Source organism: Apium graveolens, unplaced genomic scaffold (assembly GCF_009905375.1).
Source record: "Apium graveolens cultivar Ventura unplaced genomic scaffold, ASM990537v1 ctg62, whole genome shotgun sequence".
NCBI lineage: Eukaryota > Viridiplantae > Streptophyta > Magnoliopsida > Apiales > Apiaceae > Apium > Apium graveolens.
The window spans coordinates 1,992-74,080 of NW_027419274.1; the positions used below are offsets into that span (position 1 = coordinate 1,992).

At 32.8% G+C, this 72,089-nt stretch overlaps 2 long non-coding RNA genes and 1 other non-coding gene across 3 annotated transcripts; 2 read left to right on the plus strand and 1 right to left on the minus strand.

The window, feature by feature from the left end:
• Window positions 1-6,169: 6,169 nt before the first annotated feature.
• On the plus strand, window positions 6,170-6,276 carry LOC141703087 (small nucleolar RNA R71). Its single transcript, XR_012567352.1, has one exon. It is a non-coding gene; the product is annotated as a small nucleolar RNA R71 (small nucleolar RNA).
• A 3,391-nt stretch (window positions 6,277-9,667) lies between these two features.
• On the plus strand, window positions 9,668-12,970 carry LOC141703084 (uncharacterized). The gene is made up of 4 exons (XR_012567349.1): window positions 9,668-9,752; window positions 10,037-10,170; window positions 10,318-10,362; window positions 12,689-12,970. It is a non-coding gene; the product is annotated as an uncharacterized LOC141703084 (long non-coding RNA).
• Window positions 12,971-13,895: 925 nt separating this feature from the next.
• LOC141703085 (uncharacterized) lies at window positions 13,896-15,179 on the minus strand. Its single transcript, XR_012567350.1, has 2 exons — window positions 14,888-15,179; window positions 13,896-14,493 (listed from the first exon to the last, which is right to left on the minus strand). It is a non-coding gene; the product is annotated as an uncharacterized LOC141703085 (long non-coding RNA).
• Between the last annotated feature and the right edge of the window lie 56,910 nt (window positions 15,180-72,089).

The following is a 72,089-nucleotide window of genomic DNA, read 5'->3' on the forward strand; positions in this document are numbered from 1 at the left end:
AATTCTTTAATTCCACAAAATTAGTCAATTATCTTTATAATCGATAGGAAACAGTTTACATTAAAGTCTTAACTTATAAGTACGTTCATGGAACAAAAAGACTTATAAATTTTTGATAACTAGATAAGTATTACAAAGAAAATGATTCCAGGGATAACGGGTCATATTTCTTTTGAAATACAACATCTAGAGTAAGGATTCTTGAAAAAAATTATAGATATCCAAATTTAGTGGTTACACAAATTTCAGAATCATCGTGTGTGAGTGTATTTTGATAAGAGTGAGCATTTTCATGTTCAGAACTGAGAACCAAACCGAACAAAAACTTTCATTTTTTTCCAGGTCTTAAATAGTTCGGGTCCGATTCGATTCCTATTTTTAAAAAAAAAAAAATCAGTTGTCACGACGGTTGGTTCTTGACATCTTTGAACCGTAAGAACAGAACCGTATATATAATGTTATATACTATAATATTTCTCATTTATAATTATAAATGAACATTATTATTGGGTGATATATTATTCATTTGTTTAAATAAATCAGATGTTTCATTTATTTTATGAATATATATTTTATTAATTTTAGAGAGTAGTCGAATGTAAAATGACCTAAATCTACCAAAAATATTCTTTAACTACAGTAAATATTCAAAATTAGTCAACTTTTAAAAATTCGAGGATCAAAGTTATACATAAAAATATATAAATTTGAAATATAATAAAAATTCAATTCTTTTTGTTCGGAACTGAACCGAATCAAATTTTAAGGTTCGGTTCTTCATTATAAACGATTACGGTTCAGTTTTTAAAATATTCATATTTCAGTTCTCGTATTTTGTGATTCCGTTTATGTTCGGTTCCAACTCGTTGCTTAGCATTAAGTTTTAGCATATCCAATCTTTAAATAGTATATTAAGTGACATTGTTTACTGTGTACTTAAAACAACTAAGCACTACTTTTAATTAGAAGTTAGTATTAATTGGTTTCCAATCCACAAATAGCTCAATATTGAGCAAATATGGTACAAGTATCAACTTCATTTTTGTTCACCAAGCCTCACAGTCGCTGCATATTTAGACTTCAAGTAATTTCCTCATATATTCCTTTTACTATAAATCAATTATTCATCCCAAAAACACCGCGTTCAAGTTGCCTCTGCTCACAACAAGATTCGTAGCAAGATCTGCCAACTCCATATTATGCACATGTCCGTTAAACATGATCTGGATTAGCTTGTGTAGTGCCCGCGGTTGGGACTGAGGACGAGGAATTAGAACCTCCTCCGGACCTTTCTCTGAAATCATGAGATAAATTAGAAAACAATGTGTTTGCAGGAACACAGGGAGCGAGTGATTTTTAGGCTTGTTAGGGAATCCATTTAGTTTATTGCAAGAACCGCACTGACTATAAACTTAAAATAGTATCAATACTTATTAACGGTTTTCGATCATTTTATTTTCCAACAATATATATTATATATTAATGATATTTCAAAGTATTTAAAATTTACACATATTACTAGCTAATATTTCAATATCGTAATAGATGTATTAGGTTGGTTATCGGTAGGGTGTATCATTGATAATTGATTTCAAAAAATAATTAAGAATCTTTTATGTGTTGGTAAAATAATATTATTTTATTCTAATATTTAAATGATAGGAGCTTTTACCTAATTAGAAATGGATGCTAAGCTAAGTAGCTATCCTAATAAATATATATCAAATTTTACATAATAATTTTTTTTTTAAATACTACAATCATCATCAAATTTTCATTGTTAGTGTATTTTTATTTTTAAAACAAAAGAATTATAAAATTATGTAAAAATAGAAGGTGTCCTATCACTCAAATTGTTGAAAAAAATAATTCAAATTCAAAAGTTAAGATAAAGATTATAATATAGAAAACACAACTCTTTTCCTCATTAATTAAAATTCTTTTAAAAATTTTGAAGTACCCCGATTATTACCATAAGACACATGTATATAGTATAAAAATCACAAATTCCTTTCACATATTTCTAAGCAATCACATTTTAATTTTAACATGTGTCAAAACAAATCTTGTTTCTACAACCATCCGATTAGTTTTTAATCTAACGAACCACATTAAAGTATACCCTTGATCCGTGTCACAACTAGGTGACCAATGGATGGATGTCTTGGTCCTTATAAAAGCGTCATGTACAAAGCTTAACATACATCTAGTTAGAGATAAATTTCTTACTACAAGGATTTCATCAATACAATGGTTCTGATTATGAATGCTTAGCCTAATACTTATATATATATGCCCCCCACATCCTTCTTACCAAGAGATATATCTTATCCATTGTATAAATTCTGAATGAATATTAATATATGATACAAATGAAATGATTAATTGCACATTTATTTTATTAATCTAATTTTTTTTCTTAAACTATAGATGATCAATCATGCTATACGTTTCTTGAAAAATAGAAGGGGATCCAGTTCTACAGCAATAGGGAAGTTCATTGAAATGAACTACGAAGGTCTTCCCAGCAACTTTAGAAAGACATTGCTACGTCAGCTAAAGCGCCTAGTTGGGCGGGGGAAACTTGTTCTAGTGAAGAACTCATTCAAACTTAAGAGTTAAGGTTTTGTGGTGATGTAGAAAATCATATCTAATAATTATTTTTTAATATTTCCTATCTCCTTGAAGGAAATTTTAAACTCAAAACAATACCCAGCCATGTTCTTTTTATCTAGTTGTTGATTTCATATGTTTTTCAATATTTGTAATTGTAACATTAAATTTATAATAAGTATTAAATTTAGCCATGGAGATGTGTCGCTTAGATTTGTTAAAAAGCAAGCCAACAAAGTAGCCCATGAATTGGATGGATTTCCTTGTTCTTTAAATTGCAACAATATTTTTTTCCTCATGTATGACTCTTTTCCTCCTTAATGAAATTGTCCCTTTTGATTCAAAAAAATAAGTATTATTATTATCTTGTATATTAAAATGTTATAGTTTTAAATTTATAATCAACAAGGGATACTTTTGCCACCCAATAATTATTAAAAAATATTTCTAGTTTCATATTGCAAGTGCTTTAAATTGCTTAACCCTAAACCCTAACCAAATCATTTGATACTTGAACCGTGAGTCTTATTCATTGTAAACCATTAATTGTTGGAATCCTAGATACTGAACCACACACATGTGATACGACTCCATAAATACATATACACCATATACCATTCACTTAAATCGATTTACCCAAACGTACAAATACTCATACTTTGTACAATACCTTGTAACATCAAAAACCAAATCTTTGTATAACCCTTAAACCTTTATTTTTTCTATTACATGATTCTTTTACAAGCTTAAAGCCATTCTTCGTACACACCTTGTTATACCTTTATGGTAGTCATGAATTACATATGCTTTGAGATAGATGCTTTATCCATGTTGTTATGACTTTGTTGTATTGAATTACATTATTTATCATATTGATATTATAGAATTGGATGATTTTCTAAAATGTGGACCAGATTGGTTGTCATATTTGGCCAATGTGTGCCTTTGATGCAGTATATAGAGCAGAGTTATGTGCCTTGCTGGGATTTAGTGCGTGACTGATCAGCAGCCTAACCTTGGTTTTAAAATTTAAAAAATATCCAATTCTAATTATTGCTTAACAGGAACTTGATCCTTTTATATCATTTAATTTGATCATTATTTAATCTCAGTATTATCATTATGACTTGCTGAGCTATTTAGCTCACTCTTGCGAATCTGTTTATGTTCTTTTTCATTTATGAAGTAAACTGTTGATAGCAAGGATCCGCAGACAAGTGTGCGAGCTAGGATTCCAGGTTAAGATGGGATGATCTAGGAGAAGCTTTATTTTTTAGGTTTGAGTTTAGCAAGTCTGTAAGAAAGCTTTATTATCCAGATGTAAGTTAAAATAGTTGGGGTTTGGCACGATGTAATGTAATGAAGGTTGTGCCTTGGTCTTCTTACTTTAACTTGTTGCGATCTGTGGTTGTGTAAGGTAGGGTCATTGCATACATTATTTCATTAACGTGTTTATATATTGTGTGTGTGTTGTGAACCCCAAACTTCTGACCCGTATTTGAAAGGCATCACATGTTATCTACGTAATGACAGTTTTTTACAAATAAAGGTATAGTTTACTTAATTAAATTTGTTGGTTTGTTTAAATAGTAAAAAAACTATCAATTTATAAAAAATTTACAATTCATCTTAAATTCTCTACTAACGGTAAATTGTTTTATTTTGTAACACCGTTATAAATTTTTTAATTCCAGAAAATTAGTTAATTATCTTTATAATCGATAGAAAACAGTTTTACATTAAAGTCTTACCTTATAAGTACGTACATGGAACAAAAAGACTTGTAAATTTTTGATAACTAGATAAGTATTACATAGAAAATGATTTCAGGGATAACGAGTCATATTTCTTTTGAAATACAACATCTAGAGTAAGGATTCATGAAAAAAATTAAAGATATGCAAATTTATGGTTACACAAATTTCAGAATCATGGTTTGAGCGTATTTTTGATAGGAGTGAGCATTTTCTTGTTCAGAACTGAGAATCGAACCGAACAAAAAAATTCATTTCTGTCCAGGTCTTAACTAATTCGGGTCCGATTCGATTCCTATTTTTTAAAAAAATCGATTGTCAAGGCGATTGGTTCTTAACATCTTTGAACCGTAAAAACAGAACCGTATATATAATGTTATATAGTATAATATTTTCTCATTTATAATTATATATGAACAATATTATTTGGTGATATATTATTCATTTTTTAAATATATAAGATATTTCATTTATCTTTATGAATATATATTTTATTAATTTTAGAGAGTAGTCGAATATAAAAAGACTTAGACCTACCGAAAAATATTCTTTAACTACCGTAAATATTCAAAATTAGTCAACTTTTAAAAATTCGAGGATAAAAGTTATATATAAAAATATATAATTTAAAATATAATAAAAATTCAATTCTTTCGGTTCGGAACTGAACCAAATCAAATTTTAAGGTTTGATTCTTCATTATAAACGATTCTGGTTCGGTTTTTAAAATATTCATATTCTGGTTCTCGTATCTTGCGATTCTGTTTTTGTTCGGTTCCAACTCATTGTTTACCATTAATTTTTAGCATATCCAATCTTTAAATACTATATTAAGAGACATTGTTTACTGTGTACTTAAAACAACTAAGCACTACTTTTAATTAGAAGTTAATATTAATTGGTTTCCAATCCATAAATAGCTCAATATCGAGCAAATATTAGTACAAGTATTCAACTTCATTTTGCTCAGCTGTTAATTTTTTATGGTTGGTGACTTTTCCAGATCTCAAATTGATTCTTTCAACTATTCTTTGACTTCCCTCTTGCCTGGGTTAGCTTCTGTATCACTAGGAAGAGTTCCTTGTGGTCTATTCAGCAACACATTAGTAATTTGTCATATTTGATTCTCCAAAGTTTTGATCAAAACCGCTTGGCTTTTACACATTAGTCTCAATTCTTCCAATTCATATTTTTCATTAGCAGATTGACCAGCACTTCCATGGGATTATTGATGCATTCCCGGTTGCTGAAATTGTTTCCTTGGTGCATACTGTTGTTGAAAACCGGGATGGTTGAATGGCTTGGGTCCAAACTGCTGGTAAGGCTGTTGTGGATGTTGTATACCACTCTGATTATTGCTCCAACTGAAATTAGGATGGTTTTGGTTATTAGGATGATAAGTGGTAGATACAGGTTGTTGTGGTCTCTGAAAATTGCTCGCAAACTGTACTGACTCACTAGATATAGCACATTGATCCGTCACATATGCACCTGCACAAAGCTCACAAACACTTGTTAACTGATGAAGTCCATAGTTAGCCAGAGAATCCACTTTCATGGTCAAAGCCTTTAGCTGAGCTGCTATAGCCGTAGTTGTATCTACCTCCAGAATTCCTGATACCTTGCCTTATGGTAGTCTCAGAGTTGGATTCTGATATTCATTAGCAGCCATCATTTCAATTAGCTCATAAGCTTCCTCATAGCTATTAGCCCATAAGGCTCCACCTGATGCTGCATCTAGCATGGGTCTTGACAGTGCTCCCAACCCATTATAGAAGCAATTGATTACCATCCAATCAGGCATTCCATGATGAGGATACTTCCTAAGAATCTCCTTGTATCACTCCCAAGCATTACATAAAGATTCTCCCGAATGTTGTGCAAATTGAGTAAGAGCATTCCTGATTGCAGCTGTTTTTGCCATAGGGAAAAATTTAATAAGAAATTTCTGAGCAAGATCCTCCCATGTCGCAATAGAACCTGTTGGTAGAGAGTGTAACCAGCTCTTAGTTTTATCCCTCAGAGAAAATGGGAAAAGTCTCAGTTTCACAGCATCTTCCGAAATACCGTTGAATTTGAAGGTGTCGCGGATTTTGATGAAATTATGATGTGCATATTGGGATCTTACGTTGGAGCACCCCCAAATTGGACTGAATTATGTACCATTTAAATCGTGTCAGGCTTGATTTCAAAGGTATTAGCTGCAATGGCTGGTATAACAATGCTAAACTGAATGTCATTGATTTTCGGTTGAGAACAATCCTTTAATGTTTTCGTTTCTACTGTTGGTTCTCCCATTGCAATGATCACTTCCATTTCTGCTTCTTCTAGTGTGTCCTTACGAGATTGAGAACGTGTTCGCATACACGCTCGCTCTAATCCTTGAAACACACAAGCAAAGTAAAATTAATAAAAGAAATAATTCGAGTCAGTAAACTATAACGACCACTGATGATAAGCACATAAACTAATTCTTAACACTGATCCCTGGTAGCGGCGCCAAAAACTTGTACGCACAAAAACACGCAAGCGTATGTGGTCACAAGTAGTATAAGATTAAGTTTAGTTCATTCCCACAGAGATTGGTTTAATTTATAATGTACACTTATGCAACAATGTATGATTATTATTCACTGCTAAGGCAAGTATCAAATTAAGTTTGATTATCTAAAAGTAATTTGGCTAGAGTGAATTAACTAAGAGATTAAAATCAAGTTACTTATATGAAATAAAACATGGGATTTCAACTTTATTAAATACTTTATTCAGAGTTTATACCTTTAATCATAGTATGTGATGGTTATGATAGCTAATCAGACAACACGAAATTAGTACGCACTATCTTTCAATATATGTATACCCTACCACTCAGCATCCATAAATTAGATAAAAGCTAGCAGACACCAATTATGTTTAGACCTTATATGTCTATAAGATTTGAAAACATAACGGTTAAAGAGCAAGTTATCCATTGAGATCACATAGGGCAGCGTAGGATGGTTAAAATTATACTACGAATCATGCATGTTAAAACATCCATAAAGCTATGCTAGCATGACAAGTTCTAAACCCCTATATCCACTTTCGCATTCAATAGAGATTAACAATACAACTTAGATGTTAGTTACACACCCAAGAAGATTATGCACAACCATACTAGGAAATCAATAATTCATCACACACTGAAAACTTAAGGCAATCAACTACTAAACTCTATAATTAAATCCGTTAGAATCCCATGATAACGATTAGTTCATAATCGAACGGCTCGTCATCATGGGTTCTAATGAAAACATGATAGTAAAAAGGTTCTGAATACTACAAGAGAATATTAAAGTATTAAGGTTTAGAAAACAAATCTGAAACGAGCATTCAATGTATCGCCTAATTAGAAGAATATAAAAATAAGATTTAGAACTAGATCTTATTCTTCTTAGCTGTCTTGTGCTCTCCACTTGTTATTTTTTCCCAGAGTTCTGTTCATCCGACTAATATCTTCCAGATTACTCTAACTGCATGAAACTTCCAATCAGAATTAAAACAGGTTTTTTTTTGCACGACCTAGCATGGGCGTGCCAAGACAGAGCGCGGGCGCGCTAGCCTTCTGTTCAAGCAGTGCGGGCGCGCCAAGGTAGAGGGCGGTTGCGTTTGCCTTCTGTCAAAAAAAATCTGATTTCTTTATTTCTCGCTCCGCTCCTCTGGAAAGATTTTGCCTTTCATTTCCAAATTTTATTCCATCATAGAAGCATAGAAAAGTCCATTCATGTCTCTAGTTATAGCTCTACAAAGACTCAACAAAAATGCATCAAAAACACTACATACTTGAGATCAAGTCATCAACTTAAGCCGATACGAAGCATTCGAAATGGATATAAAATCCACTTATCACTTATCACGATCATCAAGAGTTTATCATAACATAATAGTTCTCACAAGATTAAAATAGAGTATTCAGGCACGATAAGTTCATCAATTCATCAATTCATCAAGTTGGGATCCCAACCAGCTAAACAATTGCTTTAGCTTACTTCCAAAAAGGAAGCATCATCATCAGTTCATTAAGTATCAGTGCAAGAATACTTGTTTTTCATCAGTGAATCATCAGTCAAATTAAATTAATCATCATTTAAAGATCAAAACATCAACAGTGAAATAGTATAGTATATACTTATCGTGCACCGCTTAATTTATTCTTTATGAATCCCGAAATTTGAATTAATTTATTATCGATCTTTCGTCCACTTGAATCTACAATGATATGGTTGCGGAAACTTGATTCTACTTGTTACGAGCTTCGATTCAACTACTTACATGCTAAAATCGGAGTTCGATAATGCCTTCAAATCCTCGTTTGATTATGAAAAATACTATGAATATACGTATTTTCTCCAGGTAATTATAAGATTTTTCTGTTTGGTTTTCTTTTTCAAAACAAGGTACTGTAAGGGCTATTTATAGTTACATAAATATAAGACAGGATTGCACGTACTACGAAAAGATAAGATAGGATTGCACGTACTGCGAAAAGATAAGATAAGATTGCACGTACTATAAAAAGATAAGATAGTATTGCACGTACTGCGAAAAGATAAGATAAGATTGCACGTACTATAAAAAGATAAGATAGGATTGCACGTACTGCGAAAAGATAAAATACGATTGCACGTACTGTGAAAAGATATGATATGATTGTACATACTGTGAAAGGATAAGATAGGACTATAATCAAAATATCTCTTATATCAAAAATATCTGGTTTATCGTTTACCGAATCTAAAATAATATCATAAAATTTGTATCGGGAATCGTATGGGTAAAACCGTACTCCGGATTGAAAAAGTCAATACATGGAAAATGCTCGAAATAATCAAATTAAGATAGAAATGAGTTTTCCCGAAACTTCTGGGTGGTGAAAACGTAAAAACCGTTGAAGTTGGACGATTTCCGATTATTCAAAATAATTAATATCTAATTTGAAAAATAAGTAAATAAATCTATAAATCATTTATAAAATCATATAATGACGTATAAATTACTATAAAAATAACAAAATTATCTATACTTTATTTTAGATATATAAAAATTAAAATTCATGAATTTATCGCATGTAAACATCGAACACAGATGTCAAGTAACACATAATTAGAATATTTATTCCATTCATTCCATCTAATATTTATTTTTAAGTCGTGGGTGTTACGGTCTCTCTCTGTTTTACAAGGTATTTAACATTTCTTCTTTGTTTTCTCGATTGTTAATATGATTTTTGTAACTCATTTTTCTCTATTTTAACATAATAACAAGGTTTGGATATGGATGTTTCCAAGAAACTTCTTTGTTCAGGATGTGTTTATGACTTTCGTGATTGAAGATTATGCAAAATAGGTATTTGTATATATCCGCTATTGCTAATCAATTGGAATTTTCTAGACGATTGTTGGTTAATGGTATAATATCATTTCGTTTATCTGGTTGCTAAATGTTAGTTTATTTCTGATTTCACTTGTGTCTTGAAAGAGTTATGAAGGTTTCATGGCAAGGTTAAATTTTAAATCTTTTGAATCTTTACCTCTTTTTCTATGTGTTTTACTCCTTTTAATTTTGTCTGCAAAAGGATTGGATTTTGGTTTCTTGTTAACATAATATTTTGAAATTTTCTTGGATCGCAGATCTTGTTGTCAGCTTTCGAGTGCACACATTATGGTGAGAGGTAATTCGCAGGAACAATGAAGTACAATTTTCCGGTGAGATACAATCGCGAGAGTGTAACTATTGCCTGAAAATACAACCAGGTGACCGAAAGGTTGTAGGAGTGATTTTTTTTCAATTTTTTAACATAAATGTAGACCATGCTTATAGTATATATAGATCTCTTCTGTTTTGATATGTAAATGAACATTATCATCTTTATCTCAAGTGTAGTGAAAGGCTAATATGATTTTCTTTTCAGGTCCTCAATCGACAAGTGGTGAAGTCTGAAAGTGCCACAATAAAGGTAATGATCACAGTTCTATTGTGAAGATATACCTATATGATGTAACCAAGTTTTATTCTAGGATATTCATAAATTCTTGTATTTATCACTTATGCTAGAGTGGTGATATTTGTCCTGTGAATATGTTGCGTATTTAGAAGTTCAAAAGAATGACAATTAAATAAAACTAAATCTACTCTCAACATCAGTCAATTGGAAATTGTGTTACAGAAGAAAACATGTTTTAGTATATAACAAATTAATGATCCATTTCATCATAAGGTTGCTAAGTTGATTCTATCACTGTTTTTTGTGTTTTATTTAGTTTTAAGTAAGGTAACAGCTAGATAGAGCAGAGAAAAATAGCAGAATAGAGATAGAATCAGAGAGATAGAAGGCAGAAATGTAAAGTTTAGGCAGAGAAAAAAGAGAAACTAGTAGAAGATTGAATATAGAGAAAAAAAAACCCTAGAGATAGAGATAATCAGTTATAGAGAGAGTGGTGGAAACTATTCCTTTTCATAAATTTAACATAAACTGAATTGTTGCATTAGAAGTTGTAATTATACTACAACATTAGTAACTAACTTACCGAAAGTACCATATTATCAATAAATCTACTATTAATACTTCAACTCATACAAGCACAAATTTACTATGTGCATATTCCAGAACTAGAATTTGAGATCCCACCGGAGGCTCAACGAAGCTCTTTGTCCACGGTAATAACTTTAAATCTCACTTATTTTGTGTGATGATTCTACATTATATATTTGCATTTAATCAACAAATTAAGATTCTATGTTTTTTGATAATTTATTGATAGAACTAAACTGATATGCTAAGATACAGAATGGTAATATATGCTTGAAACTGCAACTGGGATTACTTATTTGAATAAAAGATTACAGAGGTTATTAAATAGAAACACCTATCAACTAAACTCCTTCAAACCAGGACATGATCCTAATATAACTCCACGTTCTCCTAACCACCTATGACTACTACAACGTACACATTGATTTATTCAAACATAATAAAACTCTGCAAATAAATAAAAACATGTTTAAAATTAACTCCAACATTTATGTACTGCATTATATGACCTAAGACCGTAAGTTTAGGGAAATCACTGAACATTATAACTTATAAATTATTATCATACTAATATCAAAGGACTCGGAGAATGTTTACCGTCTACATGTTGTGCCTGGTCCACTTATGTAGGCTATGATTTTATTAAGCCCAACTAAACAAATAAAAAAAACAAAAACACAGTAGAATGTTAGAGAGAGAGGAAAAAAAAGGAAATAAAAGGGGGGAGACAAAACCTTTTGTGTAGTAGCGTGAAGTGATTCAAAACAATCCCAGAGGTGGAAGTACCAGCAGCAATAAGGTTGTATCTGTGAATTCTGTGTTACAAATCGGTGAGAATATCCAAACTTGGTTTAATGTATTATTAGTGAAATCCACATCTATGTGAAGATTAATGTTTGTATGTACCTCTAGTATTAACTAGAGAGAAACTTGTGTATCCCATTATTTATAGTGGAAGTGTTTTAGTCTGGGTCGTTTACTGTCACCTCGTGGTTTTTTCCCTTCACCTTGGAGGGTTTTCCACGTCTACAAGGTGAATCATCATGACCGTTGTTGATGAGGGGATCGCTAAAGATAGTAAGTGATCACCCAGATTCATATTGTCAGTTATCATTTAATATATGAGAGATTTTTATGTTAAAAGATGAATCATCATAAGCAAATGTAATCACATTTTCTAACGCTTGTATGTTGTAACGACGACTTTAAGTTATAGAACAGACCCCTTTTTACACAGACAAAATAGCTGATGGACCATTGTAGTGTTTGGAATCAATATGGGCCATTTATGTCTGGATCCTTTTATTGGCGGCTGACATTTTTTTCTAGTTTAGGTTGGAGGGATATTAGTACACGATGCGGATGAATTGCAGGCCCTTCAGGAAGAGCGAAAGATGCTGGTTGTCTTTTTTGTAAATTATGTCTTTTTCATCATCGCTATATTTGCCTTGCGATATTGGATGGTATAGTTTGTTGCTATTATTCAAGCCATCTTAGTTCCAGGGAAGCAACTTTTTTCATTGTTTTTGACAGCTTCGTCGTCTAGTGTCACTGGTATTGTTAGAATACTTTTGTCATCCTTAAACACGGATCCAGCTGAAAAATTCTTAGAGGTTGAGCAGTTATATTCAGAATTATATGATTTAACTAATTAATTTTTGTATATTTTGTCATTAAAAATCATGTTTGCATGGAATTTAATTATGTCTTTGATTGGTCAACTGAAAGGTATTTATAATTGCAAAATCAGGATTGAAGAGCAGGCTATGGTGTGTAGAAGACTTTGATGAACTAGTGCAAGGAAAAGCACAGGGTCTTTCTTGTCTTATAGGAAGATATGTCAAAGTTTGACAAACTATTTTACATTCTTTTAGCATTTTTAATTTTAGATTAAGGTGTTTCACTTTTTTAAGAATGTAATGTATTTTGTGTGCTTGGTTTGGAACTATATATCAAGCTATGTACTTTGACAATGGTGTATTTTGGTAATATTGCTTCTGTTTGGTATTATTTGGTAATGAAATGAAAATTTTATATATTTTGGGGATATGCAACTTTATAAAAAATGCAAAGATGGGCGCACATTTGGGGCCCATAATATTATACTCATAGCCCAAACCCTGTTGCAACACTGGTCAAATTCTATTGCAACCCTCGTTGGTGTTGTAATAGGATGTTTCTATAAGAGATAAGGAGGGTTTGCAATAGGGTTTGTCGGGGTTGCAATAAAGTTATTTCCCAACAGCTAAAATTGCAACCCAAAATAGCGTTGGAATAGTGTTTTTTGCACAAATAGCAACGGTTTTTTGGCATTTAGTAACGGTTTCTTGGATTTGCAGAATCCAATATATGGCGTAGTGATTAATTTAAAATATAATCATATAAAATACGTAGTCACTTCTTTTAAAGTATTGAAAATACACTACCACATAATGGTCTTCGGCAACATCCAAAAAAAATGTTAAAAATACTGAAAAATGTAGTCATGAGTCGTAAGGCAACACTTTTATCAATTTTGAGGGTGTAGGAAATTTACATGTGGCATTTGATATTATGCCAACACATTTCAGAAAACTGTGCCAACATCGATCTTATTTTGCCTTAGGTTTCTATGGCGACATTTTTTTACTCAATAACAACACTAGCACTAGCACTGATGTTGGCTTTAACTATATGGCAACACCCTCTAGTCAATAGCAACATAATGTTGATGTTGCCATAATTCTTATTGCAACATCTTTCTCCCTCTATAGCAACACCAGTTGAATAACATTTTTCATTTTTCCAAGACCTTATCATGTTATAGCAACACAAGTTATTTTATTTTTTCCAACACCTTATCAGACTAAGGTAACACTTTTAACGGCAATTTTTGAGCAACTTGTTATCTAATAAAACATTCCAATATTAAATAAATTAATCCAAATAGTAAACACACAAGAAGCAACTCAATCAACTTAAAGAACTTTCACTATAATTACTTGAATAAAGAACTTCCAAGTCACACAAACATAAAATTTCAAGTCATACTAATTCTAACTACTCCAGCCTAAACTTCTATTTATATAAAATTACATGTATTAGAAACCAACTTTTACAATTGATCTCTAGCTGCTAAAAAGTCCACCAAAGTTCTGAAGGGAGATCACCAACTGAATTGGACGAAAATTACGCGCACACGACAGCTGTGGCTGAGAATGTAAAGACTATCTTGTGTATTTTATCAGTTTGGGCACATGCTTCTAATACATTGTGTATAGCTATTACCTCTAGTTCTGCCATAAATTCCTGAAAGAAAAAAAAGAGCATAGCCAGCTGTCACAACATATAAATTCATGAATACATATTCAGAAGCAGCCTCCAGTGTTCCTTTTAGAAATAAATTAGGGGAGAGTTTTTTACATCATAGGTAGGGTGGTCAGAGGGAGGAGAGATGGAGTAAAATAAAAAACAACATCCCTTGAATGCATCAAGTAAAGTGTGATAATCCAGGGGGTCTGAGTAAAACACCTTGAATCTGGTACTATGATTCTCGCCAACAGAAGATATAAAGCCCTGCAGTTTAGATGGAAAGAAAATCAAGAATTGTTAGATAATTTATACCATAAAAATATTATATGAGCATATACTCTGCATAAAAATGAGCAAACATGGATGTATCAGATAAGAGACATCAAAAACATAAATAGAAACAAGACTGGGGTTATTACTTGCCAATGAAAAATAAGAGATTGAAGTGAACATGGTAGATAATAATTCAAATCATTCAAATAATTCAAAAATAAGACATCAGATGCATGCACGGTCTCTGTATAACACTCGGTTGCATTACTAGATATGTTTTTTTGACAAAGTATCAATATAGTACACATTAAGGTAAATAACCTTATCAATATTTAGTTGTTTTTTGTCAGCCGCGATTCTCTACGTGTTATGTACACATTACTACCTTGAAATTTTTAAATGTTATGCAGATGCCCCACTATCACTTGAATCTGATTTGTTAAGCGCGCCTGTAAACCCATTTGGTGCATTCCTATCTCCCCCTATTCATTAACAAAGAAACTAAATCAGTAAACCATTGTGATTTTACTATTATTAAAATAATATATTAAGAAGAGAGCTGGCCGCATGCTTCAATCTTAGCTCGAGGACTAAGTACAGAGATGAAATCAACGCAAATTAGATCAATAGCACCTGACCTACACATACAATCTGCAACTGATGTAGAAAAGAGATGGGGAAAATTACAACATATACATATATATAAAAGGGAAATGGATTTTTTCGTCACCCAACTTATCGTGTTTTTAGGAACTTACCATTCAACTATTATTTTTTTTCTTTTGCTCACTAATGTTAGGTTCATATTTGTTTTAACTCACTAACGTTAGGTTCAGATTTGATTATTAGCATTATGTCAATTTTTTGTAGCATTAATATTTTAATGATTCGATATATGTCTATATCTTTATTTATAGTACTTCATATGTCCCCCGAGACGTTTACCTTGGTGATGAGAGTTTGACAAGCATTTTAAGGCTCCTAAAAGATGTAGTTTCATGAATTATTTTAAATTTTTTTCTTCCGAATAATAATTTAATGTTTAAATTTTTATATACAAAAAAATCTTAAAAATAAGTTAACAAACTATGTTTGTAAGAAAAATATCTTGTGATAGTTGTTTGATTTCATACCAAATTCACATTATTACAACATTATTCTATTTTTGTGTTTATATATATACTTGTTTCACAATTCTATTAGAGTGGATGGGTTTATAGTTTTGATTTTGGATCACTAAGAGTTGCATGAAGGAGTTGTGATTAGTGCTTTCATTTGGTTTTTGAAAGTATCGTTTGGTAAAATATTGATATGTAATTTTTTAATGTTTTTAGTACTTTATGATCAGTTTGCTAATTTGATTATATAGAATTTTTTATTTTTTATTTCCCAATAATTTTAGTACGGATTGGGATGTCTCTTCCTAATAAATTTGGTTTTGAGCTTAGTACCTCACCTAAAAAGTAAAAGACGTATATGAACTGATTTTATGCGTCTGTTTACAATGTATATACATTTGTTCTGATCACATGTTTAAAATAATATGCGTCCTTCCTATAACATACATATATAATTCAGATATTATATGGTTTTTTGCTAACAAAGGATCAGTGTTAACTTTATAGAATAGTTAAACACTGGTTTACACAACATGTAATAAGAAGTGCTAATCACTTTAACATCTTGTCACTAATCTTTCCATTTCTGGCTTAGCATATCTTTCCATATTGTGTTAACTTTGATCTTCCTTTGTCAGTTAATCTTCACCCTTTATCTTGCACTCTTCAAACTGCTTCTTGTAGACTTGTCAATCCAACTGATTGGATCGTTTGTTGATTGATAATCTTGGATATTTAACTTGATTGTATTCTGTATTTGAGTTTCATTAGAGGTCTCCGGTTAGCTGTTAGAGAACTGACATCTTGATAAGTATAAAAGCTTATTGAGGCCTCATAGTTCTCTAATGATTTTTGACTTATCGAGATCTTCGAGTTCTCGAGTGACTTTAACTTATTCGAGGTCTCTGAGTTCTCGAATGTTGTTTGACTGTTCGAGGTCTCTGAGTTCTCGAATGTCGTTTGACTGTTCGAGGTCTCTTAGTTCTCGAGTGCAATCTTGACTTATCGAGATCTCCATTTCTTTACATGTAGAATCAGCTTATCAATATCTCTGAATTTTCTAGTGATATTATGACTTGTTGATAACTCAGAGTTCTCTAGTAAAGAAATGACTTGTCGATATCCAATCTTCGTGTCTTCAATTTGGCTTGTCGATATCTCTGAGACTTCTTTATAAGCTTTTCTTGACTTCTTTCTGGAGTCTCGATTGACTTCTCTATAACACTTAATCTGTGACTTGTAGACTTCTTGACTTAGAATGTTTTTCACAAAATAGATTTATTCAACTCCAAGCTTCTTCACACTTTCTCTAAGGCATGATCTTCATGATCTTCTTCCAGAGCTTATTCTTAGGCTTGAGACTGCTTACATAAAAATACTCCAGTCTAGTCTATATACATATTTACAGACTGAAATGTTATAACATAAAATACAAAATTAGATTACAATATAACTTACTTAGGGTTACCAATAAGACTTAGTCTTGTTATAGCACAAGCATGTCTTGCACAACATTATGCGACTCCTTCATATGCATCTAGTAAACTCAGACATATATAAGCTTTTTTATAAGACACATATGACACTTTTTGTACTAGTTATCACTATATTTTAATAATACTATAGAAAATTGACAAAATACTAATAATCAAATCCGAACCTAATATTAGTGAGTAAAATAAAAAAAACTTATAGTTGAGTGGTAAGTTTCTAAACACACAATAAGTTGGGTGACGAAAAAATTCATTTTCCCTATATAAGAACATATAAATGGTATAAAACCCCCCAAAAATTCAAAAAATATAAAAACACGGCATACATATAAAACCCCCCAAAAATAATTAGGGTTTGACAACTACAAAATTAACAAATTAAAACCCCTAAAAATTAGGATTTGTAAACAAATTATAAAGAACACCCAAAATTAAGGTCTGTAAATTCCAAATTAATAAATTAAAAACCCCAAAAATTAGGATGTGTAAACAATTATAAAGAACACCCAGAATTAGGGTTTGTAAACCCCAAATTAACAAATTATAAATCGATTTTGTACCTATAAATTAAATTAGAGTAAGTGGAGCTTTAAAAAGGAGCTAAAAAAAATCATACAGAGTTTAAAGAGATGAACAACTGAGCGGCAGCAAGAAGACTGGCGGCGAAGAGCAGATGAAGGGAAGCGAGATGAGTTGCGATTGAGTGTTTGAGCGCCTGCGGTGATGAGAAGAGTTGCGACTGAGCTGAGCTTGTATTTTGTGTCATGTGTTTTGACTTTTGTCAAATTTTCTATTTTTATTTGTGCGAGATATCAATTTTAGTTTGAGCGCGATTTTTTCCCTGCTTCATTTTTTAACTTTTTCACATATCTAAGCCAACATCGATAAGGGTGTTGGCATAGCAAATCTAAGGCAATATTTATAGAAATATTTTGTTATGATGTTCCCATATATCATACTTTTTAATTTCATGTCATATAAGCCAACATTTTTCTTAACAACACCATTTTTGGATGTTGGTAAAGACCATTTATGCGGTAGTGATAATGCATTACACGTTAGCAAAACTTAAGCTATATGTCTAGGTAATTTAAGATAAAAAATAAAAAAGACATGCACTACAAGAAATTTAGGATTTTCCTACCAATAATTTACATGCCGCTATACGTTAGTGTAAGTAAATAGTCTTTCTTTACCAAGAAATTTTGAAATTCTATGAAATAACCTTTACCTACCAATGTACGTTAGTGTAAGTAAATAGTCTTTCTTTACCAACTTTTACATACCAACCACTACCAATATTATACTGGTATATAAATCACCCTATTTACCAATAAAAGAGTTTTACACTACAAGAAATTTGCTTTGACACAACAGTTTTGCACCGTTGTCTGACTTTAAAATTTTTTGTTGAATACCCAGCACTCGTGCTGATATGAAGTAAGACAACGGTTTTTTAAACTTTTATTACAACAAGATAGCACAACAGTTACGCAAGACTTGTTACAGTTCAAGACAAAAAATGGAATTAAAAATAAAAACTGTTGTTGAAAATAGAGTAAAACAACAGTTTTAGTTCTACACAACGGTAAATTTGTGTCAACTAAGAGTATTCAATTTACAGTTCAAGACAAACAATGGAATTGGAAATAAGAACCGTTGTTGAAACAAAGTAAAACAACTGTTTTAGTTATACACAACGGTAAATTTGTGTCAACTAAGAGTATCTAATTTTATTCTTAAAATTTTATGTCTATTGAGACAATGGTAATTTCAATTTCACTATTGTCTCAAAACATAACAACAACAGTTTTTAAGAAAAGCTCTTATTCTAATTTCTTTGTGACAATGGCTTTTGTTCAGCACCGTTGTGTGGATGGTATTAAAACAACAGTTTTGTTCAAATCAAGCATTGTGTATATGCTTTTAAACAATTGTTTTGAATATGGAGTAGGTGTTCACTGTTATCTCAAAACTATTCAGACAATTCTCTGTATAGTAGTCACATTGTTCTTTATATTTTGAGACAACACTGTCTAATTTTTACCAGTTACTTGAATATTATTGACACAATGGCTTATAATTTTTACCTATTAGATTATCTAGCATAAGGCAACTGTGTTGATAATGCATTACTTAAGGTGGCTGTTGTTTGAATATATATTGTACAATGGTTTTTTTTTTTCATTGAAACACCATTATCTATTGAAGTGTAAAATTTTTGCATACCAAATTCAGTTCATGCACACCACCTGCGGAAACTTAAAACTAAAATTTTACCAATCACAAATCCATAAAAAACTAAATACATATCATTCAATCCATCAATCCGCAACTTATCAATCTAGGAACACAATCCAAGCCAACTAAATAGAACTACATCCATAGACTTCAACATTCACAATACTTAAAAACAAATTCAACAAAAACCAAATCCTACAATCTGATCAGCGCATAAGAACTTGTACCAAACATCCAAAGTTTACTTAACGTCTCACATCACTAACTACATATTTGAAAACTTGCACTTGACCAAATATTTCTAAAGAAAATAAACTGATTGTTTCACATGGGATCCTTGATCACGTACCCTTCCTACGTGCTCAGGCTTGCCAAGAGCCATCGTTAAAACATCATTAACACCTTCCACTGCAATTTTTCCTTCCTTAACCTCCTCCTTCAGCTTTTCCTACAAAATTAAGATTATCCTTTTTTAATCTTAGCTATTCGTATATAAAATATCTAATATGTCTAGGCATATAAAAATGTAGTACTTACAATTTAGCAAAGTTTGTTAACAGTTTAGCAAAAAAAAGGTTCAAAGTGTTGGTACAAACTTAAATAGCATAGAGTATGAATCAATGTATGAATGTAACTAGAGAGTAAAACGTAGTCTAGCCAAATTGCCTTACTCATATTATTGTTGATTGGAATGCTACTACCACTAATAGAAATGAAATGTCCTATTAAATAGGAACTGATCAACTGAACTCCTACAAACAATCAAACACTAACTTATTCTCTAATGCTCCTACTAAATTGCTATATATGTAATGACCACGTCTAAATCGTGATTACAAACTAACACATCAACAGGCAGATAGAATTATGTAAATAAAATAAAAAAATAAATATGTTGGAAAGTCAGCAAGAAAACAAAAATGAATATGTTGTTTCAATAGCACTAACCCATTCATTTTCAAGGTTTGCATAACCTTTTCGAGCCATGCGATGTGGATATATACTCATTGACCTTCTTTGAACTTGTTCATCATGAATTTTCTTCATAAAAAGCATGAATGAGGTTAAATAAGATCACGACTAAGTAAATATTGTATATAAATTTAGCCAAAAAAATATTACGTAAAGGTAAATAGAACCATACCATAAATTCCTTTGACGTGCGATCAGAAACAAATATGTCCCAATGACATTTTTCAATGAAAGAATAATCTGCAGGGGGGATGTGCCAAAATTTCAGGTTGATCCAGATAAGGAAGAATATAATCTTTGGTGAGCCGACATTTGAACTCCCTCCATTTTGAAGATGCAGATAATAAAACCATCTTCTTGGCTGATTGAGGTACAATAAAAGCCATCTACATACATAAGAAACATTAGTATCATTAAAAAAATACAAGCAAGTGAAAGAACATAAGCAACTAGATTATTTCATTTTTTTTAACTGCACACAGTCCCAAATCTTTTCATGTGTGTCTTTTGGAACAGACTTCCAGGAATCATGCCAGATTGGGGCTTTTGTTCTTGCCAAAACTCCGATATATGATTGCATCTCTGCCCCTGCTTTACCATATGGCTCTCCTTTTGAATTAAAAGACACCGCAAGTTTGATCCCCATCATCTTAGACACTGCAAGTTTGATCACCATCATTTTGCGTCTTAGAATCCCCATCATCTTAAACACCGCAAGTTTGATCCCCATCATCTTGCGTCTTAGACATTAATTTAAAAAAAGTGTTTAATATACATTAAACATAGTTTATTCACACAAAACTAGACCCGGCATAATATGGTTTTGGATCAATTTTAGTTGATTAATATGGATTTGGACTGGTTTATGAACAAAAACCATATATTAACTATATTATATCAAATATGGTTATAATTTGGTTTGGTTTTATATGGTTATGGGATTAAAATATCGATAACCATATTTGTATCTTTTCATTCTTCAGGCTACTGTTAACATTTAGATAAGAGTATAAGACTGGTACCGCTCTACAGCATATAAAACAGATTATCTACAACAATATCTCTGTAATTACGTTTCTACCGTCATTTAGAAGATTCATGTTTTAGTTTCCTGGCGTTAAGATAACAAATAAATCAGTCCTGGTCCAGTACTTTAGGCCCAAACATTAAAATTTGATTTTACGACATTGCAGAGAGTAAGAGCTGTTAAGAAGCAAGAAACACTAACTAATACCTGTAACTTTCAAAGCCGGGTATGAACCAAATTTTAAAAATTGGTTTAGTTTGGACTGAATATATGGTTCTGGACCTATATTGCCAGGTCTACACAAAACATCTAACACTAAAACATCCAACAAATATATACTCAAAACAAATTCATTCATCATAAATATAACCCCAAAATCACCCATACAAACATACATAACTCAATACATATTTATAAATATATATATTTGTAACTCAATGCATGCAAAATCCAAGATAACTCAATGCATGCAAAATCCAAGATAAATGAAAACTCAAAACTGAATCAACAACAAACATTTTAAAAACAGAGATGTAATTAAAAGAAAAAAAGAAGCATATTTTAGAAACCCCAAATAATAAAACCCTAAAAATGGTTATATAAACCCCAAATCAATCACTCAAATGCCCCAAATATAAACCCCAAATCCAAAATACAAACCCAAAATCCCCAAATATGGATGTAGGTTTTAGGGTTTCATAATCCCCAAATATAGATGACATATAGGTGTGGGTTGTGTTAAATACCTCTGTTGAGTTGTTGAGTCGAACGGAAGATGAAAATCGTCGGTGAAGAGTTAAAATCGCCGGTGTTGAGTTGAAATCGCCGGTGTTGGTATTGAGGTGTTTAGAGAAAGAAGTAATGGAGTAAACAAAGTAACGGGTTAAAGTAAATGGGGGGAGATGAAAATGAAATTGGGGGGAGATGAAAATGAAATTGGGGGGAGATGAAAATGAAAGAAGAGGGAACTCAAAAAAAATTATTTCAAATCAACGGTTTATAATTCAGTTCTACTTTTAATCTGACGATCAGTATTTTTTCCTATTATTTTTTTTCAAAATTAAACAATAAATTGTAAAACCTGTGTTCAAATCTTGTATTTTCAAAATATAGTTTAAACAGACTTACAACGGTTACAATTTTTGCCCGAAACTCGTTGTCCTATATGTTCAAAAAATTAATTTTGAACAAATTCGACATTCTAGTGTAAATAAATTTTATCAACACTCCATGTTTCCTATAAAATTCGAATATTTCATATATGACTTTGATTTGATCATTCGGATGTGAAAAAATATTTAAAAATTGTCGAACATTCCGTGCATGACTTTATAAGTAAAATTTATTAAAAATCGTACTCTCTGAAACGAGAATGTTACCCGAGCGTCCGAATAATTATTTTAAATGAGCTGTTCGACGATCCAACCGTACGGATGTCAAGATATGTTGATTTTGGGCTTGTGAAAATATATTTAAAAATTCCCGAACATTCCGTCCATGACTTTATAAGAAAAATCCAGTAAAAGGCGTACTCCCTGAAACGAGAATGTTACCCGAACGTCCGAATAATTTTTTTAAATGAGCTGTCCGACGATCCAACGGTACGTATGTCAAGATATGTTGATTTTGGGCTTGTAAAAGAATATTTAAAAATTCCTGAGCATTCTGTGCATGACTTTATAAGGAAAATCTAGTAAAAGACGTACTCCCTGAAACGAGAATGTTACCCGAACGACCAAATCATTTTTTTAAATGAGTTGTTCGATGATCCAACCGTATGCATATCAAGATATGTTGATCATTCGGATGTGAAAAAATATTTAAAAATTCACGAACATTCCGTGCATGACTTTATAAGGAAAATCTAGTAAAAGGCGTACTCCCTGAAACGAGAATGTTACCGAACGTCCAAATAATTTTTTTAAATGAGCTGTTCGACGATCCAACCATACGAATGTCAAGATATGTTGATTTTGGGCTTGTGAAAAAATATTTAAAAATTTTCGAACATTCCGTGCATTACTTTATAAGGAAAATCCAGTAAAAGGCGTACTCCCTGAAACGAGAATGTTACCCGAGCGTCCGAATAATTATTTTAAATGAGCTGTTCGACGATCCAAATGTACGGATGTCAAGATATCTTGATTTTGGGCTTGTGAAAAAAAATTTAAAAATTCCCGAACATTTCGTGCATGATTTTATAAGGAAAATCTAGTAAAAGGCGTACTCCCTGAAACGAGAATGTTACCCGAGCGTCCGAATAATTATTTTAAATGAGCTTTTCGATGATCCAACCGTACGGATGTGAAGATATGTTGATTTTGGGCTTGTGAAAAAATATTTAAAAATTCCCGAATATTCCGTGCATGACTTTATAAGGAAAATCCAGTAAAAGGCGTACTCCCTGAAACGAGAATGTTACCCGAGCGTCCGAATAATTATTTTAAATGAGCTGTTCGACGATCCAACCGTACGGATGTCAAGATATGTTGATTTTGGTCTAGTTAAAAAATATTTAAAAATTCCCGAACATTCCGTGCATGACTTTATAAGGAAAATCTAGTAAAAGGCATACTCCCTGAAACGAGAATGTTACCCAAACGTCGGAATAATTTTTTTAAATGAGTTGTTCGATGATCCAATCTTACGGATATCAAGATATGTTGATCATTCGGATGTGAAAAAATATTTAAAAATTCCCGAACATTCCGTGCATGACTTTATAAGGAAAATCTAGTAAAAGGCGTACTCCCTGAAACGAGAATGTTACCCGAACGTCCGAATAATTTTTTTAAATGAGTTGTTCGGTATCCATAATTATTGAGCTATACAGTTAGGTCGTTATTCTCTTCTTCGCATCTCCTCTTCTTTCTATTCTTCTTTTTTCATCTTTTCATTCAATTATCTTCTTAACATCACGATTCAGGACATAATCTCGATTCAGAGCATCACTAGGACTTCTCTTCTTTCTTTCAGGTAATTGATGTGAAAACATCTTCTCTTCTTAACTTTGGATTAGGGTTCATGTTGATTTTGGGGAAATTTTTTAAAATCTCATGAATCTGAGTTAGGGTTTTTAATTGGAATTGGGGTCAAATAAGATTAAAGATTGTATGTTATTGACATTTTTTTGATGTTGATTTAGAGCGGTGTTGTGTTTGTAGTATGAAGCACTCGACTCTCTCCACTCTTAATACACTCGACTATCTCCACTCTCAATACAAACAACACAAAACACAACACTGGTACTTTTTTTAATATTTAATTATTTTATTTAACTATATGTTAATTAATTTTTTTTCATCATAGATATAAACCTTTGTGTGTGTTTGTATATGTGGGTACATATGTCTCTGTTTAAGCATACAATAATGATGTTTTGTGGTATAATCTTCCATGTTTTGATATAACTTGTAGACTCTCAAGCTTAAGACATTGAGTCAGGTTCTGATGGAGACCATTTTGAGCCCTAGGTTTTATTTCCTTTTTTATTCACTTTCTTTGAAGAAGTTTCAAGTGTCGAGTTGTTAGCACTGTGGAATGGTTATTTCATCTTGTTAGTAGTTTGTGTATCATATCTTATTTTATGTTTTGCATATTGTGCAGGTTCTTGATATGATACTGAGGTTTGCTGGCTGCAATTGGTATTAAAATTCAACATGTCTGATCTGTGTGGTGATGCCATAACAAGGTTATGTTCCTGTCTAGAGATCCTTCGCGGTGACATTTGGAGTTTCTTCAGGTACTGTATGACTTGACTACAGCCTTGATGTTCTTCTTAAAGTTGCCTCTGATGGACATAATACATAGTGCTTATTAACATATCTGAATATAGCAGCTCTCTCTTATAATCCATATAATTACATAGTAAGTTTAGAAAACCCCCAGACCTAATGCATTGTCCGTTTCTGCTTGGTGTAAAATGTGATCCAGTGATGCACATGTTCAAGTGTGATGGATGAATCTATTTACAAAAATTTCTTTTAGTTTTAGATTTTGTTATGGAGAACTTTTTGGAAGATTGATTGATGGAGGGATGGTAGGAATAACAGTTGAATAGAATTCAGTGGAAAACATACAGTTATTGGAATGTTAAGTTTCCGTTATAGCATTTATTTGGTAAACCAGAGTTTTTGTTTTGTGTGTTGGAATGCTTTCTTCTGTTGCTAATTAAGATAAGTAATTATAGAATGTTTATTATTCCATGCATGTTGCTTGATAGATATGACTCATATAGTATGCTTTATTTGTTTGGATATTTTCTGATTCTTTTTCATAAGTTATAGGTTTATTCGGGACTTGTTTGCATACAATATTGTTCACTTACTAGAATGCAGTTTAAAGTTCTCCCTTTTTCCAACTCACTATTAAATTCTCCTACCTCTAAGCTTGAATCTGGAATTATGTATCGTCGGCGCTCTAACCATAATTGTAAGCCCAACATTGCGTATTCCACACGCAATTCTGTTGTTTGTAACTATAAATTCATAAAAATGTGTTTCAGCGCTGTATTTAATTCTCTTGTCCAGACTTCAAAATTAAGAAGCCTGTAATCTCAAATCATTGTTAATCTCTTGTCCAGACTTCAAAATTATGTAAATTTGAACTACCACAGATGTAGATATGGTTGTACGGAACACTCCAAGACTCCATTTGAAGAACTAATCTAGAAAAGCTTGTGAGTTATTAGGACTCCATTGATTTATATGTACCTACCAATATTAACTGTAAAATTCTAGTATTAATTATTTCTAATCTCCAAGGAAGCAAATATTGCAGACACTCTTTATAAGCAAGATTTTGTTCTGTTATGTGTTTGGTTATTATATGTTTAAGATTTTTTCCTAAAGAAATCACTAATGCAAAAATGTTGCTTGTAAATTTGAATACTATTTTTCTTAATTGCGTGAGCTAATTTTATTAAGGGATTTTATAATTTACTATTCAGGTTCATTAACTGTTTTATTGAGGTTGTTTACGTTTTTATCCAGACATTCATCTACAGCATTATCCTATTTACATTTTCAGGGAGGGAGAGAAACCAATTATAGAAGAGTCTATTACATTTGCTGAAAATGTACAAGAGGAAGATGAGTAAAGATCTTGAGGTTAAGCTCAAGAAACTGGCTAAAGAAAAATTGTTGCAAGACCAAGACAAGCTGCACATGAGCAAAGAGAAAGGTGCAGGAGAACATTGCCTGGTTACTTAAGAAAATAGTCGACGCAAATCCAGGCATCACAATCAATCATCAAGATTTATGCACAACCAGTGATGATGATAATTACCTCACACCAATTACCGGAGGCTCTTCAGTGGACTTGTAGTATTATGGCATTGTGATTAATTTGTGTATTTTTCAATTCATAGATGAACTTGTAAATTTGTAAAAATATTTAGTTTGTTGATGAATGTATACGTGTCCAGGTTTACTCTCTTTATAGTAATGCAAGAGCTGCAAAATGTAGTATTACTCTCTTTATACTCTCTTTGATTTGTATGTATTTATCGCCAAACTTTTAGTTTAATAGTTGAACTCGTCCATTTGAGGTAGTATTTTTGGTTTTTGATTTGGCTCATGATTATTGATTGTTAGTTTGTTTGTCGAATGATTCATAGTTTGGAAATTTCTTGGTTAAATGGTTTTGGATTTGTTTTGTGGGGACTTGCATATATGCAAGTCAAATTTTTTTTTACCATTACTCAACAGACAACGGTTACTATCACAATGTGTAAAACAATCATCTAAATAAGGTGTTCAGACAACAAGACACAAGACCGGTTGTTTGAACCTCATTTACCCAACACTACTAAGAACCATTGTCTGTGAGCTTTCCTTTAAGTCAATTTTCTTTTATTACCATTACTTAACAGACAACGGTTATTGTCACAATGTATAAACAATCATCTAAATAAGGTGTTCAGACAACAAGTCACAAGACCTGTTGTTTGAACCTCATTTACATAACACTACTAATAACCATTGTCTGTGAGCTTTCCTTTTAATAATGGTATGTAAAAACCATTGTTTGATGTTCAATAAGATAAGGGTTATAATAAACACTTGTCTAAATTACACAACATAAGGCCAAAAATTGTAGTCTCACACTACCATAAGTTAGCTTATTAACAACGGTTTTTGACTATTATGTGAAAGATTTAAGACAACAGTGCAGAATCCGAACTGTTGTCTATCTCGGTAAGAGGATGCCACAGAGACAAGTCTTTCAAAAAACAGCTATAATCGTTGTTCTACATGTACTCCAATAACAGATTTTTGAGGAAAGGAAATTCACAGTTGTCTACGAATTTGGGGCAACAGTTTTTTTGTCAATCGTTATTTCATAGATGTTGTGTAATTGCAAATTTCTTGTAGTGTTACCTACATTTATAAGTTGTAAGTAAATGTCAAATTTCTTGTAGTGAGCTTTCTTTGGAAATCTATGTGGAAGTTTGGAAATAAGGAAAATGGAGCCTATGTATACCGAATTCAAAAAATATTCTCCCTCAGTGAAACACCATTTGTGCAGGAAAACACACACTAAATTTCTCACACCCCTCTGCAAGATAATCCAATCATAAAAGCGCAAAAAATACGTAACTGACATGCTTAAATCTCGTAAATGAGATACGCATCAAATCCATATATTATCTCTGCAAATATCTAATCTCGGCACAAAAAATGGAACAAATTAACTCCTAACAATATACAACTAATACTGAAATGAAAATAAATAAATAAAATAAAAATATGAACCCCCTTCTCATCAATGGACTCCTGACGTATACGAAGGAGTGCGATTCGTTCGAAGAATCGCCTTCCCATTCCCGAAAGTGTCTTTAAGCCACAGGCTTTATCTTTTTTTGAAGTTAAGGGAGGTACAAGAATACACAAAAAACATGAAATCAATTGAGATACACAAAACAAATACACATGCAATAAGAATTTACCCAAGAACCCAATTGTTATTTGAGAAGAATCATACCAAACTGAGATACTCAAAGCCCCAAATCAGAAACCAATTGAGAGTGCAAGATCCAGTCTGAAACCTTAACCGAAGACCCGATTAGATGCGAAGAAGAAACCCGATTTCTCCAATCCCCAAATTATAAACCAACTGAGAGTTTGGGAGTTGAGCACCCAATTCGAAACCCAGACTGAAGACCCGTTTGATGCACAAACCCGATTTCCCCAATTTGAAACCCTAATTAAGGCGTGAGAGTTGAAAGCCCGATTGCAAGCCCTAATTGAGAGTGTGATTCCAAACCCTAGCTCGATTCCAAACCCGATAGTTACTGAGTGAGTGATTGAGGGTGAGAGTGTTTTGGTGAGTGAGCGTGTATTTGTGAGTGAGTGATTTAGGACGATAGTGTGTAATTAGAGTGTGTTTTTAGATTTACGAAAAGTACTACAATTATTTCATTTCCCTCAATTGTCTTATTTTTTTTAATTTTTTTCAGCCACACCCATGTAATTGAACAAATGCCTGCCTAAATATTTCAATTTTGGTAACAATTATTTTAACACCAATGATAACACTAATTTTCATGTTACCATAGATACCAAATTTTGGCTATGATAACACAAAATATTTACTAATACATTAAAATATTTGTTAAGATGCATTTGATAGATCTCCTTATATATATTACTCAAGTTCTATGGAGACCACGTTTTTGTTGGAGACCATGGAGACCAATTTTGTTCTGCAACTAAAATATTGTATAAAAACATTACAAAATGTATTATTTTATGCATTATGTTCTACAAAAATCTTTATTTTATTCAAAATTTTGAATATCATACATGTACTACATGTAAAACATTACAAAATATTTTATTCTACGAAACATATTTAGTTTGCAGAATATTTGTTCAACTTGCAGAACATACACTTTATACTTATTTTAAACTTAAATGAACTTCAACATTTTTAATGAATTAGTGATATTCGTAAAACATACTTCACAAAATAATATATTTCATAATATTTTGATTGTAGAACATAGGTGGTCTCCGATAAAAATATGGTCTCTATAGAACTTTTTTCTATATATATACTATGGAGTCCACCTTTAATTGGAGTCCTCGGAGTCCATATATGTTCTGCAAGTAAAATATAGCTTAAAATATTGCAAAACATATTATTTTTCCACAAAATCACTATTCTATCAAAAATCTTGTAGATTGCATACATTTTACAAGCAGAACATTGCAAAAATATATATTCTACAAAACATGTTTAGTTTGCAGAACATAAATGTTCATATTGCAGAACATATTGCAGAACATACATATTGTACCGTAAATATATGAGATTTGCATGATTTTGTTGAAGTTATGTTATTTGTGTAACATGTTTTGCAAAATAACACGTTTTACAATATATTTTATTTGCAAAACGTAGATGGACTCCGAGGACTCCGATAAAAAGGTGGACTCCATAGAACTCACCCCTATATATATATATATATATAAGTCAAGTTCTATGGATACCACGTTTTTGTTGGAGACCTCGGATACCACATGTTCTGCAATCAAAACACTATCAAATATATTATTTTGTGAAGTATGTTTTACGAATATCACTAATTCATTAAATTTGTTGAAGATCATTTAAGTTTAATAAGTATAATGTGTATGTTCTGTAATTTAAACAAATATTCTGCAAATTAAATATGCTTCGTAGAATAAAATATTTTGTAATATTCTACATGCAATATATGTATGATGTTCAATATTTTAAATCATGATCTCTGTGGTCTTCAACAAAAATATAGTGTTCATAGAAATTGACTTTATATATATAAATATGTGTACCTCCATTCTTTTCAATTCAACGGCATGGACGTTAATCTGCCATCAACACTCAATATGCATCCCACGTTTAGGTATTAGAAAGGTCATCATTATTAACAAGTTAATTAAAATCGGTTATTTTTGTTAAGAAGTTACAGAAAATAGTCATTATTGTAATTATTTCACAAAATAATATATTTTTTGTGTTAATTTGCAAATATGCAAAGATTATTTCCACTATAACCAAAATTACTAAAATCCGTCACCAAATATCGGTGGAATTTAGCTATAATCGATCATATCCGGTGGATTTTAGTATAAAATCGATCAACTCATTTTGGTGGCTTTTCAGAGGGCGGATTTTAAGTTTTGCGGTGGAATTTTAAATAAAATCGACCGAAACTTTGGTCGCTTTTATAAAATTTAAAATTTGAAATTCAAATTTTTGTGAAAATTTGAATCTCCCGCTCCTAAATAAATTACACCAAAATCGGTCGATTTTAATATAAAATATTTCAAAAAAAAAGAACCACCCCCACCCATCAACCGTGTAACCGCCGGCCACCTCCCAGAAAAAACTCCGGCGACCCATCTCTCACCATTTCATCCTCCGTTCTGAGGTGATGCACGGTACCTTGTTGTCTTGATGGGAGATCGGCTGTAACTACGACGTCGGTTGTGGTAATGGATTGGGCTTACTCCGAGTCCTGCTTCTTCGACTTCTGTATGAATGGCAAGTGTAATGGAGCACATAGATCACAATCATAAGCATAGCATAAAGGACTTACAAATATTTGATCGTCAAAGAAACTTAAATATTGAGTCCTAACAGTTAATCAAATATTAAAGAGCTAATTTAAATATTCAGAGCTAATTTAAAATATTCTTCTGTTAACTTCCTTCCTTTCTCTCGATCAAATCAAACTCGAAAGTACGGATGGATATACAAGCAAGTAAACAGATACATGATATATAACTCAACAAAATTAGCATCAGGAAGTTTTGATTTGTGTAAACAAGTTGACTGATCACGTAAAACAATAACAGAGATAGATTGAAACAGTTATAGGTGGGGGGGTTTCAAAGTAAAAAAAAATATTTTTTTTGTTTTCTTTAAATATTGTTAAAGAAATATTGTTAAAAAAAATTGTATGAGACTTTTCTTTGTAATTTTAATCAAAAAAATTTAAAACATGTAATTCATGTTACTCTCGTATTTAACTTTTTAATTTTTTAAAATATTTAAATATGGGTAAATTAAATTATTTTAAATTTATTATTCACATAAAAGCCACCGAATTCAGTTGTTTTTATTATTTCCAATATTTGTAATTTTTGGAGGGAAATTTCCCGCCTACTATTATTGAATTTAATAAAAATAAAAGGATAACTAAGATTAAATTCCACCGATTAAAAGCGACCGAATGTAAATTCCACGGATTAAAAACGACCGAATTTAAAGGTGGATTTTATTCATTGGTCAATGAGAATTTTAGTTGACTTTTAACTCGGTTGCTTTTAATTGGTGGAATTTAGTTCTTTGTGTTGTAGTGTTCGTAAGATATTGATGGCCATGATCCAGCCCAAACCATGACTAAGATTTTTGCATCGGTTCTTGGGAGATTTTTTTCTTCATAGACAATATGAAACATGGAGACAGTGATCATCTAGATTTATCATTTGATTAAGTCCATAATTCGTGTTTATTTAGAGCTTAGCATATAAAAGATTAAACAAAGGAGACAAAAATTTCATATATGTACTCACTCAACCCACAAAACCTACTGCAGTGGTGGTGGAAAAACCCTAAACAATCATGTCCTGCAATCACAAATTATTCATCGAACACTAATCCGAGAAGTGAGATCAACAAACGCATCTTCCCTACAAGGAATAGTTAAACCTCCCATAGGATGAACAAAACCAAACTCCTCCTCTGCACGACGCAACAGCTCTTGAAATGAAGGATGGTTGAGGTAGGTTACAGGCACCACGAACCGCTTCTTCTGAGCTTCTCCTACGTACACTGCAACACAGCCTTTGGGAACATTACAGAGTTCATTTTTTGTAATTCGTGAGTGAACTTTGCTGGCTTGCTTTGGGTTGATAAACATAGATGGCAAGTGAATTCCCATGACTTTAGCTCCACACAACTTTGGATCTTGGAGATGAGAGTTTTGATCAGATCTTTAGAAAGTTGTACGGTTTGGGGAAGTTTAGTTCTTGTATTTATAATCCTTGTTTTTGTATTAATTAATTACTCCCTCCGTCTCATATTACGTTTCCCATTTTAAATTTTTACATTTTTATGAAAATCAATTAACTACTAATTTACGTCTAATTTATAAAATCAAATATAGTCATGAGTGATCTTTTAGATTCGTATTTATGAGTATTTATGAAAGTTTTTTATAAAATCAATTAACTATTTATGAAAGTTTTTTATATTTAACACTAATACGAAATTAAATATATTAACAATTAAAAATGTGTATTGACAAACGTGTGCAACACAAATAGAAAACGTTTATAGGGATGGACGGAGTATAAAAACGGGAAAGACCTACGTTTATTCGTCCAAGTTGTTACTGAATTATTGTACGGCAGCCGGCAATTCTTGACTTTGATTTTTCTTCGGTCCTACCTTTATTATTTTTAGCTCATATAGTCTTGAATATCCAAATTCCAAACACCACTTGGTGAAAGTATGTTCCATAGCATTGCATGAGGTCGACATATAAATTATTATTTTAGAGAAACAACAAGGAAGAGATCAAGATGCGGCCGTACACCGAAAACGAATTGAAATGAATGGTTTATTGAAAGAAATCAATTGAAAGCGATTTATCGAGAAAAAGGTGTGGGCTTTAATTATTTGGATTTTCTGTTGTGTGATCATGGGTACATAATAAGAAGGTATGTGTCAAAATTTGTTGGTTTTTCAATCATTAATATTGATGGACCCTCCTGTATTTACATCAATTTCACCAATAATAACACTCCAAATTCATAAAACTTAATGGGTACACATTGGAATAAAATCTTGTGCTAGTTTTACCTGCAAATGCAAAGTGTCTACGTGTATATTATGGTTGATGTGCATTTTCTCATTATGGGCCAATTTGGTGCTGGATCCAAGAATCCATCAAGATTCATTCAAGGACCATACCTATCCAGGCACTTAATCACCTTCTTCTCTCTGATTGCACATGCTGCAACTTGATGTTATCTTCCAGTCGGTATCCTGAATTTATGTTCTACAGATATATATATAAATATATATATATTTATATATGCACCGTGTCACATGTTTTCATATTTGTTCGTCCTACGGTTATATATAGGATAAGGTTAAACATGATTCTAATATTGAGATGTCTTCCAATATTAGCAATCAAGTTTCTAATATTAGCAATATTAGCACCGTGCTAATATTAAATTATAAGTGTGAGGGCTAAAAGACTAAAATAGAAGAAAATAAATTAGCTTGCATACTCTTTGAAATTTTGCCCTAGTAGAGAACAAAATCACAGTTAAATATCAAAATAGTCACTGAAACGAAAACACCACATTTAAGTGCCTAAAAAATAGTAGGGGGTTACATTTCACATATTCATCGATATGCTTCGTTTCCTATCCTAACTGAATAAATTCGATCGAATTTAGCCGAATTTCTTGTAGCTGTAATGTAGGGATTTGTTGAAAACGTAGATGGGCTTTACACAAAAAATATTTCAATAATATTTTTACACCAGCACAATAATAACAGATTACTTTTATTTCTTAATAATAGAAATACAACTTATACATATATATAAGTGTTTACACACACTGCAATCTTTTTCCTCTCACAAGAGCTTCAGCTCTTTTCTTTCTCTCTGTGAACCTCACTATTGGTGTTGTATACAAGAATGCAGGAATGCCTTATTTATAGGCTCTGAGATGATGACCTAATTGCTTAAGTAATATTGTTGCTGACCTAATTTCTTACATAGACATACATTTAATACAAGCATATCAAATTTCAATATCTAGGTTCCTGCATCTGTGTTTTGTGCAATCTTCAACTCAGCCTACCTTATTTGCAGGGCTTCATTTAAGATCTTACAGATGACAAGCAGCTTCCATCCTTCTAGACAATATGAATAGTTTGACATCTTGCTGGACTCTTCCTCATTCAACTCTTATCTTGAAAATATATAGTTGTGCTGCTGCAATTACATTTCACGTACTCTTCCTTATTATCTGGTACACACAGCTGGATACTTATTTAATAGCTGACTTTTTATTTTGCAAATTCTAGATGCCAGCTTTTACTTATACATATGAGGGTTTGAATTCTAACACTCCCCCTCAAACCCGATTCTGCATTCTGAGTTTCTTTTTCATTTTCAGAAATATCTCTGGCTTCAATGGCTTTGTGAAAATATCGGCTAAATTTTTCTTCTGTTCTGCAGTGCACCAATTCCACAATTTTATCGTTTACCTTTTCTCGAAGAAATTGATATTTAATATTAATGTGCTTGTTTCGACTGTGGGATACTGGATTTTTCGCGAGTGAAATAGCGGATTTATTATCCACATAAATAGTAACCGGATCAACCTTTGCAAGATTTAACTCGCCCAATATGTAGCCTAGCCACATAGCTTGACATGCGCATGCTGCTGCTGCCATATACTCCGCCTCACATGTTGAGAGAGCAACTGTTTGTTGCTTCTTTGATGACCACGAAAATATTGCTGAACCAATATGAAAAGCATAACCTGAAGTGCTTTTCCCGTCATCCAAATCTCCACCATAATCACTGTCTGAGTAGCCAACTAATTTTGAATCTTGAGAATGAGTGTAAAATAAACCATGATCAAGTGTACCTTTAATGTATCTCAAAATTCTTTTAGCTGCCATGAAGTGATCTTGCTTCGGCTTCTCCATGTATCTACTAACCAGTCCAACCGCATACATGATATCCGGACGAGTAAAAGTTAGGTACCTCAGACTTCCGACCAAACTTTTGAACAATGTCGGATTTACCGACTCCCTCGTTGAATCAATTCTGAGCTTTATGCTTGCTTCTGCTGGTGTGCTCACCGGCTTGCATTCCTCCATTTTGAACTTCTTTAAAATTTGCTCCGCATATTTTTTCTGAGACATAAAAATCCCATCTTTCTTTTGCTTCACCTCGACTCCAAGAAAGTATGACATTTGACCAATATCTGTCATCTCAAATTCGTTAGTCATAACTTTCTTAAAATCATCAAACATACCAGGGTTGTTTCCTGTAAAGATGATGTCATCCACGTACAAGCACACGATCATAATATCTCCCCCTGAATTTGTCTTTGTATAGAGGGCATGCTCGTATGGACTCTTCACGAAACCTTTTTTCTGAAAATATTCATCAACCCTTGTATTCCATGCTCGCGGAGCTTGCTTCAAACCATATAATGCTTTTCTCAGCCGATAGACTTTATCTTCCTTGCCTTTATGAACATATCCGGGAGGCTGCTCAATATAGACTTCTTCTTCAAGATAACCATTCAGAAATGCCGACTTCACGTCCATCTAAAAAATCTTCCATTGATTTTGAGCTGCAATTGCTGTAAGCAGTCTTATGGTATCAACTCTTGCAACTGGAGTAAATACCTCATCATAGTCAATGCCATATCGCTGCTTGTAGCCTTTAGCCACTAGCCTCGCCTTGTGCTTTTCCACTTCACCATCCTGATTTGTCTTTGTCTTGTAGACCCACTTGACACCAATTGCTTTGTGTCCTTCTGGAAGATCTGTGAGCTCCCATGTATCATTTTTCTTGATTGCGCCAATTTCTTCATCCATGGCTTTATTCCATTTGCTTTCTTCAGAAGCTTCCTCAAATGTAACCGGATCACACTCAGCCATTAAGAAAAACAATGAATAATCAAAGGTAGTTTGTACCGGACTTGTTGCTTCATATATATTATCCAAACTCCGCATTTTCCTTGGCGCTCCCCCTGAACTGCTGCTTCCTCCCGTGGATGGTGTTGATCCAAAAGTTTGTTGATTTGGACTTGGTGGAGGAGTTTGATCATCGTCTCCGTCATCTTCAATGTTCCGGTTATCACCGTCATCGTCATCACCATTGAAAAATAAACCAGCAACTTTTCTTTCATCCTCGCTCCATCTCCAGTAATCTGATTCATCGAACTCGACATCTCGAGAAATGATTAATTTCTTCGTCAGGGGATTGTAGAGTCTGTAGGCCTTGCTTCTTTTGTCATATCCGGTAAAAATACACTTTTCGCCTTTGTCATCCAGCTTCTTTCTTTTCTGATCAGGAACGTGGGCATAAGCAATACACCCAAAAATTCTGAGATGTCCAACTGATGGTTTGCTCCCGCTCCATGCTTCATTTGGAGTTTTATTTCTGACACTTTTTGTTGGACAACGATTCAACAAATAAACTGCACATAGAACAGCTTCGGCCCAAAAAGTTCTCGGTATGTGCTTTGCTTTCACCATGCTCCTTGCCATGTCAAGAATAGTGCGATTCTTTCTTTCTGCAACGCCATTTTGTTGAGGAGTATAGGCCGTTGTCAACTGATGATTGATTCCATGTGTTTTACAAAAACTTCTGAACAGATTAGAAGTATACTCGCCTCCTCTATCTGATCTGAGTACCTTCAAATAATGACCACTTTGCTTTTCTGCCAGTGCTTTGAACTCCTTGAATTTATCAAGAGCTTCTGACTTTTCTTTGATGATATACACCCAACTTTTCCTGCTAAAATTATCAATAAAAGTTAGGTAATACCTATTACCTCCAAGTGATGGGATATCAAATGGACCAGCTATATCTGTGTGAACTATCTCCAATGGCCTCCTGGCTCTCCATGATTTTCCAACGGGAAAACTTTGTCTGTGTTGCTTCCCCTTAACACATGCTTCACACAAATTTTCTGGTTCATTGATTTCTGGCAAGCCGTCCACCATCTTCGTCTTTGACAATAATTTTAAACCAGAAAAACCAAGATGACCATATCTTAAATGCCATAACCACGAGTCATTTTTAATGACCGTCTTCAAACACCTCTGCATCTTCGTCTGTATATCAAGTGTAAACAAACGATTCTTTGACATCTCCACATCTGCAATTAATTCTTGATCCCGATTCCTGATGACAAGAGAATTATCCTGCATCTGTATATAATGTCCTTTCTCCACAAGTTGGCCAAGACTGATGATGTTACTTTTCAAAGCAGGTATATGGTAAACATCATTAATAAACTTTTTCTCACCATTCTTCAATACAATCGTAATTGTACCTTTACCTTTGACTGGAATCTTCGATGAATCACCAAACGTAACTTCTCCGCTGATGGTCTCGTCTATCTCCGTAAATAAATCCTTGTGGCCCGTCATGTGGTTGCTCGCACCAGAGTCAAGATACCAAACATTTTTCTTGCTCTCCTCGTCGCCTTTATAAGTGAGGAACATAGCAGTGCCAATATCTTTGTCTTCTTTTGCTGCTGCAAAATGACTTCTTTCTTCCACTTTCGGTGATCTACATTCATAACTGAAATGGCCAAATTTATTGCAATTATAGCACTGAAATTGAGACTTGTCACCTCGTTGAAATCCTCCTCGTCCTCGTCCTCTAAAATTCTGACCATGGCCAGATGGACGATAACCTTCAGTGTTCTGGCTTCTGTTGAAGGACTGTCTTCCACGTCCTCTTCCACCACGGTAGCCACCTCTAAAGCCACCTCTTCCACGACCAGAACTGCTACTGCTTGAACTTTCACCAATGGACACCTTACTTTGCAACGCCTTTTCTAAATGGCTTGTATCATCATACTGGTTCATCCGCTGCTCATGCGCTTGAAGTGAACCAACTAGCTCATCAATGGAAATTGTGGACAAATCTTTTGACTCCTCGATAGAAGTAACCACGTAATCAAATTTTCTCATCAACGAACGGAGTAATTTTTCCATGACCCGAACATCATCGAGGCTTTCTCCATTTCTCTTCATCTCATTTGTCACTGTTTTTAAACGAGTAACATATTCACCAATATTTTCTGAGGCCTTCATTTTAATATTTTCGAATTCGCCACGAAGAACTTGGAGCCGCACCTTTTTTACTTTCTCCACGCCTTGGAATGATTTCTGCAAAATCTCCCACGCATCTTTTGCTGTTTTTGCTTCTGAAATTTTTTCAAAGGTAGATTCATCAACACCTTGAAAAATTGTGTACAACGCCTTTTTGTCCTTTTTACGGGACTCCTTTAACGCCATCTTCTCGGCATTTGGAAGTGCTGCTTCAGCGGTTGCATCTGCGGGCTCATTAAACCCACTTTCGACAATATCCCAATTGTCGTAGGAACCGAGTAACACCTTTATTTGGATACTCCAATTCCCGTAATTTGTCGCCGTCAACTTCGGAATGTTGGGCTGCACCATATTCGCCATTTTCTTGAACGGAACGCTGGCTCGGATACCACTTGTTGAAAACGTAGATGGGCTTTACACAAAAAATATTTCAATAATATTTTTACACCAGCACAATAATAACAGATTACTTTTATTTCTTAATAATAGAAATACAACTTATACATATATATAAGTGTTTACACACACTGCAATCTTTTTCCTCTCACAAGAGCTTCAGCTCTTTTCTTTCTCTCTGTGAACCTCACTATTGGTGTTGTATACAAGAATGCAGGAATGCCTTATTTATAGGCTCTGAGATGATGACCTAATTGCTTAAGTAATATTGTTGCTGACCTAATTTCTTACATAGACATACATTTAATACAAGCATATCAAATTTCAATATCTAGGTTCCTGCATCTGTGTTTTGTGCAATCTTCAACTCAGCCTACCTTATTTGCAGGGCTTCATTTAAGATCTTACAGATGACAAGCAGCTTCCATCCTTCTAGACAATATGAATAGTTTGACATCTTGCTGGACTCTTCCTCATTCAACTCTTATCGTGAAAATATATAGTTGTGCTGCTACAATTACATTTCACGTACTCTTCCTTATTATCTGGTACACACAGCTGGATACTTATTTAATAGCTGACTTTTTATTTTGCAAATTCTAGATGCCAGCTTTTACTTATACATATGAGGGTTTGAATTCTAACAGGATTGAGTTAAAAGAGATAAGACATAGGAGGGCTGTCTCTGTGTATATAAAATGGGGTGCATCCTGAAGTCTGGTCAATGTAAAGAGATTACAAAATAGTCGTCAAGCGAACAGATAGAACGGTGGATCCAAGGGAATTTATATTCCCAGGGCTGCTGGTTCTTGTTGCCACTTACAAACAGAAGTATGAAGGACACAACACCTTACGTCCTTACACCTAGTTTGAAACTAAGAATTAACTACTTTTATCGTCAAGCACCAGAAGATGACACAATGACAAATGTCCTATCCTGGACAGAAGTTTGTTGTATGTTTACAATGCCAAAGCTAGAATTAATGTTCAATATTTTGTGCAAGGAACTTTCAATTACTTTACAAAACCTAGTTAATCTTGTTAACTGAACGGCTTTTTCTGTTTGCAGAGAATATATACATAGATAGATACTTCCTGTCTGAGACTGGAACTTGAATTTGGAAGTACTCTATATGAACTTGAACTTGAAATCTTGTCAGCTGGACTTGGAAACATGTATAATTTTTTTTAAAAGTAATCTTTTAAGCTTAGAGCAAGTCCATCAAATGCCTTATATGTTGTCATGGGTTAAAATTTAGGGCATTTGACAATCCAACAATATCTCTATGATATCTTATCACTAAGACAAATTTTAAAGCCTTATTTAACTTCTATTAATAAATATTCATTTCCCTTAGATCTTACACATCTCTCTTCTTTTATCTTTTCTCTTTCCTCCCATTGTAATTTAAATATATTATTATTAAATAATAAGGCACAATTAGTTATAATAATTATTAGACAAATTGTTGGAGTAGATATATCAATGTAATATCTTTAATCACTAGAACATTACTATTTATTAAATTTATAAGACATTTACTAAAATATTGTTGGACTTGTAATCTTTATAGATATAGAGTAGGTAGTATCCATTCTCGAAATCAGATTCTTCTCCAACGACAATAGAGGATAAACTTCTAATTACCAGGGCTATCGCGTCCTGTATTAAAAGAAGTTTAAAATAACGAAGGCATGATAATAGCATGCAACAATATTTATAGGGAGTTCTCAGTTGAGTTATTCTAAATACTCTTCTTGCAACTTCATTATCATCTGCAGCAAAAAACATGATCAAAATCCTAAAAATAACTTTAACCCTAGAAATTTAAGTGTGCATGTCACAGACTGTCAACTTAAGTAAATCAAGATACCTTATATAGTTGCCTCAAACAGGCTCTTATAAGTTATGCAAAGTAAATATTCAAACCAAATTGAACAGCTTCGTCCTTCATATACATCTTATGCCGTACTTATGCCGTACACGATTCCTGTACATCATTCTCAGCTAATCCTTCCTCTTCAAAGTACAGGAATCTCTGAGCCTGTTTTCACTCATCATGACAATATTATTATCAATTATCATGGATCAGACGTTGTAAACATTTGTTTAGATTTATCGGTAAAGACGTGAACGAATTAATACAATTTATTTTGTATCCGGAAAAATCTAGGTTAGATATCAACTGATTAACAATTACTTTCACGATGGTTATGAAGTTGTACGGCTACTCAATCTACTTGTTTATGGGTGCGTAATGTATACAATATATAATATTTATTTATTAAATTGATCCAGTAGATCGAGTATGTACCCTACGTTAGTTACTACTTGTAACTTGTTCTAGGACAAGATAGATATATAGTTGTGTTTATGATTACAAAGATTCTGCAGTACTTTTGTTCGGTTCCCAAATATACCAGACAGCCAGGGGAAAAATAAGAAAAATATGCATTACTCTTGGATTCACCGTTATGTCAAGGGCACTTATGGACTTGCATCTAGTATATATACCGTCTTCATGCGCCATCAATTCATCTATTCTGTTAATATCTTTCTTTTCAGCAGCTACACTTTTCCGATTTCAAAAATTTAAGTATATAATGGGAATCCAGTTTCCAAGATTTCGAAAAAGAAATGTACCAAAAGGCTACTTTCCCGTTTATGTGGGAGAAAATGAAAGCAAACGATTTCTGGTTCCGTTATCGTATTTGAGGCATCCTTCGTTCCAGAGATTATTAAGGTGGGCAGAAGAAGAGTTCGGATATGATCATCCACTGGGTCGTCTTACAATCCCATGTAACGAGGAAATGTTCATTAGTGTGACTTACAATCTGAGGTCCTCAGAATCATCAAGTTGCAGACCATAATTTGATTATAAAATATTAGATCAATAGACTGATTTAATCTCATTTTCTACATTATTAATCTACTCTTGTATAATCTTGTCTACTATTGGATATCTTGACACCTTTTCATCCCATACCATTCTAGGGTAACAACAGACATGTTTTGGATCCACTTTTTTCTTGAGCATTATCTTATCTATTACACTACAGGAAAACACGACAAAATCGACCGCACAAAAGAGACGGTTTAAACAAAAAGGATCAGTTTTTAAGCATAAAACCGATCAACAAGCATGATCGGTTTAAGACTGGTCAATTATATATATTTGTCGGGCCGACCAGAGTGGTCGGTTATGTGCCTTTGCATACAAAAAAAATATGTGGGTCAATTTTGTACATGTGCAACCACGTGGAGCCATGTCATCATATTTATTCCTAGGAAACTAGCAATTGACTAAAACTCAAAACCAACCTCTATCAAAATGTGTACAATGTACCTAATTTTTGGTACATTTGTTCATTTTATTTGAATATATCCATTTACACGGTTAGACCACTTCCATTGTATAATTTTAAATTTATATTTTTTTTATTTCACATTTTAGATAATATATGTTAATTTACTTATAAAAATGTATTTGTACTCGTTAAAATAATTAATTTTTTCGTGTATAAACATATTTTTGACAAGAAGTTAACATCTTTTTTATGCTATATACATCGGATGTTAAGTTTAACTTATTCTGTTTAAAGAATGATGGCATGTTCATAGAAGTGATGATGTTTAACACTATTACATTTATAATTTCCTAGTGATGATGTTTAACACTATTACATTTATAATTTCCTATAAGCTATTGAGTATGAAATTAACTTTCACAATATTTGCTCACGTCTGTAATATCATATAATAAATATAATTTCAATATTATACACAGTTAAAAGCATTATTTATAAAATTAAATATTAGTGTAAATTACTTTATAATATTATATTATGTCTTAATTATAATATTATATATATATTACGTAATAACATAGCTTAGTAATTAAAAAAAGTAACAAATGTGGGGATCTTTAAATTTAAAATTTTCAATATTAAGTGGCAAGGTCAAAATCGACCAAAATCAAATGTGCACTTTCTATCGGTTTTATTTCAGAAGCTACCTAAAATATTAATAATTGATCGTCACACAACGAACCATTCAATGAAGGAGACGGTCAGTTGTATGAAGAAGTTGGTCGGTTATATCCACGGAAATTTCCGTGATGGCATTCGTAATATGCGACAGTAGAAACTCATGAATTGCAAGAGGAAATAATTTTTGAAGAAAAAAATGACAATCATGCAATTTAAATCCATAAAATGTACATTCCTCAACATTGCAACAACGTTATGTATATTCCACGATATTTTAGAAACTATATTTTTCACAATGTTTTATATGAAACTATTGCACACTTCCAAGACACGCTTGACATCCCATCTTTTCTTTGCCCGACCACCCACTTATCATACTCATAACAGAAAAGTCACTAATTGTTCACATTAGAGTAGCTCTCATCATAAATTTTTTGTTTCAAATATTGGTCGTATGTTTCAACTCTAATATTCCATAGTATCTTGAATTCATCGATGAGAGGCCTTAGACAAACACTAATATCTTTTCCAATATTATTTGGACCCGGCACTATATCGGTCATGAATATATAAGACTTTTTCATACACATCAATAATGGAAGATTATAGACAACTACTGTCACGGACCACATACTATATTTCTTTTTTCCGGTAGGGCCAAAAGGATTGAAACCATCAGTCGCAAGACCAAGCTTTTTATTACGAATCTCTTAAGCAAAGGATATAGGCGGTCAAAAATTTTCCACTTTTTTCAATCCGCGGGATGACTAATATCTTCATCCACTAAAGCATGTTATAGAAAATATAATATAAGACTTAATAAGAAATTATACAGAGTGAGGGTTCCAATGTGAGCTATGAATAAGCAACAAATTTTGTGTTTGTTTTCATTGGAAATCATTCCACTATATATAGGCTTTCTTAGCCTGATCTCCACCCTTTAGACATTAGTCATCTCCACCCTTTAGACATTAGTAACAGCCCCATAATTTTCTCCACATATAATACAAGAATTTGTAACTCCAACATAACTCTCACAATTAATATGTAACTCCCAATTTATATATATATATATATATATATATATATATATATATCTTTCTTATAACATACATTGATTTTTATGTAATTGTAACTCCATCTAATCAATGCACATTATTTTTATTCTTTTTCCTTTAATATTTATCAAAAGAAGTCAATATTAAAATATCTCCCACTTGACTATTCTGATAAATATATTTTTTATAACTCCCACTTTTAAATGGTCAACAAAATTATTTGAATCATCAAATTCAGATCTACTCACTTATTTTCCGGAATAGTATTCTAACTTTCCTGATTACAAAATATTTTAAGTCACATTAATAAAAAAAACATGAATACCTTTTGAATAAAAAACCAATTATAACAATAGTAAAAGTCGCTTTCACATTTATCTCTTATTTTCAAAATTTCAACTCCATCAAAATAAAATTGGTATCGCAAAGTTGTTTTCTTTTAATCAATACCACATTCCATAATAATCAATAAGACATCTGCTTGATCGTGATCTTCTTTACAGGCTCTCGCTAGGCTCAATTTAAAACTGCTTTCATAATTTATTAAGGAGACTTATAAATATATTAAGTCAAATAAATCGATTACAAAAATTATTGAAATTCCGACCATTCACATATCATACATTCAATATATCTAGAATATATAAGATTTCACAAAAACAAATAATTTTATAAAAAAACTCCCACTTTTCAATGTGGAGACGTACACAATCGTCATCACAAAGTTATCAACCCAATCTTCGAAAAGTAGACACAGTTGTCTAATTCAATAAAACTTTTCAAACAAACTTTCACTTTTCTCAAATTGCAGACACAATCATCTAATTCTTTCTTAACATAAAATTTATAACTAGACAAGTCTCAAATTTAAAATAAACCTGTTAGTCTTATATTTCCTTTTCAAAATTTACTCACAAACTTGTGAATTTTCTATCTTTGGGAATAGCAAACAACTCCCACATTTGTTTCTTTTCAAACTAACTCAATAATTTTCATTCACGATATGGATTTTTACGAGCTTGTTTCCCAAAAAAAATTACATTTATTCATACTAACAGATGATTTACACTATCATAAACATAATAGCATTTCATTCATTTCGGTACAATTTCCAATCACTTAAATATTTTTTAACCATATACAATAGTTCATTCTCAATATTTAAATCTGAATCAATATTCTTGATTGGGTTAATTAAACACATATCTCAAGATAATCATCATTTTACTCACATCACTTTAATAATCATTTTAAATCTATCAACAAGATTTAAAATTATAACCAATAAATAATTTTTGAATTGTATTAAAATAATTCATCTTTCATTTTTGCAACATGAGGTGGACGCTCACAAGTCAAAACCTTCGTCAATTCATATTCTTGATCAAATTATCAATATTATATTCAATCACACGAATAAATTGGCATCGGTTGCTCTCTATACCGAGCACTACAAGAAATTTTCTTGAACGAATATCGTCCTTTTCAACGGTCTCCAATTCATGCATAATTGATATATTTGCATTAAAAATATGTCAACAAGTACCGAGTTTCACAAATAATTAGGAGAACAACAAAAAAATATATTTGAACAATATGATTAAAAGGTTGTACACATTTAAATAATATTTAATATATAATCGAAGGCCAAAACCAATATATATAGGCAAAAATAGCCATTAAAAATAAAAATAAAGATAGAAGAAACTAGTATCATATTCGATGTTTCACTCTATTTTTGTATTATCTTATGTGATCAGATGTATGTGTTGGTATATATAGCATTGTAGTCCATAAATCAAAGCAAAGTGTCCTTAAAAAATTTAGTATTATTTTACCATCTTTCCCGGAAACTTCTCGATAATGACCTTTATCACATGTATCGGACACAACTTTATCCTTGTGATCTCATTAAAATAGCATACAGTCATTCCCACATAAATCAATTTTTTCATATTCAACCCTCAAATGCTTCATAATTGTTTTTCATTGCATAATAAGTTTCGGGCAACATATGTTTTTTGGTAACACGTCTGTAAGTCAAAAGCTTTATTACTGCAACGTGAGTTATTTTAAATTCCAACAATTTTACGGTAAAACTTAGTCTTGTGAACTTTGTATTGCTAGGATAATAGGTGCTCCATTTTCAACAATAACCTCATACAATTTTTTAGCACTATCCTTTGAAACTTTTTCTACATTCAAACTTCTCGTATCCGTTGTGTCATAAAATCGTAATTTTCACCGGAAAAATCATGTAACATTGTATTCAAATCTATCGGTCCTTCTACTCTCGGAGATTTTCAAACACAATAACGAAGATGTGATGTTCGATTATATTTTCTTCATAACTTTTCATAGTATGACGTTCACACGGTATAACCTTCAAGCATCTCTTTAGCGAGCAAATAAAATCTAACATAATCATTATTTAACCAGTTCAAATTTTTACAACGTTTGCAAACCATCTTCTTCCATTCTATTTTTGCTTGCAAATTTAAAAAAAAATTCCACACCAATTCTAGTAATCTGTATGTAAATAAAACCACATAAAATAAATAAAAAAACTAACAATTTCTGTATGAGTCCTCCTTTTCAATTTCTATTCTTCCTCTTAATTTTTTTTATATTTTTGCTTAATTTCAAGAAATGAGAGATTTCAGTTTAAAAAATAAAGTAACAAGATATAATCGACCGACGACGGTCGGTTTTATTGACGGCCATTAAACGGCATCATTTCGACTATATCGAGTATATATTTTGTACTTTAAATTAATTTTATATTAGAAACAAAACCAACCATAGAGCTCCGGTCAGTTTTATCGGTGCCAAGTCTGACTAATAACCAACCAACATGTTGTGGTTAGTTTTGGTCATGCAACATCATCAAAACCTATGTCGTTTGTTATTTTTCAACTGACAGACTACCTGTCGTTCGGTTATACTCTGCCAGATTGTTGCCGATCGATTTTGTGTTGGTCCATTTTAACGAGTTTTCTTATAGTGTTAGTACGAATGTCTGCTCAAATATTTCCATTTCAAAAAGTACAATAAAATTTAACAAAATATTAGTATCAAAGTAACTATATATTCATATCTCTACTTTCAAAAAAAATTATGTGTGTATAAAACATAAATCGTTGTTCAAAATAGAACTAGGTTTTTATCTTAAACTTTAGGATAATTCTACCAATTTCAAAGTACCTATATATACTAACAGAAAATGGGGATATCCCTACCGTAACACAGACCAATGAGGAACATAGAATAATACCGCCCGCCCTCCTGACACAATCGGTCATATTTCTACAAGTAAACACTGATCACTCTGCATAAAAATAATCGAAAATCATTTTTGGTTGTTTAAAACACGAGCTTCGTAAGCATTCTAACGACATTCATAAAAACATCAGTTAACTTTTCGATGGTATTCATAAATTTTAGTCAGTATAGTAATCGGCCGTTGTTAAGATCCACCCAAAAAAGTTATGAAAGCAAGTAAACTACATATCTAGTATTTAGCTCGAATTGTAACAACCAGGCTCTGTTATAGAAATCGGCCGATTTTTCAAAAATCGCCGATAAATCGCTCAAAAATCGGTCAAAAATATTTGTCCGATTTGACCGATTTCCGATAAATCGCCGATTAATCATCCGATTTTTTAAAAATTGTCCGATAAATCGTAAATCGGTACCTCAACCAAATAGTTCCGATTTCCGAAATCTGTAACACTGCAACCAAGACGGTAGAAAATTCGGGAAGGACCAACTTTTCAACCGAATCGGCGGTCGATAATGCTCAGCACTGACTGAATATTTGATGTTCCTATTATTGATGTGTCAATACATTCGTCGTTGGATCCCATCTTACGCTGCACTTACAGGTCTACACATGGGCCACAAGTCAAGTCAATAGATGAGTCTCATTCACGTGTCATGTAAATTTGGAGAAAAATTCATCAAGTTGATAACAGTTTCGACCAAATTACCTAATCGTCGAGACAAGCGGTCATCAAGGTTTTTTTAATGATTTGTATTATAGAATCGATTAGAAACTAAGTTTAACAATTCAATTCGAAATGATAAATAACAGATTTTAGGGATATTGTTCATCAAACCGCATACACTGCATAAACCGCTCACATCACATCGCAAAACTCGTTGTGAGGTAGTTGTTGAATTTTTCACAAAATGCACGTTGTGATGCGGCTTGCGGTTTTGAGTTTTTGATAGCATGATTTCAAACTGCATCGCACTGCATTTTTAAAAAATAATATTAAAATTAGTTACATAATTTGAATTTAATAATATTACATTTAATATGTGATATTATTAGAAGTATTTTTTCAATTATCAAAATATAATTATTAATTATTAATTTATATTTTTATTTTTAATTTTAATTTTTTGCCTCCTCATAAATATAATACTAAAATTTATGATGTTTCCAGTAATTATGTAATTATTTACTTAAAAAAAATATATGATCTGGCCCAATTCGTAGTTACCCATGCAGTGAAAAACAAGATATTGGATAATTAATTAATACGGCATTTTCCTTCTTGTTTATAAAAATCTGCATTAACCCTATGCATGCCGTAATTAACCAGTGATGCAGCTTGCAGCTAGTCAAACAATATGATCAAACATTAATAGATTTATAATCCACTAAACTTAATATGATTACTTATACATGGAACAAAATTCATTTGAAGACTAAAATCTAAGGATCTACACTATATTTTGAAATTCGATGGCTCGATAGATAAAATAATATTCTAACTGTCAAGGCAAATGGGACAGTCTCTTATGCAAATGGGACAGTCCCTTTACAAATGAGACAGGGTATGAGACAGTCTCAATTACACTGCAGAAAATAAATAACAGAAATAAAATGCAGAATGCTGAAAACTGAAAAGTAAAAACACCAGAAGTTTTCACTTGGTTCGGCCCCTACACCTAGTCTATGGCCTACATCCAAGTCCCCATGCCAACTAGCATAGAGAATGTATTATATCAACTTTAATAAAAGAACTTACAATCTTTTCCTTGATTACAAATATAGCATCTGAAAGAAACCCTTTCCCAAGCTACCTTGCTACCTAGCCCACTGCTATTCCTTAGCCTTCTAGCTACCTTGCTATACTTTGAAATCAAGCTTGCCACAACCCGGCACAAAGTTGATATGAATACACTATTTAGTTACAAGAATAAACAAATTGATTACAACTCAAACTAGGTTTCTTGTTTTTCTGGATATGAATATCTCGGGTATGAAACAAGAAAATAATTTCAGATGATGAAGGATTCTCGTGAAAGTGTTAGCTACAAATCTGAAATGAAGAGTTGTATTTATAAGTAAAGTTCTAACAGATTTATTTTCAAACACAAGATAAGATTGGAAGATAAGTTTGTTTGAAAATATTTGAATGAAACTATTAAACTGATCTGTTAGTACGTTTGAAAAAGAGATAAATCAAGTAAAGAGATAAGGCTTGAAAGATTTAAACTTGATTTATAAGATAAGGTGGTGAGTTTGTTTGAGATAAGGTTTATCCAGATAAACAAGATTAACACAAAACCCTAACAAACCTAATCCTGAGAAATAGCCTCTTGGAAAATCTGAACAAACTGCAAAGCTTGAATCTCAGTTACTTGCATTCTGTTTATCTTCTGTTTATCTGCAATCATCATAAACCTGAGCATCTAACATTCTCCCCCTTTTATGATGATGACAAAGAAAGCATAAATGCTCCCCTTATCAAAAACACTAAAGGCCTGTAAAACAGAGTTAGATTCAACAGAATATATTGCAGTTTATAATACATGCAATCAATATGATAATGAGACAACTAAAGACTGAATGAGACACGAGATCAATATGCATAAAAGAAACAGTCTCAATCAATAAATACTTAAAACAAAACAACCCATCCCTAAACCAGGATGTCCAGTTGCAATCTAAACAGAATCCAGAATAACGATTAAACACATAAAGCATAAAGCACATCCAGAATCAACACAACCAACAATCAAAGTCTTAAAAAACCAAACAACACAACCAACCCATAGTCTTAAAAACGAAACACCCATCAAAGAAACCAAAATGAAACAAACGTCTTAAAAACATCTCATAATTTCTCCCCCTTCATCATAAAAGGGTCCTCTAATCAGAATCGTCATCAACATGAACTGGAGCTTTGCGTTTGCCTGAACCAGAAGCCTTGTTCTGGGATGAAGGAAACACCGGAGCTGAGCCGTACTCTGAAAATAGCTTGTCAAAAGCTTCCTGAGCTGGTGCCTTCCCGTCCCGTTCACGAAGCCAGTCAAATATCTTTGCCTTGTATTCTTCTCTGGTCATACCAAAAACTGAAGGTGGAGGAATGGCAGGGAGTGGCAGAGGAGCAGTGATTTCTTCTAGAGTACAATCTCCAATCCAGTCTCTTTTCTTGTGCCAATACATCTTGCTCTTGTCTTGCATGGCTGACAACTGCTAAGATAAAAACTTAGTCTCTGACCCAAGCTTAAAAAACAACTTAACAAATTCCTTTTCCCATGCCTTAGCAGAGGAAACCATCCCTTCCTGCAGAGTCCCAAACTCAAAATCTATGGTCTTAGACAACTTGACATCAGAAGTATGCAATACAGAGAGTTTAGCATTGATATCATCCAAAGATGAACAGACATACTTCCTAAACAACTCAAAAGAAGCATTTAGAATACTAACTTCAGAAGTTAGTGATCCAAGAGTTTTGACAGAAGCAAAATGCTGATTTAAATTAGCCAGAGCAGCAGAATTTTCATTTAATTTGATCAACAGAGAATTAAGAAGAGTATTGGTAGGCTGATCAAAGGGGTCTGAGGCATAATTAGGAGACTTAGGAATACCACCAACATTCCTAGAAGCATCATCAAAAACTAACTCATTGGACTCAGAAACAACTAAACCATTTAAGGTTAAGACTGACAAGTCAAAAATTACGGAAATCTTATCAGACACAGAAGCAGGGGTCAAGGCACAAAAATATTCAAATACTCGAGACAAAAGACCAGGGTATGGCAAGTGCATAGAACCATGCTTGGCACAGTGACCCATATTGGATATAATCAAAGAAGCAACATTGCACTGAATCTTTTTAACAAAAACAGACATAAGAATACAATCTTGGAAAGTGACTCTATCACGACCGGATTTACGAGGCAAAACATTCGTATGAAATAAACGAAACAAAACAAGAGAAACTGGGGTTAAATCATTTACCGAAGGTTTGACTGACACTGAAACAAAATTGTCACCAAGAATGACCTTGAGCTGTTCCTCGTACTGGAGACCAGGAATGTCTTGAAACGCTTGATGAGTTGTCGACGGACAAACTCCCTTGTCAGAAACACCAGTAAGTCGTGCCAGAAGATCCGCTTTAAAACAAACAGGATTCCCTTGAACTTCTGAGAACACAATATTTCCATCCAAAATACGAAGCTTGGCATAGAATTCTTTCACTAACTCGGGATAAATAATCTCCGGGGGCGACAACAATGACGAACAACCAACTGAATCAAACAAATCCGCAATACCGATTTTCTTCAGAAGATCCAGATCACACAGGCGTTCCTTCAGAATCAACTTTGACATCACTTTCGTCGAAGTAGTCTCCTTTACATGTCGCTCAAAAGAACTATCAGACATTCCGCTTGATACTTCCGGTTCAAAATTACCGACCCGTTGACGCTTGGAACCTGAAGCCGCATCAGTTGGGGTACGTTGAGCGGTAGATCGAGAACGAGTGAAAGGGGTAGATTTGCGTGCCATGGATAGAGGCGAGAAAATAGAAAAGAAATGGAGAAAGGTTTTCGATTGTGTTTGAGAGAGAGAAGATGAATAGGAAACTGAAAGGGTTAAGAAGATTAGGTTAAATAAAAAATGAGAATTGAAGAGATAGAGATTGAAAAGAAGTCGAAGAGATGCATGACAGAAGTTATGTACTGAAAGAGTGATACATGCACGAGTTTCAAGGATATGAAAAGTCTAATCAAAAGATTTACAAAATCTAATGCTATATACACGCATAAACACACGGACAAATAAAATAAAAAAAAAAACAAATTCATAAACAGGAACGCAAGGTGAAATTAACACGGAACCTAATAAATACACAACAAATATTCAAATATTATGACATAATTCACATATAATCACATAAATCATGTAATAAATTACAAAGAACACATACCTAATTCACGACGCATTTTACAAAATCTATCTTCAGCTAAAGGCTTAGTGAAGATATCTGCACGCTGTTTCTCAGTAGAAATATAGATAAGCTCAATATTACCTTTAGAAACATTATCTCGAAGAAAATGGTGACGAACATCAATATGCTTAGTACGAGAATGCATAACAGGATTTTTAGAGATATTAATTGCAGAGGTATTATCACAATATATAGGAATATTTGAGTAAGAAATACCAAAATCTTGCAATGTTTGTTGCATCCACAAAATTTGAGCACAGCAACTTCCAGCTGCAATGTACTCTCCTTCAGCTGTAGAGAGAGCTACTGAAGTTTGCTTTTTACTATGCCATGCAACTAAACAATCTCCTAAAAATTCACAAGCACCACTTGTGCTTTTTCTATCAACCTGTGACCCTGCATAGTCAGCATCTGAAAAACCGATTAAGTCAAAGGAAGAGGAGCTTGGATAAAATAATCCCAAGTCACTCGTACCTTTTAAATATTTAAAAATACGTTTAACGGCATTCAAATGAGATTCTTTAGGTTGAGATTGGAAACGAGCACACAAGCATACACTATACATAATGTCAGGTCGTGAGGTAGTTAAATATAACAATGAACCAATCATACCTCGAAATTTAGTGACATCTACAGGTGTACCTTGTTCATCCTTAGTAAGCTTAACTGAAGTACTCATCGGAGTTGATTTAGGTGTGACATGATCAAGTGCAAACCTTTTGAGTAAATCCTTTATGTACTTGCCTTGGTGAATAAATATTCCGCGAATGAAGCCATTGTTCACAAGAAACTGACTGAGACGTTCATACCAACAGCGAGGAGACTGTCTCAATCCATAGACAGATTTCTTGAGCTTGTAAACATAGTTAGGGTACTTCTCGTGAATGAAACCTGGAGGCTGCTTCACGTAGACTTCTTTCTTGAGATAGCCATTTAGAAATGCGCTTTTGACGTCCATCTGATAGAGCTTGAACTTCTTGTGAGCTGCAAAGGCCATTAAGATTCGAATAGCTTCTAAACGAGCTACTGGAGCATATGTCTCGTCGTAATCGATTCCTTCCTGCTGGTTGTATCCCTGAGCAACCAACCGAGCTTTATTTCGAATGATATTTCCATCTTCATCTTTCTTATTCTTGAAAACCCAACGAGTACCAATGATCTTGGCATCCTGAGGAGGTGGGACGAGTTCCCAAACATCACAACGCTCGAACTGGTTCAATTCCTCCTGCATTGCAACAGACCAGTGTTCGTCTGCGACTGCTTCTTGAGCATTCTTTGGTTCAAATTCAGCAACAAAAGCACAGAATGCACATAGATTATGAAGTCTGCTTCGAGTAGAAATCCCTTGATCTAAATCAGTGAGAAGATTATCTGGTGGATGATTCTTCACAGTCCTAGAAGACTTAGGAAGTTGAATATTACTCATTTCTTCCTCATTAGAATTGTCTGCCTGGAAATGAATAGGAGTTGTCTCATTCAAAAGAGACTGCCTCATTTCCGCTTGTGAAGATTTATCCAGAGGAGTAACAGAATTCACATTTGAAACACTATCGGGAGTCTTTGGAGAGCCAGAAGATTCATCTGAAGCTTGAGTAGATCCTGCAGAATTATCAGAAGACTGAGATGGACCTGGAGAGTCTTGACTGTTTGATTTGTCAGAATGAGACTGACTCTTTTCAGAATGAGACTGTCTCATTTGGGAATGAGACGATAGATCCGCAGTGTCTTCATCAATTTGAGATATATTCCTTGAGGATTCATTGAATGAAATATTGATGGATTCTTCTACTTTGTTCTTGACAGAATTATAAACACGATAAGCTTTGCTTGTTGTAGAATATCCCAAGAGGATTCCTTCCGTGGATTTCGCATCGAACTTGCCTCGATTATTTTGAGTATCTAAAATAAAACACTTGGAACCAAATACTCGAAAATAACTAATGTTAGGAGTCCTTTTCTTAAGCAATTCATACGGAGTTTTAAGCAAAATAGGACGGATAAGTACTCTATTTAAAACATAACAGGAAGTGTGTACCGCTTCAGCCCAAAATTTTCTTGGAATCTTACTCTCATGCAGTAGAGTTCTGGCAGTTTCCTGTAGAGTCCTGTTCTTGCGTTCTACTACTCCGTTCTGCTGAGGAGTTCGAGGAGCTGAGAATTCATGAGTGATTCCTCTTGATTTACAGAAGGTTATGAAATCCTTCTCGAATTCACCTCCATGATCACTACGAATAGTCTTGAGCTTAAATGAATACTTAGTCTCAAGGTTAGTAATAAGATCCTTAAATTCACTAAAAGCTTCATCTTTAGTTCGTAAAAATAATACCCAAGTGAAACGAGAATAATCATCAACTATAACAAAAGCATAATTCTTACCTCCCAAACTTACATACCTTTCTGGTCCGAAGAGATCTAAATGAAGGAGCTGCAAAGGAACATAAGTTGATACTTTATTCTTGGCAGTAAAGGAAGTTTTCACCTGTTTTCCAAGTTGGCAAGCTGAACAAGGTTCTATTTTCTTGTACTTCAGCTTTGGTAGACCTCTAACCAGATCATGAGAAGATATCTTCCGAAGAAGATCCATGTGAACATGGACAAGACGTCTATGCCACAGATCTTGTTGTTCTTGAACGGTAGCTAGATAAATTTCTTCTTGCTGTTCATCAAAATCTAAAACAAAAATATTTCCTTTTCTTTTGGCAACTAAAGCAAACTCGTTAGTATGAGTACCAATATAGCATACATCTTTATCGAACTTAACCTTATGACCAGCATCAGTAAGTTGACTTACACTAATAAGATTATATTTCAAACCATCAACTAAACGAACATTAGAAATGGCAAACCTGTCATTACCAATGGTGCCTTTTCCAATAATTCTGACGGTGTTTGAATCTCCAAGAGTAACTAAACCACCTTCCTTGGCAACTAGAGATAGAAACTTGGATTTATCACCTGTCATGTGACGTGAACAACCACTGTCGATGATCCATTTATTTCGCGGAACATGGACCTTCAAACAAACCTGCAAGAATTGGTTTATCTCTTAGGTACCCACTTAACCTTGGGTCCTGGTTGGTTAGTATCACAAATCTTATATAAATGTCTATTTGATTTCTTAATCCACATCTGAACAATATTAACAGAAGTATTAGCAGATTTATATCTAGTAGACGATTTATAAGATGAGTTAGAGGAGTGGCCCTTGATACCACATAATCTAGATTCAGATGTAGGATGGCCAGCTTTGCCACAATCTCGACATTTCTCATAAGGCATCTTATATTTCATAGGAGCTCGCTTATAACCGCCTTGAAATGCACGTTTCTTGATTGACTCACATCCTAACCCTCCTTTATCAAGAGAAGATTTTTGTTCACCAAGAAGAGCATTCAAGGTTCCTTCTCCATGAAAACATTTAGCTAAATCCTTTTCAAGCTGTTCGACTTTCTGCTTTAATTCAGGAACAAGGGGATCAGGAGCACTGTCTTCTTTAACGGTTTCTGAATCAACAGATATTGACTCTTTCTTCAAGGCTTCAAGGCATACATCCTTCATCTCAATCTCATTTTTGAGATATTGATTTTCTTCAGTAAGTTTTGAAACCTTTTCAAGCAATGATTTGTTCTCAGCAACTAGGGCTTCTTCCTTCATGGGATCATCCATTTCACTAAGAACTTCACTTAAAGCTTGCTTTAAATAAGCATTCTTTTCTTTCAACTTCTTAACCTGGACCTGCAAATTTAAAATAGACGAAGATATATTTGAATTATACTTAATATTCTGTACCTCATCATTATCACTGGAGTTGTCCTCTAGTCCAGCAAAGCAAAGTTGAGCAACTTCATCGTCTGAATCGATCTCCACATCAGATTCATCATCACTCCAGGTAATTAATGCCTTCTTTTTGTTTTTCAGCTTGTAACAGTCCTTTTTGAAGTGCCCTTTCTTTCCACACTCAAAACAAGTATCCTTGCTTTGATTCACTTTAACTTCCTTGCTCGGATTAGATTTGAAGTCCTTCTTCGGAAACTGTGACTTCATAGGTCGTTTGGAAACATTCCGTTTGGCAAGAAATTTATGAAACTTCTTTGTTAGAAGAGCAATATCTTCATCAGAATCGTCAGGAGACTCGTCTGCATCTGCATTAAGTGCAAGAGTTTTCTTACGAGGAGCTTCATCTTCTTCATCATATCTACGTAGCTGATTTTTGAATTCCTCCAATTCACTGAACAGTGTTAGAGTATCCATAGTCGAAAGCAGTGTTGAATCCTGCAGAATGGTAACCTTTGGAGCAAACTTCTTTGGCATTGCTCTGAGGATTTTCCTATTTATCTCAGATTGAGGAATGATCCGTTCCAGAAGTGAGATGGAGTTCATCAATGTCAGAAACCTCCCTTGAGCATCTCGCACGCTTTCATCTCTTTCCAACCTGAAACCTTCATAGTCACTCATTAGCATACTTAATTTTACTTCACGTACCTTAGACGTGCCTTCGTGGCTGACTTTGATCGTGTCCCAAATCTGCTTGGCAGTAGTACATGCTGAAACTTTTCTTAATTCTGTAGCTACCATGCCATTGAGAAGTGAGTTCATAGCTTTAGCATTGGAATTCATTGCGTTCACTTCTTCGGGAGAGAGATCCTTGAGAGATTTTGGCTTCCCTTCTTTCATAGGAATTGTGAAACCATTTTCTACAGCATCCCATTCAAATGCATCACGCTGGAGAAAGATTTTCATTCGAAACTTCCAGTCATTGTAGTTTTCAGCACCATGAAGCAGTGGTGAATAATTGTTTGAATACCTATCTGGTTGAGCCATGGATCGCTAGCAAAATAAACACTAAAAAGAGAATTAAATGCAACTGCTCTGATACCAAATGAAATTCGATGGCTCGATAGATAAAATAATATTCTAACTGTCAAGGCAAATGGGACAGTCTCTTATGCAAATGGGACAGTCCCTTTACAAATGAGACAGGGTATGAGACAGTCTCAATTACACTGCAGAAAATAAATAACAGAAATAAAATGCAGAATGCTGAAAACTGAAAAGTAAAAACACCAGAAGTTTTCACTTGGTTCGGCCCCTACACCTAGTCTATGGCCTACATCCAAGTCCCCATGCCAACTAGCATAGAGAATGTATTATATCAACTTTAATAAAAGAACTTACAATCTTTTCCTTGATTACAAATATAGCATCTGAAAGAAACCCTTTCCCAAGCTACCTTGCTACCTAGCCCACTGCTATTCCTTAGCCTTCTAGCTACCTTGCTATACTTTGAAATCAAGCTTGCCACAACCCGGCACAAAGTTGATATGAATACACTATTTAGTTACAAGAATAAACAAATTGATTACAACTCAAACTAGGTTTCTTGTTTTTCTGGATATGAATATCTCGGGTATGAAACAAGAAAATAATTTCAGATGATGAAGGATTCTCGTGAAAGTGTTAGCTACAAATCTGAAATGAAGAGTTGTATTTATAAGTAAAGTTCTAACAGATTTATTTTCAAACACAAGATAAGATTGGAAGATAAGTTTGTTTGAAAATATTTGAATGAAACTATTAAACTGATCTGTTAGTACGTTTGAAAAAGAGATAAATCAAGTAAAGAGATAAGGCTTGAAAGATTTAAACTTGATTTATAAGATAAGGTGGTGAGTTTGTTTGAGATAAGGTTTATCCAGATAAACAAGATTAACACAAAACCCTAACAAACCTAATCCTGAGAAATAGCCTCCTGGAAAATCTGAACAAACTGCAAAGCTTGAATCTCAGTTACTTGCATTCTGTTTATCTTCTGTTTATCTGCAATCATCATAAACCTGAGCATCTAACATATTTAACAACTTCATCTTCATGATTTGCAGGAACTCAAACTGCCGGTTACATTGATGAAGGTTTCCTCGTCGCAAGGGATTGTAAGGCACCCCATTGAATGATCATAGCCAAACTCTTCTTCCGCTCGCCTTAACAAATTCTGGAATGCATGATGTCTCAGATATGATATTGGAACTACGAATTTTTTCCTTTCATATTCTCCCACATAAACAGCAAAGTGGCCTTTTGGTACATTTCTACTCTTAAATCCTGGAAAGTCGATTCCCATACTGTCTTCGTTTGATATATGAATAAACGGATGCTAGGTACTTACCAGAAACAATGTAATGTAGGGATTTTGTTCTAAGAGATAATTAAGTCTTTGTAGAGGTGTCTTTGTGTATATATAATGGGGTGCATACACCCTCATCAGGCCTAGTTAAGGTAAAGATACAACAAAATAGTCGTTAAAAACAGATCGAACGATGGATTCAAGGGAAATTATATTCCTCGGGCTACTGGTGTCTCATTGCCACTTACGAACAGAAGTACCAAAGACATAACACCTAGTTTGAAACTAAGAATTAACTACTTTTATCATCAAGTGCCAGAAGATGACACAATAACAGATGTCGTATTTTGTGCAGAGAGATATTTAAAACTAATGCAGAAGGGTGTGATCTGTTGCAAATCTTTTGTACGTTTTTATTTTGTTATATGTGATTATTTTACAATTCCAAAGCTAGATTTAATGTTTAATATTGTGAAAGGAACTTTCAATTACTTAGTACAAAACCTAGTTAATCTTGGTTACTAAACAGCTTTTTTTTATTGTAGAGACTATATAGACACCATATAGATAGATCCTATCTGAAACCAGAACTTGAAATTTGGAAGTACGTTGTATGGTACTCCATTCAAATCGGCTGGACTTGGAACTAGTTTGGAACTAAGAATTAACTGCTTTTATCGTCAAGCACCAGAAGATGACACAAATTTTGGGCAGACAGATATTTAAAACTTATGCAAAAGGTGTGATCTGTTGCAAAGCTTTCTTACTGTTTGTTTTTTGTTATATGTGATTGTTTTACAATGCCCATGCTAGATTTAATGTTCAATATTGTGAAAAACCTTAGCTAATCTTGGTTATACTAAACTGCTTTCTTAACTTATGACGAAATATTCAAATCGTCGCAATTTCAAATGTTTTTCATTTTCGTTTAAACTTATAGTACATAATTTTATTAATAAAATACTAAACTTGCGACAGGTTTGGGTTTTGTCATAAATAATTACGACGTTTTACTTTTTTCCGTCGTTAGTAGGGCGCACGCTTTTTTCCGTCGCAAGTTTTCCGTCGCAAATGGCCATATTTCTTGTAATGATTATAATATATGTAGTACGTTGTACGCGCAAAACTTTTCCATCATAAGTTTTCGTCGTAAACTTACACTAAACGTCGTCGTTTCATATAATTTAAATAATTTAACATTTTTTGTAATTTAATTTAAAGTAAAAATATATAATAATATAAGCAACTTACGACGGAACTTTTAGATCGTTGCAAGTTTGAATAACATTTTATAGTTTTTCTTTTTCTCTAATTGTTTGATGCAAAATTTTATTAGTAAAAATATCAATCTTGTACAGTTTTCGATTACCATGTGTTTTGTCAATGGTGGGAGGTTTTTGGTGAGATCTCGTTCCGCTACTCAAACTTATCCATGATCGTTTGGTGAGATCTTGTTCAGCTACTCACGCTTATCCATGATCGTTTGGACCTCATTTATTAATACTTACCTTATAATGATTACGAGAAAAGGAATAATTCAATTAGGCACATTCTGTTGGAAAATGTGGGTAGAGGCGGCATTGTCAAGGAAAGTTATAAATGATTGAAAACCAGATTTCTTCACTAAATTACTAAGCTTTTACATTGTATTATCTTGAAGATTTAGAGGAATTTAAAGTGCAAGTCACACTGATGAATGTTTCCACATTGCACGGGATCGTTAGACATCCCATAGGATGATCATAGGCAAACTCTTCTTGGGCCCGCCTGAACAACTTTTGGAATGAACGATGCTTTGAATATGACAATGGAACTATGAATCTCTTTTTCTCGGTTTCTCCAACATAAACAGCAAAGTGGCCTTTCGGTACATTTCTTCTTTTGAATTCAGGAAAGCGGATTGCCATGACAAAAGTGTACGTCTCTTTGATTAACAGATATGTAGAGAAAATGTAAAGCTGCAATTACTTGCCAGTTATCAGAAACTATTTGCAATCTGATAGATGGAGTAAGCAAGAGATGAGCCTTGACGAGGGTGCCTGAGCGTGTGCGTTATATAGTTGTGAATGTAAGGCCGAAAGAGGTGAAGATAAAAACAAAACGATGAATCCAAAGGAAATTCATATCCTATGTGCTGTTTAATAACAAACACAAGTACGAAGGACATGTACATTCTGTGTACTGTGGAGTGCAGGAAGATGCCTGTTAGAATAATATAAGATCCTGTCAAGGAACCGGTTACTCTAAAACAAACTCAAGGTGTTAGAGAATGACCCTCTCACTCGAAAACCCATTTATGGATCAAAGAGTGGATCACGGACGCCCATTTTTGGGGCATAAATTTGTTTTTCGTATCCCTCATAAATTATGAGAAATGTTGGGGGTGGCAGGGATCGAACCTCAGTAAGGTGTTAGAGAATGACCCTGGATCTTATATTATTCTAACAATGCCAAGCGTACATAAAAACTGATGGTTCGGAGCCTAGAATCTCCCGATCACTATACGGCCTTTTTTGTTGTTTATCAACAAGGTTTAGTTAAGTGTTTCAGGAACATGAACTTTCAGTTTTAACTTTATACGGTTACAGAAACCAGCCACGCACAGTTATTATAACCATTTTAATGAACTGTTATGCTTATTAGTTAATTCTAATGAATGTTATACAATGCCAGTAACATTGGGTTCACCGTCTTGTTTTGACTCATCCACTGCATATATGGCAGTGATCGAATCAGCGTGGACCGATTTTTAGACTGCATCTTCTAATTAAACTACACTCAGACTAATATTCAAGCTTACCTAGCTGGTAGCTATCTTATTATGTTAACCCTTGTTGTTTCTGTTGGAAAGGACAAATAAAATAGATTAATTTTTACTTGATTTGTCATACTTAAAACTCCATCCTGTTAATTAACTATGATCCTCTCTTTCCCACCATTAAATATCAACAAGCTTCAAAGAGAATCTGAAAGCTTAAAAAGAACAAAAGTAGAAATTTTGTTAGCCTAACCTTTTGCAATCTGCAGCCATCAAGAAGAAATATGTATAACTTCCTAGAAAGTATATTCTGAAACCTATATAATTAAGTCCTTCTATTAAGATATTTCGTATATACAGCTCAAAGTATAATTAAAGAGGAGTAACATTCCATTCGTTTCAGTTATTTTTTCGCGTCTCAAGAATATTACATTAGAGAATTTTTAATGCAGTATTTGATATTTTTAATTTAATATGGGTTGGTACTTCGCGCAAGTATAATCTAGGCTCGTGCTTCGCACGGGTTACCAACTGGTATGTACAATAGACCATTATAACAACTTCAGTTCACAATTATGGTCTGATGAAAACTTGACAGAGCCTCAAACAGATGTACATTGAAGGTTTAGCAAATTTTCATCAACATGATTAATTTTACACTGAAGAAAATTGATTTAAAGACTAAATCTAAGTTTTTACACTATACTTTATAGCTTCATGATTTGTAGGAACTCAAACTGCAGGTCACATTGATGAAAGTTTCCTCATTGCATGGGATTGTAAGGCACCCCATTGGATGATCATAACCAAACTCTTCTTCCGCTTGCCTTAACAATTTCTGGAACGCATGATGCCTCAAATATGATATTGGAACTACAAATTTCTTCCTTTCATTTTCTCCCACGTAAACAGCAAAGTGGCCTTTTGGTACATTTCTACTTTTAAACCCTGGAAGGCTGATTGCCATGATATATGTATCTTACTTAGGTACACACTTTCCAGGAACTACTCTGCAATATGATGTAGGGATTAACTTAAAAATGAGTAAATGAGTTACTGGAGGTGTATCTGTTTGTGTGTGCAAAATATATATAGTTGAGTGGTCATCAACTATATATACATATTCTAACATAATATATACATATTCTAACACCATGCATTCATGATTTGATCTTAAAAACTTGATTAGCGAGCAAATTTTTGTGATTCATGTGACCATTTCTCAAAATGACTTTAATCATTTTTATGTATAAATAATTGTGATCCTTATTGTTTTTTCTTTTAGTTATACATATATAATTAATCTTATATGTGACTGATTAAACTGATTTTTCCGATAATTGATAGATTTTCTTACAAAACCCGTCATTTCTAGCTAGATATATTTAGGGTTTATTAATCTTTTGGCCCTTAACGTATATGTGTTTGTACCCACAAACCCCTACCTCTTCGAGCGTACCATTTGACTCATAAAGTATGTATTTTCATACCCTTTAGCCATTTTTACCGTGATATTAAAAAATCGGAGAGGCAAAAAATATATTTTTCCCTCGAGTTGTACCGTTATAAGAGTTAAAAGGTACAGTTCTCATAACTTGGAGGGTGAAAAGGTACACCGTAATATATTTTCAGGGCTAATGGTTATATACTAAAGTGACTTGTTCAAATACCAAGTTTCAGCAAGTACATGGACGACTTCTATATAATTATTCGGAAACCGAGTTCCATTCATTTCAGCTCTGATTCACTTCGGGACGACCCCAAATAAAAGTGAATGTAATTTCATAAATCCATAGGGATAAATTATGAAAAGATATCCAAAAAATGGGTCGCCTTAATTTTTCATTCATACCTCGTGTACTACCCCCTACGAGAATTATTCCGAAACTGATTTCCATTTGTTTCAACTCCGATTCACTTCCGGATGACCGTAAATAGATGCGACTGCAATTTGATAAATCCATAGGGACAAACTATGTAAAGATATCCAAAAAATGGGTCGCCTCAATTTTTCCTCCATACCTCTTGTACTATCCTCTACGATAATTATTCAGAAACCGAGTTCCACTCGTTTTAGCTCCGATTCACTTCCGGACGACCTTAAACAAAAGCTAATGCAATTTCATAAGTCCATGGCGACAAATATGAAATGATATCCAAAAAATGGCCCCCCTCAATTTTTCCTCCATAAAATAAACATCTTCAAAATTGGGTTTGATTCTCTGAAATTGAAATTAGGGTTTATAACTGGTTTGAATGTTCTTAATTGAATTTGGGCGTTTTTGATTCGAGGGTTATTAGTTGAATTGATGGTTACCAGTAAATAGATCATTTACAGAGGAATTGATTGAGGGTAGTTTGAAGAACAGAGGGTAACCGGAAGGGGTTCACCGAAAAAATGATCACGACGGCGACGGGAGGTTGCGGTTGAATTTTTGGGCTATTCGTCGAGTGTTTGAATGATTTGTTAGCATGGTTGTGTTTTTGGGATCAAACAGAACATATCCTGTTAATTTGGTATGCTTTTGGGATGTTTTGTAGTCGGCCGGAAAGCTCCGGGCGGCGGTTATGGCTGACGGCCGCCGGAGAAGTCAGAGGTGGGGAAGGAAGTGGAAAAATTCCTTTTCTCCCACCCACTTTTTGTGTTTTTAAATTTCAGTCCCTGTAGTTTACAAAACTTACAAAATTTGGATTTCACTTTTAAAATCTTCGATAATTATATTCTCTATTTATTTTAATTTCCGAAATTCATTTTTAATATTTAAAAATTCCAAAAATTATTATTTTAATTCCTGAAATCATTTATAATTCAAAAATAAATCTGAATTATTTAATTGGTTAAATAATTTTAATATTAATTAATTAATTGTTTTAATTAGTTATTAAATAATTTTAATTTATTATTTAATTAAATTTAATTATTTCTTTTGATTTAAAAATTCCAAAAATAGTTTCGGGTTTTAAAATATTTTTCTAAATTATGTTCAGGACTCGATAATTATTATTAAATGATTTTAAAGTCGGATTCGGGTATTCGAACCTTGTTATTTATTTATAAAATGATTCTGTTACCTGTTTTAATTCCGAAAAATGTTCAAAAATCCTAATTCCAGAAAACTAATTTTAATCACGAACCTTCTTTAAAAAATTATGTTTATCGAATAACTTACGTGCTATGTGCTGTCTGATTATTGTGTGATTTGCCTATTTGTTCATTGTTTGACGGTTTTCGTCATAACTTTCAATCTGTACATCGAATTTGGGTGAAACGAAGGGTATATAGAAGCTTGCAACATCTATGTGACGGTTAAAATAAGATGAGAATGAGTATTGGTAGATGCTTATGATGTCTAGAAGAGTAAGCGAGGCACACAAAGGAAAAACATGTGGTCACTTGATGGAATCGATAGACGAGCGCAAGTGAAGTGAAAGTCAATTGAGATAAGGCAAATGTTCTGAACCTTCTCGAGATATGTTTCAAATATTTCTAGTTTCATATTGCAAGTGCTTTGAATTAGTTAACCCTAAGCCCTAACCAAATCATTTGATACTTGAACCGTGAGTCTTATTCATTGCAAACCATTAATTGTTGGATTGCCAAATACTGAACCACATATATGTGATTCTACTCCACAAATACATATACACCATATACTATTCACTTAAATGGATTTACCCAAATGTATAAACACTCATACTTTCTATAATACCTTGTAACATCAAAAACCAAATTTTTGTATAAGCCTTAAACCTTTATTCTTCTATTACATGATTCTTTTACAGGCTTAAAGCCATTCTTCATACACCCCTTGTTATACCTTTATGGTAGTCATGAATTACATATGCTTTGAGTCAGATGCTTTATCCATGTTGTTATGACTTTGTTGTATTGAATTACATTATTTATCATATTGATATTATAGAATTGGATGATTTTCTAAAATGTGGACCAGATTGGTGGTCATATTTGGCCAATGTGTGCCTTGGATGCAGTATATAGACAAGAGTTGTGTGCCTTGCTGGGGTCTAGTGCGCGACTGATCAGCAGCCTAACCTTGATTTTAAAAATTAAAAAATATTCAATTCTAAACATTGCTTAACAGGAACTTGATCCTTTTCAATCATTTCATTTGATCATTGTTTAATCTCAATATTGTCATTGTGATTTGCTAAGCCAGTTAGCTCACTCTTGCGAATCTGATTATGTTCTTTTTCCTGTTGATAATGAGGATCCGCAGAAAGTCTGTAAGAATGCTTTATTACCCAGATGTAAGTTAAACTAGTTGGGATTTGGCACGATGTAATATAATTAAGGTCGTGCCTTGTGTTCATACTCTAACTTGTTGTGATCCGTGGTTATGTAAGGTAGGGTCATTGCATACATTATTTCATAAATATGTTTATATATTGTGTGTGTGTGTTGTGAACCCCAAACTTCTGACCCGGATTTGGAAGACATCACATGTTATCTACATAACGACATTTTTTTACAACTAAAGGTATAGTTTACCTAATTAAATTTGTTGGTTTTGTTTAAATAGTAGAAAAACTATCAATTTATAAAAAAAATTACAATTCATCTTAAATTTTCTACTAACGGTAAATTATTTTATTTTGTAACTCCGTTGTAAATTCTTTAATTCCACAAAATTAGTCAATTATCTTTATAATCGATAGGAAACAGTTTACATTAAAGTCTTAACTTATAAGTACGTTCATGGAACAAAAAGACTTATAAATTTTTGATAACTAGATAAGTATTACATAGAAAATGATTCCAGGGATAACGGGTCATATTTCTTTTGAAATACAACATCTAGAGTAAGGATTCTTGAAAAAAATTATAGATATCCAAATTTAGTGGTTACACAAATTTCAGAATCATGGTGTGAGTGTATTTTTGATAAGAGTGAGCATTTTCATGTTCAGAACTGAGAACCAAACCGAACAAAAACTTTCATTTTTTTCCAGGTCTTAAATAGTTCGGGTCCGATTCGATTCCTATTTTTTTAAAAAAAAAAATCAGTTCTCACGACGGTTGGTTCTTGACATCTTTGAACCGTAAGAACAAAACCGTATATATAATGTTATATACTATAATATTTTCTCATTTATAATTATAAATGAATATTATTATTGGGTGATATATTATTCATTTGTTTAATTAAATCAGATGTTTCATTTATTTTATGAATATATATTTTATTAATTTTAGAGAGTAGTCGAATGTAAAATGACCTAAATCTACCAAAAATATTCTTTAACTACAGTAAATATTCAAAATTAGTCAACTGTTAAAAATTCGAGGATCAAAGTTATACATAAAAATATATAAATTTGAAATATAATAAAAATTCAATTCTTTTTGTTCGGAACTGAACCGAATCAAATTTTAAGGTTCGGTTCTTCATTATAAACGATTACGGTTCAGTTTTTAAAATATTCATATTTCGGTTCTCGTATTTTATGATTCCGTTTATGTTCGGTTCCAACTCGTTGCTTAGCATTAAGTTTTAGCATATCCAATCTTCAAATAGTATATTAAGTGACATTGTTTACTGTGTACTTAAAACAACTAAGCACTACTTTTAATTAGAAGTTAGTATTAATTGGTTTCCAATCCACAAATAGCTCAATATTGAGCAAATATTAGTACAAGTATTCAACTTCATTTTTGTTCACCAAGCCTCACAGTCGACTGCATATTTAGACTTCAAGTAAATTTAATCATCATATATTCTTTTTTACTATAAATCAATTTATTCATCCCAAAAACACCGCGTTCAAGTTGCCTCTGCTCACAACAAGATTCGTAGCAAGATCTGCCAACTCCATATTATGCACATGTCCGTTAAACATGATCTGGATTAGCTTGTGTAGTGCCCGCGGTTGGGACTGAGGACGAGGAATTAGAACCTCCTCCGGACCTTTCTGTGAAATCATGAGATAAATTAGAAAACAATGTGTTTGCAGGAACACAGGGGAGCGAGTGATTTTTTAGGCTTGTTAGGGAATCCATTTAGTTTATTGCAAGAAACCACACTGACTATAAACTTAAAATAGTATCATAACTTATTTAACGGTTTTCGATCATTTTATTTTCCAACAATATTAATTATATATTAATGATATTTCAAATATTTAAAATTTACACATATTACTAGCTAATATTCAATATCGTAATAGATGTATTAGGTTGGTTATCGGTAGGGTGTATCATTGATAATTGATTCAAAAAAATAATTAAGAATCTTTTATGTGTTGGTAAAATAATATTATTTTATTCTAATATATAAATGATAGGAGCTTTTACCTAATTAAAAATGGATGCTAGCTAAGTAGCTATCCTAATAAATATATATCAAATTTTACATAATAATTTTTTTTTAAATACTACAATTATCAATCAAATTTTCATTGTTAGTGTATTTTTATTTTTAAAACAAAAGAATTATAAAATTATGTAAAAATAGAAGGTGTCCTATCACTCAAATTGTTGAAAAAAATAATTCAAATTCAAAAGTTAAGATAAAGATTATAATATAGCAAACACAACTCTTTTCCTCATTAATTAAAATTCTTTAAAAATTTTGAAGTACCCCGATTATTACCATAAGACACATGTATATAGTATAAAAATCACAAATTCCTTTCACATATTTCTAAGCAATCACATTTTAATTTTAACATGTGTCAAAACAAATCTTGTTTCTAAAACCATCAGATTAGGTTTTAATCTAACTAACCACATTAAAGTATACCCTTGATCCGTGTCACAACTAGGTGACCAATGGATGGATGTCTTGGTCATTATAAAAGCGTCATGTACAAAGCTTAACATACATCTAGTTAGAGATAAATTTCTGATTATGAAAGCTCAGCCTAATACTTATATATATAAGCCCCCACATCCTTCTTACCAAGAGGTATATCTTATCCATTGTATAAATTCTGAATGAATATTAATATATGATACAAATGAAATGATTAATTGCACATTTATTTTATTAATCCAATTTTTTTTCTTAAACTACAGATGATCAATCATGCTATACTTTTCTTGAAAAATAGAAGGGGATCCAGTTCTACAGCAATAGGGAAGTTCATTGAAATGAACTACGAAGGTCTTCCCAGCAACTTTAGAAAGACATTGCTACATCAGCTAAAGCGCCTAGTTGGGCGGGGGAAACTAGTTCGAGTGAAGAACTCATTCAAACTTAAGAGTTAAGGTTTTGTGGTGATGTAGAAAATCAGATCTAATAATTATTTTTAATATTTCCTATCTCCTTGAAGGAAATTTTAAACTCAAAACAATACCCAGCCATGTTCTTTTTATCTAGTTGTTGATTTCATATGTTTTTCAATATTTGTAATTGTAACATTAAATTTATAATAAGTATTAAATTTAGCCGTGGAGATGTGTCGCTTAGATATGTTAAAAAGCAGGCCAACAAAGCAGCCCATGAATTGGCTGAATTTCCTTGTTCTTTAAATTGCAACAATGTTTTTTTTCCTCATGTATGACTCTTTTCCTCCTTAATGAAATTGTCCCTTTTGCTTCAAAAAAAAATATGTATTATTATTATTATCTTGTATATTAAGATGTTATAGTTTTATATTTATAATCAACAAGGGATACTTTTGCCACCCAGTAATTATAAAAAAATAAATATAAATTATGTAGTGATAATACAAAGGTACAAGTGTATCAACACGCGTAAAGGGGTACTTGATTAATCATTTGATCAAAACGGTTTTTTAAAATTATCTAGAAAATATTACATTAGTGCGAGTAAACTGTTATAAGATTTTTATTTAAAATTGGTAATGGGATATTTTTTGGAATTTTTTTTTTGCTAAGTATGTATAAATTGCAGAAACTAAGAAAAAAAAGGGATAAACCCATGGAGGGGACTATCTATAATCAATCTACAAGCAGATTGAAGATAGAAAGCAATAAAAAAATATACTCAGGCCTAGTAGAAACTAGTTTAGAGAACCATAAAGAACTAGCTAATTTTACTTTGAAATCGACCACTATCCCATCAAAAAGTTGTTGAGGCCCAAAGCAGCCTTTATCATAAGCCCGTGCATTTCTTTTCCTCCAAGTATGATAACAAAAGATCTGAATTAGAGACCCATATAGAACTAGCTAATTTTACTTTGAAATCGATCAGGATCCCATCAAAAAGTTGTTGAGGCCCAAACCAGCCTTTATCATGAGCCCGTGTGTTTCTCAACAAATCAATATAAATTTCTTATTTGTAATAATGTACCCATTTTTTAAGTGCCTAATTAAGTTGATTTTTTAAATAGATAAGATTCTATTATTCAAAATTTTCAACTCTTAGAGTGGGTATAAGAAACAACTTATTGATTAAGATAGTAAACTTAATAAAATTGGATACAAAAACTTATCTATAGCTCCATATGTGGTTTAAGTTGTAGGTAAACAAATTAATGATACAAATGGCTAGCATGATTGTCTATTTGTCTATTTTCAACCTATGCCATTAGATATTTGATTAGGTTGTAGGTGTATAAATTTGCAAAAAATATAATTAAGAAATATGCAAATTGTTGAAAAATTCAATAATTCAAAAGAGAGTCATATACTAAAATTGTTCAATTGCATTGTGCCACTGCCCCTGTAATATGTATTTATTTATATATATATAAAGTAAGATGATTTTTCTCTATTTTATCTCTCATTGTAATAAGAGAATAGTAATTTAATGAGTTGGAGCTGATACACAATAATGAGACTCAATAAACACTCTGTATATATGGCTCTGTATATATGGCATTAGAGCATGATCATGAAATTTTGACCAGTCTACTATGGTCCACCTCAACAGAGTAAAAGAGCACGAGTCCAAGTGAACCTACATTATATTTTTTATTTTCAGGGATGGCCTATATAACCATGATAAAGATATTTCAACACAAATCAGAAAGCTTTTAGGGTTTAAGTGGGAGAGTTCTTCGAAGTTTTGAGCAATTTGTTCTTATCTCATTGGAACTCCACTGATGATAGCCGATTAATGAATTTTTCTGGAAGAGATTCTTCATATACAGTTAAATATGGCTTAAAACCCTCTCATGAAACTTGATGACCATTAATTCTTTGGTAAGTAGAAATTGTTGAAAGGTATCCCGTAGATGATATTCATTTGTCATAGACTACATGAAACATGTTAAAAGGAAAGCCAAAAAGAACATCACACAAGAAGAAGATAACGACTAACATCACTAAACTACTACAATAACTTCATATGGATTTGGTCAAGTTAATGTTACTGCTTAATGATATATTCTAGATAAAAGTAAGTGTTATTCTCATATTGAAACGATGATGTATCTAGGATGATCATGTATCATATCAACAAAATTAGTTTCACCATGAGGATATTGATATTCATAGTATGAAGTGTCGAGTGCTTCAAAACCCCAATCCCACCTCGCAGAAAGTAAATTTATTTATTTAATATATAAGTAAGAAGACTACTACTAAGTAGTCCGTCAACAAATCATACAAACGAGTTTGGATCACTAGAGCAATATTTACGTCATAAATAAAAATCTTTTACCCATAGTTGGTTACGAGCTGGATATAATATTAACCTTTTTTTCCCTTCAATCATGATATTTTGAATCCACATAACCTTGATTATCTCTATTTTTTTGCAAATATCTTTTAAATATGTTATTTAAGTGATTTATTAATATTGTGGCTTTTTTGTCCTCCAGTCATGATATTTCTAATTTATATTCCCTTGACTATCTCAAAAAATATTCCCTTCACAAATAATATCAATTACATAGCTTTCTACCTCAAGGCAACTAACTCGATTATTGGTTTTATTTATTACATATTTGTGTATTACATGTTCAATATTCATAAATATTTTCAAGTTTTACAATCCTTTACTCGATAGTCCATTCCAAATTAATTAGTAACAACGGGAATGTATTAATTTTAACATCATGGCTAGTCATTTTAAAAATAAATTTATTTCTAAATAAGGTCTATCCAATATTATTTAGGGAAGATCAATATTAATAGCATTAATGTAGCCCTAGTTTATCATTCTAGGTAATGTTTTTGGCATGTCGATTAGTCTTAAGAGATATGTTTCTCGAAGTAATGTTTGTCACGCATTTCCATAACATAAATTGTCAAATGCTTCAATTGTTTTGGTGATAATTGTATGAGATTAAGCTACATATGTCGAACGTTACCTTTTTAGATGTATATCGAACTCAACTTTATTAAGCCTTTTCACATCTCTTTTTTCTATGTTTTAGTTTGATTGAGTTACAAATGTTTAAGGATGCCTTTAGGAGCTCAATCATAAAATTTAAATGCTGCAAAACAACAACATTCACACTATTTGTCATGTTGGAATACAGGTGTTCCAAAAAAGGGTAAGCCTAAGATAATAACTATAGAAGTTTTTGAATTATATTACCCATTTTTCTATTACTATTTTACCGTACCAAACGTAGTTTTGAATTAAGTCATTGTGCGCTCCTACATATTATGATCTATGGTGTGAATATCAAACTTTCTATAAGGTACATTTGATAAGCTTCTCCCTTGCTATGGTGGTGTGCCATATTACCATCTAGAGGTCTTTTCTTGACTTGGTTTAGTCTAATTAATCTTTTGTTCATTTATCAATTTTGTAACTGAGGGTCTCAAAATTAAAGTTAGTATCATTAATCTCTTGTTTTGTTTTGAAACTATTTTAAATTAAAACATAAATTTAAATTCATATTTATTAGAATTATAATATATACATATTCTAACACCATGCATTCATGATTTGATCTTAAAAACTTGATTAGCGAGCAAATTTTTGTGATTCATGTGACCATTTCTCAGAATGAATTTAATCATTTTTATGTATAAATAATTGTGATCCTTATTGTTTTTTATTTTAGTTATACGTATATAATTAATCTTATATGTGACTGATTAAACTGATTTTTCCGATAATTGATAGATTTTCTTACAAAACCCGTCATTTCTAGCTAGATATATTTATGGTTTATTAATCTTTTGGCCCTTAACGTATATGTGCTTGTACCCACAAACCCCTACCTCTTCGAGCGTACCCTTTGACTCATAAAGTATGTATTTTCATACCCTTTAGCCATTTTTACCGTGATATTAAAAAATCGGAGGGGCAAAAAATATATTTTTCCCTAGAGTTGTACCGTTATAAGAGTTAAAAGGTACATTTCTCATAACTTGGAGGGTGAAAAGGT